This window comes from Amphibalanus amphitrite, unplaced genomic scaffold, assembly GCF_019059575.1.
Source record: "Amphibalanus amphitrite isolate SeventyFive unplaced genomic scaffold, NRLGWU_Aamphi_draft 000035F_arrow, whole genome shotgun sequence".
Taxonomy (NCBI): Eukaryota; Metazoa; Arthropoda; class Thecostraca; order Balanomorpha; family Balanidae; genus Amphibalanus; species Amphibalanus amphitrite.
Window position 1 is genome coordinate 246,178 of NW_024881531.1, and position 70,509 is coordinate 316,686.

Consider the following 70,509-nt stretch of genomic DNA (forward strand, 5'->3'; position numbering starts at 1 on the left):
ATTAGTGCACGATGTACTGCCACTGCGGTGGCAGTAAATAAGTTACTGGCGGCACGCACCTCTAATGATTAGCCCAGCCTGACCAGACATGACCTACCAAAAATGTAGTTGTTGAACAAATGCTTATTGAACAAAATATGCAAAGTTCCAAACAAGAACCTTAAATACCATATACAGAAGTAGAAGGCCTCACTTCAGAAAAAGTTTTTGCACTTTACAGGTCTTGGTTTTCTTGAGCTTCGTGCCAATGACCTGACCGGGAAATTCGTCTGATCATCGATTGCCAATAAAACTTTCCTTAGGTAGCAGCTATAAAAACGCCAATATGGACGTATAGGCCAATACGACCATCTTTATCCTGTTCCATCTCAGTACTGCCGTGACTGGCATTGACGTCAACACAGTGTGGGCATCTGGCCAGTGTTTGGACCCGGAGCATAAACCAGCAGAGAGCAGCCGCCAGAAGAGGCTCCCCCGACAGCAGTCTGCTGGCGGGCCCGGTCGGCGGCGGCAGCGGGGTCGGCTCCTGACCTCAGCGGGGCAGTGGCAGGCCACAGGAGCCATCTCAGAGGTCAGTGTGGTGGCGCTTGAGCGGTCCGAGTGAGAAGCCACTCGCCATGCTGTCAGTGGTGCTGGTGTCTGCTCTGGTGATGGTGACGCAGTCAGCTTTCGTCACCGCTGACCAATGTGAGCAGATCACTATACCACTGTGCAAGGACCCTGATGCCGGTTTGGGGTACAACCGAACAAGCCTGCCCAATCTACTGGGTCATGAGACTCAGGACGAGGCCGGCCTGGAAGTGCACCAGTTCTTTCCTCTGGTCAAAGTGGAATGTAGTTCTCACCTCCAGCCCTTGTTGTGTCTCGTGTACGCGCCGGAATGTCACGACCCTTCCGTCCCTCCCAAAAAGCCGTGCCGCGAACTGTGTGAAGAGGCGTTCGCCGGCTGCGAGCCTCTGATGAGGAAGTTCGGCTTCCGGTGGCCAGCGCGTCTGGAGTGCAGCTCGTACCCGTCGCGGCAGAGTGGTGAGGAGTGCGCGGCGCCTGGCATGGACCGGGCCGTGCCGACGGGGGACGGCGGGTCCCCGGTCACGGTGCCGCCGCCGGGCCCGGTCACACCGTCAGAGCAGAGCTGTCCGTGCAGCCAGCAGACGGCCTCAGCGGCCCAGTCGGCGGTGCAGGCGCTCACAGACAGCCTGGAGAGGGCGCTCAGCGCCGCCGAGGGGCTGCAGCAGCTGCAGCAGGAGACGCTCAACATGCAGCAGGCCAACTTGAGGCTGGAGACGGAGAAGCTGGAGTTGGAGATCCAGCTGCTGCGGCGTCGGCTGATCGGCTGAGCCAGCTGGGTGGAACTGAGTCGACATGCTGAGCGGAACTGAGCCGTCCGCTGAGCGGAACTGAGCCGTCCGCTGAGCGGAACTGAGCGGACCGCTTGGCGGAGGTGGACACTGGCAGCGTGAGCGCACCAGAGGTGTTAATTGGAATTAGTGGTGTCCACGCCAAACTGGGTCGAGTTTTGAGCATAACGAAAATCTGTGTTAAGTGTTAACTAATAAAAGGTCAAAACCTACATGGACAATGGACATCAAAGTCTGGAAGCGTGTCGAACTGTGGAATGGTAAAATGATTGATCACCCTTAACCCGCGAGTTGGTGGGGGGGGGGGGTCGTTAAACGACCCCACTTTTTCGCCGGGCCATAGCATAAGAACGGCGCGCCGCAGGCACGCCAAATTTTGGGTACCTGTAGGGAATTAATTGAAGTTTATTGTGACAAAGTTTTTAAAAAAATCGGTCGGAAAATTTTTGAGATATCGAGGTTTTAGTGACGTCATGATTTCTGAGTTTTCGACCAAAAACGGCATATGTTTAAAGAAATCATATAAAATCACAGAATAGACATACAGACATGCCGTAAACGCCATTAGACTGCCAATACCATGAAAAATCAAATGGCTATCTTCGATTATTGATTATCGTTCCACATTTTCCGAAATCTTGAACTGAATCTTGGCAATTTCTCGTGACTACTTCACGACCATGATACATGCATTTGTGAAATTGAACTTTTTGAGCAAAACACGTACACATATGATAAAATGAATGTCGCCATCGTGTTCTACGCCCCAAATTACCAATAAAATACGTGTCACAGGCTGCGAATATCAGTTTTGATTTTCGGGGATATGTGCCTACCCGGTTGACCTGACCTTGACCCTGATCTATGCTTGACTGACCCCTACATGGAGCTGATACTTTTGTAGGCCTTATATCATGGATTTTGCACCGTTTTGACAGAGTTTGTGACGAGAGGCGCCCATTGCGAAGTCCTGAAGTTAATGCTACTGAAAGCCCTATTTCAGGTGTTTGAGCTGACCTTGACCCGACCTGTGACCTCAAAATTCAACTTTTAAATACTCATCTGAAGCGTCTCGTCGCGTTCTTTCGTTTGCCGCCTCGTGTGTTTCGCTGCGCCTATTGGTTCTCGAGTTATCGGCTGGGGGCGTTTAACGCCCCCCCCCCCAGCAAACGGTGGGTGGCGAAATACCCCAGCAACTGCCGGGTTAAATAGCTGAATATGTGGCAACTGAAGACGTTTACTTTCTGACCCCACTCATAAGGAACAACCGTGAACCGAATCACCTGTTTTCAGCTTATGGACGTCTGTCAAGAGTGGTAACTGACCTTTGACGGGAGTGCCATTCCTCTTTCCGGTTATGTCTATGACATTGCTTTCCCCGTTTCTCTTTTCTCTCTCCCTCTCCTCCCTTTATCTCCTTCTCCTTTCTCTCTCTCTCTCTCTCTCTCTCTCTCTCTCTCTCTCTCTCTCTCTCTCTCTCTCTCTCTCTCTCTCTCTCTCTCTCTCTCTCTCTCTCTTTCTCTCTCTCTCTCTCTCTCTCCCCGCTGTAATAAATTCAGTCCTGAACTGAACGCTCCCCCATGGCCGCCATTTAAAGAATATCGATATTCAGTTGGTGTCAGCCGCTGTCAAAATCAGTGCCAGATTAGCATTATAAATTGCCGAGTGTAAATAGAGATGTTTTGTAGCTACTCCTTGCCCTGGCCATGTAGCTATCAGGCGAATATTGTCGGCCCATTCTTAACACCTTCAATAAGGCCGACACGGCCCCCTTCCGCGGCGGAAAATAAGCCTTTATTAGCACCCCACTGATGTGTCAGTGGCCCACAATGGACGGACATCGTTGAAACTGTTTGCTTGTGACGTGAAATACTAAACCGGCGCTGGGCGAGGGCTCGGAGTGTATGGCGGCGCCGGCGGCCTGTCGCCCCTGTCGGATGCTGTCAGCTCCGCGGGATAAGCCCAGTTAAGCCTTGCGGCCGCCACGGCGCGGCCTGGCCGTGATCGATCGGGTCCTTCGATTTGTGTACTAAATGGCATGCATTGTGTGTTCGCCGTGCCAATGACCGTGGAGCGGCCCGCCGCGCCGTCCTCTCCTCCAGCGAAACACAATCGCCGCTCGGCCACGGCGTGGCTGTGGCTCCGCTGCACGAGAGCTGCGCTGTGGTCGGTCCGGTCACATCCGGTCACGGTCAGACCAAAAGCAGCCGGTCCAGTCACATCCAGACCGTAAGGCTCGGTGGTTGTCTGACCAAAAGCTTCTGCTCCGGTCACATCCAGACCATGAAGTCTGGTCACGGTCAGACCAGAGGCTGCCGGTCCGGTCACATGCAGACCATGAGTTCCGGTCACAGTCACATCAGGAAGAGCACTGTGTTCGGTCCGGCAACAGCCAGACCATAAGATCCTGTCAATTCAGTCATGGCGAAGCCCAGACCATAAGATCCTGTCAATTCAGTCATGGCGAAGCCAGCCGCAAACCCCATGAGCGCCGATTTAGTCACGCGTAAACAATGTGAAATACTGTTGGCAGGAATTAGCATCCTCGCTGAGATTAAAGCAACATTTACATATGTCGCTGTCATACAGACCTATGCTCATGTTTGAGGAGAAAATTCTGAGTCATCTGAATGTCCATGAAGCTGCTGTGTTTATCCAGATGCACCAGTGATTTTGTGGTATTTCCCGACGGCGCTTTCATCCGTCGACCCTGCAGCACCGGCGCGGGGGCGGTTCTGTGTACACGATTGCCTCGGCTGCGCTAGACGAAGATCGCGTTTCACTTCAAATTAGCGTGGCAACTGCGGCGAAGATTGCTCTGTCAAGTCGGCACCGGTTGTAGAAACGAGGAAACCCCTGCCAAACATTGTAGTTATGGTAATCAGTCGGGCGGCGGCGCTCACTAGCCTAATTACTTTCGGGAGACTGAATTAATATCGTTTGTCGGTGGGCCGCCGAGCCGGTAGAAGTTGAACAGGATTCGTTTCTTGTGTGGGCGGACGGACAGTTTCTGAAGTACCAATTCTCGGTGTGCCGTGGGGACGTGAATGCCAGGACTACCGGCGCGGATACAAAGCTGCGGCTGAAGCTGGGTCCCGAGGAGCAGGACCCATCGCCCAAAAGGTTCTGAACAATCGCAGAAACTCGGACCCTTGAGGCTTTGTTCTGGTCGCCAGTAAAAAGTGAGCCCGTCTTCATGATTGAACTATTAATCTACGAATAAAGCGCTGCGTGTGCACCAGTCAGAAACGCATTCAATCCTTTATCACATTTAAATTATCAATAACAATCCAAGGGAGAAGTGAAAACAATATGTTTCGTCGGCCGACCATATCCAATGTCGGCGTCCTGAATGGCCGAGCAGCAGTGAATGCTGCCGGGCTATGGAGCCCCATACAACCAGGTTCCCACAAAAAATTATCCCCGGGAACATCGTCGGGGCAGAGAAGGGTTCAGTTTCAAAGAATAATCATTATCTATCCATCTCTGAAAGCTGGTTATCCCATTCAGCCCGCTGGGATTCGACAAAGGTATTTAATAATTTTATAGGACCAAAATGAAATCGGAGGACGCTGAAAGGACCGGGTGTGTGTCACTGCTCTGTCGCCGCGGGCAGAGGGAGGGAGGCGGGGGCAGAGCACGGAGGAGGGTCACAGCTGAGCGGATCATTCCGGGTGAGCAGATCTGTGAGGCTCTGCACCGGCTGGCCGCCACTCGACCGGACAACGCTGCTAGAGGGGACGACAAAAGCTTAATGGCTCGGCCGCTAATTGTTGGACACACATTTATCTGGCAGCCCTCTGATATTTTTACAAGCTTTCGGTAAAATAAGTTTTCGTGCGCTCTTTCCGTTTATTTTTTTCTTATTGAGATAGCCTAAATCAATGTGAATTATGTTGTTTGTCAGTGTCCAGTGAAAGTCAACGTTTTTTTTTTTGCAAGTTCAATTCGCTATTTGTTCAGAATTAAAAAAGGCAATAGAAACTCCTCTCTAACGTCTTTGAAGTGCTCGATAATTGCTTATACACTGTGTCCATATCAATGCCGCCAGTTGTTGCACAAATGAATAAAGAGTATCTTTTTAATTTCTAAAGATTTTCATGTAAGCAGTAGTTCGTAGTCTTCTGCGGACTACATATCTGAAAAGGTTAACCTTACAAAGTATAGGCATTCGGAGTTCGGACTTGGCCACTTGAGAGTTGCTGTCAAACGAAGCCTTCTGAATTTTATCTGGTATAGAAAATGAAGAGCCAAGCCTGAAAATATGCTTGCATCATATCTTTACGACGCCTAATAAGCACGGCAATCATGCAAATGGGGCACCTTGCCTGCCTTTGTAAATACCGTCTGCTGTAAAATCCCAGTCATGACGAGTTTTTCTACTTTTTTCTCGTTTGAAAATGAAAACATCTGCACACTGCATCATTCCCTCCGTTTTCAGTCCGTTAATTCGCATTCATCTGTTTTGTTTGCACCGTTTAGCTGAAGCCGTTTTTAATAACCGACCTGCGAAACAGAAAGAAGTACATAACCCATTAGGCATTATTTGATTAAATTTGAACAAACGCCGCATTGTGGTTAGCGACTGGCCATTAACTGGAGACGACCGGTATTTAGTCACTGAGCATTCACATGTTCTCTGTGGCTGGGTAACACACAAAGACTCACAGTCAGATAGCCGCACTAATAACCCCGCGCGCCGACCTCCCACCGGGCGGCCCCTCCCCGCGCATCCCGGCGCCCGTGCGCGGCCCTCCCCGTCAGCGGGGAGGCATTGTCGGCCCGTCAGATCGTCCGTCAGCGCCGCCCAGCCACCGGCAGAGGTACAATTGCCGTGGGACGCCACTGCGGTGACGGCGGCGGACATAGGGGCGCCGAAATGTAGACGGGCCGCGCCCCGACAGCTCGACGAGACGGTAACTCCTATCCTCTCCACTCGGGAGAGGGAGGGAGCAGCAAGAGCCAGACTCGGCTAACCGCGACCAAGAGTCGGAGCACTCTCAGGCAGGATTTTTGCCGTTAATGAGAAGTAATTATACACTGTGGTGGTGGAGTTCGGGTTGTTTTCTAACCTTTCTGAACACTTTTAAAAGTTCTTGAAAAGACGGCCGGAAACGACCAGATTTTTCTGCTGCGTGCACTGAATGAATGCGCTGCAATTATAAGCAGTTTAAAGATCACTCTAAATTATTGTAGCCTCCTCTAAAACTGCAGTCATATTCATCTGAGGCGAAAAGGAAGTAAACTGCAGTCTCAGTGGGACGAATGTGTGTTTTAATGAGGCACCGTTCGGTTCCTTAGAAAATTACAGCGTTGGAAGAAAATGTAAAAATATACATGTTTTCGTATTTTGCTTCTTCCGGCATTTATACCTACTTCTGCGGAGAAATGCACGTCCGAAAACACCTGTTTTCTTGTGCCTCGCTTACAGTCATACACGTTAAAATCTCACCCATCGTATGATTTTCATTTAACTTACACTGAAAACAATTTAACCCAAGGCCCGCGAGTAAACCGGTGTTTTGCGGGTACCCCTATCCGCAACCATTTTTAACCACCCTCCCAGGAGTACAGTAAGGTCCCATTGCAGTGTAGTCGTCCCTGCTCTCAGCGGACTTGTTCGCTGACAGCGGTTATATCCGCTCAGAGCAAGTACGACTACACCGCAATGGGACCTAGCACTACTCCTGGGAGGGTGGTTAAAAATGGTTGCGGATAGGGGTACCCGTAAAACACCGGTTTACTCGCCAGCCTTGGGTTAAATTGTTTTCAGTGTACGCACAACAAACAAGTGCAGAAACAATTCTTATAACATGCAACATCCAGCGATCGCACACACTCGAAGGCGGGCTTCACAGCCTTTAAAAAGACGCCACGCCGTGGATCGCCACCGTTCGCGTCACTGTCCGCTCGTTAATGGGGAGCGCCTGCAATCTCCAGCACCTAATGATATGAACATTAGGAGGTACATACCTATGGCATGTTCTGAGTAAGTTGGGGCTCTGAGTGGGGCATGTCGAGCCGGATTCTCCCAATTGAGCCACGCCAGCCGAGAAGGGCACCCCGATATCTGCCGGCAAATCACTCGGACTCCGAGGTGACAGAGGAGATGACAGACACAATGCACATGTATGTCGTCAGTTACGCACGACTGAGTTGAGTCCACGAATAAACGATCACGGTATTGTGATAGTGATGGTCTTCGTTCGATTAGAATGAGTTCGATCAATGTTCGGTGGATGAGCAAGACCGAAATCAATTCGACTTTCCTTTTTGAAGATTTGCAGGAATGTTTAAATGTTGATTTGCTTACCTCATAGTTTTTAAGATATTACAAAAGCCAATCCATCAAGGTAATCTAATTGTTGTAGCGAATGTGCATTTAGAAGTAGAAAGAAATTATCGATAACATGGCCCGCGCCCCGTATGGGGGGCCGAAACGGCCCCTCCCTGTCCTTTTCCGTCAATATCTCCTAAACGACTGGAGATATCGCCACCAAACTTTCAGGACCCCTTCGGGCATCAATTTTACACATTGTGTTTAAAAAATTCTCCAGAGGCTATGATAGGTTGGCCACAAATGACGTCAGAATGACGTCGTGTTCTGCCATTTTCGACCAAAAAAAGACCTTCGCGAGAAGAGCTGTCAGGCCTACAGCTTTGAAGATACAGAAAAATGATCAAGACATAAAAGGTGTAGAATTGACAGATCTACAAAACTGCTATCTCGGATTTTTGAAACTTTTGAGTTTTAACCCCCAAAAATTAAAAAAAGCAGTTTTTTGGAAATATTAGCCAAAAAATCCAAAAAGTTTTTTGAGTTTCAAAAAAAAAACGGAATATATGTGATAGCACCTACCGTCTTCCTACATATCAAATTTCAGATCGATATCTCGTTTTTGGCCAAGTTATAGCGAAAACACTGTTCAAAAATGATGACGTCAAATTTTCAAACTCAATTTTTGTCAATTCTAGACCCCGTTGGGCAAAACAAAGACCACCATTGGACTCCCTGTGACGAGCTGCATCGAATGGATACCCATTTTATGCAAAAATATCAACTTTGAAATTTGACCTAATTTGATCTGACCTTGCAACCTGACCTTCACCAAAACGTGACCTAAGCTGGCCCCAAAGGCTGCCTGACCCACATAATCGCATTTGTCATGTAAAATGAACCATAAAACATGCATCACACAACACTTTCATATTGTGACCCTCAGGTGACCCCCAATGACCTGACCTCTGTAACCTGACCTGGTATCAGTGACCTCAGATAGCGAAGTATGTGTTTGACGAACAATGTACCATCGATGGTTTTCAAAACCTTACTAATTTACTCGAGTTCACAACACATTTCTTGAAATGCTTGTGAACGGTAAAAATCCGACCTTTGACCTGACCTGTGACGTCATCGGTTTGACCTAGTTCAATGAAATTTGATCACAAGGTAGTTAGTTCCCTGGTGGAGTTTTGAAAACCGGCCGGTAAATTTCCGAGATCTTAGGGGTGGGCCGAAACGCCCCCCCCCCCCCTACGGGTGGTAGCGTCCGCCGGTAGCCCTACGGGGCGCGGGTTAACCCGCGCCCAGATGGGGTCTGCCGAGCAACGCGGTCTGATGGGGGGGCCATTTTGGCCCCCCCCCCTCAGATCTCGAGAACCACGCAACATAGCGACAAGCGGTAAACGGTGTTGGATAGCCCCAACGGGGAACTACCTTGTGACCCAATTTCATTGACCTCGGTCAAACCGATGACGTCACAGGTCAGGTCAAAGGTCGAATTTTCACCGTTTACAGGCATTTCAAGAAATGCGTTGTAAAATCGAGTAAAATGCATTTCATTGAAAATAATCGATGGGGAAATGTTCTTCAAACACATATTTTGCTATTTGAGGTCACTGATACCAGGTCAGGTCACAGAGGTCAGGTCACTGGGGGGTCACAATATGAAAGTGTCGTGTGATACATGTTTTATGGTCCATTTTACATGACAAATGCGATTATGTGGGTCAGACAGACTTTAGGGCCAGCTTAGGTCACGTTTTGGTCAAGGTCAGGTCAAGGTCAGGTCAAGGTCAGGTCAAATTAGGTCAAATTTCAAAGTTGATATTTTTGCATAAAATGGGTATCGATTCGATGCAGCTCGTCACGGGGAGTTCAATGGTGATCTCCGTTTTGCGCTACGAGGTCTAGAATTGCTAGAAATTGAGTTAAAAAATTTGACGTCATCAATTTTTAACAGTTTTTTTCGCTATAACTTGGCCAAAAAAAGAGGCATCGATCTAAAATTTGGTATGTATATCGAAGAGCGCAGGGACTATCACATATATTCCGGTTTTTTCGAAATTCGAAAATTTTTTGGAAATTTTTTGAGTTTTTCTAAAAAAAAATCAATTTTTTTGATTTTTGGGGGTCAAAATCCCAGAATTTCGAAAATCCGAGATAGCAGTTTTGTAGCGCCGTCTTTTCTCTACACAACCACATAAAGAACTTTAAAATTGCTTGTTAACTGTAGAATTTGTGAGCGTTTAAAGATGTCATGTTTTTTGCTCATTTTTACTCGAACATGACCTCAGTTTGACCTCAATAACTCCTGACCTGAGGTGACCTGTGACTTGAAATTTTGTGTGAAGGTGTCAAATTGATGCCCGGTAAGGTACCCAAAATTTGGCGGCGCTGCGCGCCGCCGTTTTCTCGCTATTTAAGAAAAACCACAGGGGGGGGCCAAAATGGCCCCCCCCATCAGGGCGCGGGTTAACATGTAAATTGGTTTCTTCTGACAAAAATTAAAAGTCGTCAAAAATTTTCCACTGCTCTTAAAATAAGCTTTCGTTTAACATCATCTCAAGATTCAATGTTGAATCTCCACCTTTGTGACATTTTGCCAAGATGTATAAGGAGTTCTAAAGATACTGTGAAGGGAAAGCTCATTCCAAGATTTGACTATTTTTCCCGACTTAAGCATTATTATTTGATGTTATAGATTGACTTCGCCTGTAAGTGGATACATGTCTGTTGGGGACTTTCAAAGTACAAATAGAAATACGAATACACCCATTTCATTGAAAACATTTATAGCATATTGTGTAAGCTTTTGTGAGCAGCTCCATATAGAGTCAAAAACTCGTAATCTCTGTGGTATACATAGGTACTCATATGCCACCCATGTTCATTCACCGTGCTCCACTTCCAGCAAATTGTCCTCGGATAAAAATAGTGCTAAACTTCTGACACTGAGGCTGGGGTAAATATCCGCCAAGCAGGATCCAATGGGTCTTTTACTTATAAAAATATAAGTGTTAGCCGTAGAAAAATAACCTTTTTTTGCTAAAAAAAGAAAATGTTCGATTTCGATGCACACACACATAGGTATTAGGAATATTCACACATACAATCTACTCTAGAATACTAAGAAAGAAAGCTATGCAAACTTTCTGAACTTTGGCTCATAATGCACGAGCAGGCCGCAGGCGTAATCTGCGCGAATCCCGTACATTACATTTCCCGAAGCACTTGTGACCAACGAGTGCCCGTATCATTGCGGCTACTCTTGGGCATGTATTACTAACTGTCCCGGTCGCTGAAGCAGGCTGGCCGTCTTACCCTACTCACATGGCCGTTTTACCTCATGGGATGGGGGGGGGGGGGTAATACGGTTTTTGCAACATTTTGCGAAAATAGCTACAATGTGTTTGTTGCATCAGAAGTCTCATCTTCTGGCAAATGAAAGTAAAATGTCTAAAGGACGTTTTCGCTCAGTTTCACGTCTCAGTTTTTTCTGAGCAGTCGAAAAATTGCTCCAAAGTTACGGTGGCGGTCACTTTCCCCTACTGTGCTTTTTAGACGGCCAGTTCCTCCGGATTGGACGAAGAGTTGGACTGGATGGCTAATGCGTTGAATGCTAATGTGACAGCACTTTGGGTGGCACCTATTAGCGGTTCGCCAACATATTATTTAATGTCAATCATTACTCTGGCTTCTGCTCACTGTGCCCATTACCTACCCAACTGCGGACCCATTAATTAAGCCGATACTCCTGAACTTCGTTGACTTACAACGATGACAGAGATATGAAAAAAATTATCGCCCCATCGGCTGCAAATATCGGCTGTTTTCCACTCGCTGTGAGTACGCTCAAAGCTGGCAGATCCCTCCATTCTCTGTATCATCGGTGTCCCCTCCCCGTCCCCATAGACAGCTCGGCTCATGACAGGGCGGCCGCCGGACGCGGTGGGCGGGGCCTCGCCCGAGCGCCGCGCTGATTGGCGGAGCGGCCGTCGGGCACTGTAGCCGGCCTGTGACCAGGGGAGGGGCCACCTCTGCCGCTGCCGACAGCCCGACACGGCGAGATGTGTCCTTAGGCACGACAGCGATCGGCCGCGGTGGTCGGCTCCCGGGTCCCTGGCCGGGAAGGATACAGACACTAGCTTGTATCAGTCTCAGCGTCACTTTCAGACGATAGGTTTCAGTAGGTCGCCTTTCGTGGCGCATCACAGCACGCGGTATCCGCATTTCCCCGAGTAGATTTCCTCGCCGCAGCGCGCATTGGCGTGCCTCCGTTACCCCTCCTCCCGCTGCCAACTCCGAGTCGCCATGGACTCGTCGAAGGTGCCCATCAGCCTGGCTGCCACGGGCGGCTCTCTGTTGAGTCAGGCGGTGCTCGGCGGTCTCTCTCCTCTGTTTCTGCGCGCCTCAGAGCGTTACCAGCGCACGCCCAAGTGTGCGCGCTGCAGGAACCATGGCATCGTGTCGGCCCTGAAGGGCCACAAGCGCTACTGTCGGTACCGGGACTGCGCCTGCTGCAAGTGCACCCTGATCGCCGAGAGACAGCGCGTCATGGCTGCCCAGGTGAGACCGGGGCAGGGACAGGGGATCGGAACAGACAGGGACCAGGGCAGGGGACGGCGCAGCGAGGTGTGAGATAATTGAGTGCTTATTGTGTTTCCAGTTTGTGCTTTTGACTGTTCGATGTTGATTTCAATACTGATACAGAGAAGTGACATTGCTAAAAAGATAACGGTCTCTTGGGGAAGTGTTATTTATTTGCTATTTTGCTTTCGTAATGTCTTGTAGTCTAACTCCTCCGATATGTTACCTAGAACTCTCGTTTATTGTCCGTCGGGGCGTGCTCTCTGCCTACGCCCCTCTGTCCAGCATCCGTCCTGCTGCACCCGTCCACAGACGGCTGTCCTCCTCGGTCTGATCTGGTACTCTTCCTCAGGGATCCCTGCATCCCTCTGTTGACCTGCTGCTCCTCTCACCTGATTTGTCCTTCCTCTCCTCAGGTAGTTCTGCGCTACCCAACCCCTCACTGACCTGCTGTCCCTCCCTCTTCTCATCTCCCCAGGTGACCCTGCGCCTCTCATCTGACCCTCTCCACCCTCACTAGCCTGCTGCACCCTACCCGACTGGCCCTGCGCCCCTCACTGACCTGCTAAACCTTTATGCTGACTTGTTGACCTCCCCTCTCCTCAGGTGGCCCTGCGCCCCTCACTGACTTGCTAAACCCCTCAGTCAACCTCTTGACCTCCCCTTCTCCTCCTCAGGTGACCCTGCGGGCTGCGCCTCTCCGCTGACCTGTTGACCTCCCCTCTCCTCAGGTAACCCTGCGCCTCTGGGCTGACCTGTTGTTCCTCCCCTCTCCTCAGGTGACCCTGCTCCTCTGGGCTGACCTGTTGACCTCCCCTCTCCTCAGGTTGCGCTGCGCCTCTGGGCTGACCTGTTGTTGACCTCCCCTCTCCTCAGGTGGCGCTGCGCCGGCAGCAGGCTCAGGAGGAGAACGAGCTCCGCGAGCTGGGCGTGGTGTTCCCGGTGCCGGCCGAGATGGGCGGGTCGGCCGGGTCGCCGCCCCCGCCCCCGCCCCCGCCCGGAACACACACCGAGACAACCTCCGAACACGGTGCTGCTGAGATGGACCGCGGTAAGGGCGCGGTGACGCGGCTTTTTGTGGGGGGGGGGATGCCATGTCTGCCTGGTTTCAACACACTACATGTTCGGGTGTTGCGTTTTCCAGTCACCGCTACTGCAGACGGGTGGGCATTAGTGGGCCACATCCCAGCCTTGGGGTTAGATTTTAGACAATGGCGCTTATAAAAGTGTATGGAAAGAAATGAACAAATTTAGTGGTTGGTTCTTTTGCCCCCGGGCTGGTTTCGTTAGCGCTTGGTTCGTGTGTGCACCGAGCATGCTGGACGACTGCTTTCGTTATTGTGCTTTTCATTGTTCAATCTGGGTCCAAAAACGTAAAAGTTGTGCTCATTGGTCAATGACATCCAATATGCTTTAAAGCACGGTGATCATTTTCCACCATCGAACGTGAAAATTCACTCATTTTCTCATGAAATTATTTTGTTCTGATGGAATCGTCTACAGGCAGTGCATTGATTCACTTCACCTTTTTGAGGTGATTAAACTGAAAATAAGTCGAATATTTCAAGATGATTTTTTCAAAATGGATTAACGGTTATGATGTGGCGAGGAATCTTAAGGGAATTTCATCAGTTGCTGGTCAATCCGGTTATCCAAGTGCATGGACAGACTCACTGATTTTCAAAAATTATTGCAAATAGTTTAAGTTGAGAGCGTCTCTACAGCGTCCTCAGAAACACGATCATTGGTTCGACATTTTGGACTCTGTGTGTGATTTTCGAATATCAACCATCAATGCCACTTGTCTTCCTCAAAGTAACTTCTTTATTTCATAAGTGGGCTCTTATGATTCGTATTGACAGCAAAGTTACAAGCCTTCTAATCGGCTGGCCACTTTTGTTTAAAGTTGGGGCTGCTGTAACAAATGCCTCTTGAATATTTCTCCTTCCATAGTTAGGCGGAGTTCTAAACGTTATCGCAATCGACAGCGTTGTTCTCAAAAGTCCAATTAGACCATTACTTCTTCATTTTAGATTGCTCTTTACCACGGGCATTTCGTTGCAATTGTTCGTCATTTGGCCATGCATAAACGCTGCTTTATGTTTTCGGATGAGATGGAAAATGAAGCATCTCAAAATGAAATATTAGAAATATGAAACTGTGAAATAATCATAATGAATGCAATAAACACTTCTGTCCCGTATTCAACGAAATATGCATTTTAATAACTGCGTGCCATGCAATGAGTACAAAAAAGAAAAATCAGGCAAATGATATGGGCTGATTACGACTGTGATGTCAGATAACTACCAGAGCCATACCTACCCATTACCCACCATTGCTGGTAATAGCCGGTACCGGCACATTTTACCAGGAGTTGGAGCCAGAGTCAGAGTCAGAGTTACCGACGCATTGTACTCGACACCAAAACCTGATTTTGTCGGAAATGGAACCTGTCATTTTAACGGCTCCTCATACCTAATCGTAATTGTTGGTTGTCAATATTTTTCTGAGGGTCGAAGGATCTTTTCCTTATCAATGACACCTAAATGTAACGCGCATTTGAGGCCATATCATCATCATCATCATCATAATTATTTGACATCCTTTGAGGACAAAACAAGGAGAACATATCTTCATAACATAACCGTGACACATGAAGATACAAACACAGCACGGCACAACAAAGTCACGTTGATATGGCGTATGGCTGATATGATATGATATGGCGTAATCCAAGAGCAAATGCAGTGAAAATTTGTGATTAAAAAGTAGTTTTTATAGAGGGCCAAATAATCCACTCCAAGATAATGTTGTAATATAGCATAACAAAGCATGAAATGACAACTTTTTAAATTCATCCTTAATAAAATCACTGACAAGGTATTTTTTTCGCTTCATTTGAGACTAGAGATGCCCTTTTTGAACCCGCAAACCCGCTTTCTGCGGGTTTTCAAAACCCGCAGGGTTTTTGGCGGGTTCGAGAAGCAAAACTTGTCGTGTGGCGGGTATTTGGCGGTCAGACTTTAGAACCTTTAATTTTTTTTTTAGATGCAAAACACAATGCCAAGTGCATTTGCTCAGGTTAACAATACAATACTCATCAAAACAACTTTTAAAACAGAACCAAATATAAAAATATATCAAGGAAGCAAATTTCAAATGCAAAACTGAAAACAACCAGCAATAGCATCTACAGTCTAGCAATGACCAAACCAGGGTACCAAGTACAAACAACAAACTACAAAGCATAAATAAATGCTGATGAAAGCATTCCATAAAACGTTAAAGAACCTGAAAGCAAACTTATAGGAAGCTGAACTGAAGTCTATGTGCAGCGTGCACTAGATATACATTATGGAAGAGCCCAGACTAAAATGAGATGTTATTGTTGATGTTGAAAATCAGAGCAAATGCCACATGTTACTTTATTTGCGTCTGGTCGGCATAAAACAGAGCTAAAAAAAAATTGATGCAAATTAATTGATTACCTATCCTACTCTATGTTCTGTCCCACCCTACATTACGAAAATAACACACCAATTACCTGCAATTGCCCTTACAAAAAATCAAAATATTGACTGGCATGCGGCCCAAACATAACGCAATACAATACTGGCGCACTTTCGACATTCTGACAAGGATTGGCATTTGACTGCGTCAATTTTGGTCTCTGAAGCGAAGGAAAGCTGTCATTGATGACGCAATAATAATTTTACAATCAATTTTTCTGTCTTGGTTTTTGAATACCTCAAAATAGCAGTTATACATGTTACAAAACCACGTAGCTGGTCGCATTTATTTCTTTTGTCTTTTTACGTCCTTATCATTTGTATGCCGATTGCCGAGAGAGGATCAGCCGGAGAGCATTACCAAGACCAACTATAAAATTATTACATTTTATTTAGTATTTACTGTCTCTTTATTTCCTAACCGGTGATTAACCTCTGAATTGTAAAAGTTTAGCTGTTGTGTAAGATAATATTATCAGAATGGCACATTAATATGCATTATACAACGGTGTTTTCGCAACAAGTTCGCACTAACTACGGCTGCAATAATTTAGTCGCTGTAACATTCCTTGCAATCAGCTGTTGGTGACGCTTCTGACGCATGTTTCCAAAAATGCGTGGTTCATTGGTTAGTTGGTTTTTGCTGGGCTTTTGCATGATTTGTTTTATGTGTAGATCGACTGGATACGCATTATTCACCGTGTCACTTTTTAACTGGAAATCGCATATCTTTTTATATCAACATTCATTTTGATAACAGTATCATTCCAGAAGCCTAACATTGAGAGGAACCAGAGTGAAATTTTGATCCTCAGCCAATGCTGAAGGGTAAGGTGAGAGAAAGATTTTACTGAATTCTTTTCAGAAAGGAATTTCAAATGTATTGATGCATTATTCGTTTTCCATTATCCAGTGTGCACTTCCTGAGGACTTAGCATAGCAATTTCAAGTCCTTACTATTTGTTTGGCTGTCTTTTTCTGCACAACAATGAAGCAAGTAAGGTTTATATAGCTCTAGCATTGACCCAGCTGTATTTTTTCTTGCAAAGGCAGGTTTTTAAAATTGTGGGTTTTTTGTGGGTTCGGCTCAGCCAAAATCAGCTTGCGGGTAGTTGTGGTTGGGCAAGGGGTAGCTGCGGGGCGGGGCGGGTAATGAAATTGCAAATTTGGTGCATCTCTATTTGAGACGTAATCGAATTAACGTTAGTTGTTTATATCATACCCTTGGTAAGTCGAAAACAGATATTATTTACAATATCGCGCTTTTATTACGAAAGCATTCGCTAGATCTTTAAGATCTTTAACACACTTTTCTATCCCACAAGCTATTGTAGGATAGGAAAGCCGTCTAGTCCGTCGTATTTGTCTGCGGAGGTCTTCGAGACATTCACACACACAAAAAAAAAACTTATAAGAGTGGTTTCATCTACCATGTATTCATTTTTGGGGAAGTAATTTAAGTGCATAAGTGTAAAAAGTAATCACCCAATTTTAACCCATTTACGCCCTTCGTTGCGTTTTCGCAACACAGGCAAGCGTCGACGTGATCAAATCTTGAGAAGTGTATAATGGCGTCTCACCGATGAGACAAGTTTCAGCGCGCTTAGCATGGTTGCGCGCATGATGCTACGCAGTTATAAGTCTGTGCGGCCGGTAACTTACCGTCCAGAGCTCCCAGAGGGAAGTCGTAGGTCCCGTCAGTGATGACGTCACGAAAACCAAAATAAGTAGATTAAGTGATTAATTATATCGTAATGAATATTGTGTGAACATATTCTGCAGAGTCCCTACAATAGCTAGAATATGCATTTTATTAACAAATTCTGCTGCAAATAGGGTTTGTGACTATTTTCAAATTTGACTACAGTCGTGTTGCGGTAACGCAACGTTGGGCACATCGGAAAGACAGGGGTGTTGCGAAAACGCAACGAGGGGCAAATTGGCAGGGCAGCGGAAGTATAGGAACATCAAATAGACTTCACTTGTGATACGTTGTGGGTTCTTTCCTTCTCTCCCCAATCTTCCTCCCTCTCTTTCACGCTCCCCCAACTCTCTCTCCTTCCCTCCCTCTCCCCCCTCTCTCTCTCTCTCTCTCTCTGTCTGTCTCTCTCTTTTTTTCTCTCTCTCCCTCTCTCTCTCTCTCTCTCTCTCTCTCTCTCTCTCTCCCTCTCGTTTCGTAGTCGTGAGGGATGTGTAGGTATGTAAAGTGCAAGGTGCATTTGCACGTGAATGTTGCGATACGTTTCACATTAACTCACTTAAACAGCTATCAAACACTCATTTCTTTTTCTCTCGCAGATTATCGGGCTGTTCACTAAGCAATGGGTTTTCGAGCATCTGAAAATCGCATGGTAGGAAAAGGACCTGCATCAAACGGTCGGCGATGCTAACGGAGCTGAGAGATAGCGAGGTACTTTGAAAATTGGATCTACTTTGTACTAAATAATGAGGACGTAGTCTGGTATCAGACGACAGATAGGCATTGTCATTCTTTGGATACAATCCGCTGGCTGGCCCTTACGTAAGAAAAGATAACTCCCAGAGTCGGCAAATGTGGGATATGCCCCCTCGCCCTCGGGGGGGGGGGGGGGGGGGGGCAACAGACCCCTTCGGCAGGGGTGATGAGGGCGTCTGGAGAATAATAGTTTATTTTTAGAATTCATGGTTTGCACGGATTGATAAGGTGGTTGATGTGAAGCATTGCTTGTTTGTTTACTGAGGGTAGGCCTTTTGTCTGATTAGACTATTTTAAAGCTGGAAGCATTATTGGAATTACGGAAAATATTGGTCTGGGTGGGCATGGTGAATCGTCGAGGCTGAGCCCATCCATCCAGGCACCCATGAACCAGCCCCCCCCTTCCCAAGCACTTTCTGTATCCGGCTACAGACCTGTGCTCCTATGTGAGCTGCTCGAATGCGATATAGTTGCCCGTCCAGCTCGAAACAGGGATTGAGGCATGAAGGAGAAGGATTCTACTATCCTGAAGATGAAAAGGACGGATTGACGGAGCACTTGGAAACTGTGAACTGCGTCGAATCACCAGTCTGCCCTGGCATTGTCTCGAGAAAGAGGTTACAAGTGTGAAGGTCGCTGAGAGTGGGACAATGAAAATTTTGGATTAGGTGTAAAAGTGATAAATGGGTCCTGGGAGACACTTTAAGCTGAGTTGTTATGACGCGCTACGCCTTACGCGGGTAATTTGTGAAAGCCGGATAGGTTCATTTTTTGCTAAGAGTGGGCACGACTACCCTGCATTTGAATTTGTCTTTACTCCTAGGAGGGTGGTTAACAATGGTATTGCGGATAGGCGCTTAGGCGAGGCACTGGTTTACTCCCAATCCTCGGTTAAATTGTTTTCAGTTTGGGGTTCTCATATAAGAGGGTAATGGGCTAATGGCTCTGTCTAACTTCCAAAAAGAAAGCACCGCCCAGGGTACGTGCCGACCACTAGGTACTTTAAATGGACAATTGTTGTTGATAATGACCGTCTGTTGCCATCTACCCGTTCGCGAACCCTTAAGTTATGCTCCCTCATTGAGGCTCTTAGACGGGTAATAAAGCATGAGGGATGTCGGTTCCGCATTCTCAAGCAATATTTTTCAACAGTTGGTGAAATATATGTTAAAACAAACTAGCATATACGGCGGTTTAGTGTACTTTATGTCCGTCTGATGTGCCCGTCGTTGCGTTTTCGCAACGCTGATGGCGCCCGGTGTGCCCTTCGTTGCGATTTCGCAACGCACGTTTTTTACGTTTTTCTCGAAAAACTTTTGCTGCCGGCAAAAATTATTTTCGATTCCATGCAAGACCCTGGTAGAAGCGTAACATATCTTGATTTCATCGATTTTCATGATGGTCAATATTCCTGGGCATAAATGGGTTAATTGCTATAATGAATGATTGCTTCTATTTCCGAAGATATTTTTCATTCTAACTGGAACAAGAAGCTAAGCAAAAGAAAAGAAACGGCAAAGAAGACGCACTATTTTCGGAAAACCAGAAAATGGTATTTTGTTTTATGTCAGCGAAACACTGTCGTTTCTGATTGACTGCCCTAACTTTCAAATAAAAACATTAAGTAGCAGAAGATCTTTGCAGTTTGAATTGTGAATACGCATTTTCATAGTTTGCAACTGAAAATTTAAACAGCAGCTAGGCATTTATTTCATATTTGCATAGGGTTTTCTGCATTATCATTTGGGCCCGATCCTATGTAATTTTCGTTATCTCCTTTTGCTGAACACATTTGCCAGTTGAATTTTACAAGCTGGCCTGGCGAAATCTCGACAAACTTTTGATCCACCCTCCTTTCTATCTGGCTCGCAATATAGGCGCTCTTAATCCCTGCAGTTATTCCTATAACGTCTGGGCGGCGCGCAGCCGGCGTCATTTTCGCAGTGTAATTGACTCCGCGCCGCGGCACCGACACCACGGCCTCTCGCGTCGTCAAATTTGACAATCGCTCCGTCTCCTCACGAAGTCGCTGTCGCGTTTTTAGTGCAGCCACTACTTCATTATAAAATTCCAGCCGCCGAAAACACTCCTTCTTTTTGGTCGTCGCCTCGCTGTGAGCCATTAATTTTTCAATAACTCTTGAGCAAGGAGCCATGTTTATCCGGCACATGGCCGTCCGGTGACGGAGTGCGCCACCATCGCCGCCGATTACCACAATAGCCGCGCAATAAAGCGCGCGCCGGCCGCGTGCCGCGCCTCCCGATAGTGCCATCACTATCTTCCCGGCCATAACCTGCTCTATTGTGTCTATTGTTATCACATTTCAAATTAATTTCCCGCGCCGGTATGAAGACCCAAAGTAACGACGGAATGGCGCGACGCGCCGAGGAATTCATATTGGATTTTTGGCGCCAACTGTCGTGAACGGCGCGCCACAGAGCGATGAACGGAAACACCGACCGACACCGCGGCATTCGGGCGGAGATCGGGCAAAAACGCGCGCCGGCTGGCACGTAGCTGCATCGTGTGGGCCGCAATACACACGGGCTCTGCGAGCATCCCGAGGAATAGATGGACAACACCGAGGATAATATCGCCAAAGGGCTTATGTGATAACCGAATGTCGCGTGACTCGATGTGACTGATAACTGACTAGTCGGTAACTGATAAGTCGTTGAAAAGAAGGTCCAGCTATTTTCAAGAATATTTTCAATAGGCAAAAGAATACCACACGAAGGACTATAAAGAACTTCGGAGTCGGAAAAAGCAATTTATCATAGGGTCAGCTCAAGCTGTAACCGAAGCTAACAGGCACCGTCTCTTTACCATTCGTTTGTTGCCATATTATTTATCGAATGCCATTGGTGTTAATCCCACAATCAGACAGCTATGCATATATCTGGCCGAGCAGGCAGTTTTCCGATGGATGTACATACTATTTACATACATACTGTGGCCCGGTCTGCACTCTCACCGCAAGTGTATTGCGGTGCAGTCTATCTACCTGCGATTGTATTGCGGTGCAGTCTAACTGCAGGTGTATTGCGGCACAGCATCTACCCACCGCCGCGCTGGGTATATCATAACTGTGGTATTTCTATTTACACGGGACCTGTAAGGAGGTGCGTTCTGGCACGGCCTCAACTTACAACCGTGTTTAATCGATAATTGGTTCATACCATGGTTTGATTTTTAAAAGTGCAGATTACGACCACCGTTTTTCTCTCTGCAATGATTCCTTTTCTTCCAGCATCGCCGACTTCTTTCATTTTTCATCGTTTGTGTGAGACCCCTGTCATCCCAATGCCATCGGTATCTGACACGTCCTCCCTTTTCTGGCACGTCGCGTCAGTATCGCCGCCACCGCGCCATTATGGCCACTCTGGCGCCGCACGGGTGCAAAACGGCGCGCCTCCAGCGCATTCAGAGCGCGCCCTTCCAATCAATTTGAAGCACATTTGCTACAGCGGCTATTAATTGACTGCCAGCTCCAGCCGCGGCGCGGTGATACCGAGTAGCGCCGCGTTGGCCGCCGATCGACGACTGTGGCGCAGTGGCGCGGATGGCTCCATTGTGGCGCAGGCAGCCGGGGGCGGGCCGCCGCGCTGCCGCGGAGTGAGAAACTGATAGCTAGATGAGAATGAGCTAATGAAGCGCGATAAGTGTTTCAGAGGGAGTTGATAAAGGAACTGCCTGTTTATAACAGATCGGACGCTGGTGGTTAGTTTCATGGCTTCTGGCTCCAGATGGTAGCGAGGTAATGGGATGGAATATAATGTGGCCTATTTTGAATAGCGGTTGGTAAACGATGCAATATAAAGTTGCCTCTTGTATTAAGAATGCGTCGTTGAAACAATTTTATCGCACTAGCCTTCAATTTTTACGTTCGTTGTCCCTTCGTAATTACCGACTGTTGTACAATTTACTGGTCTTTACTGGTCCCACCGTTTTATCCGGCAACCGGGAATGAGATTCATTAAACCTTTTCTGAGGACCTATCATCTTGCTGGCTCAACAGAATCTCGGTGACCAAACTCCGGTGTCCAGTGTCCTTCCTTTGCCATATGTGCTTTCCTAATTAAGGCATGCTGTCCTGAATTTGCCGAGAAAGGCTTTTTGCATTAGACAGTACCTAATCAATAATCATACCATTCCAACTCAGGAGACCATTCCAAGGCTGAAATTTGCCCAAACAATTTGTTGTCACAAATGATGCTTCTTCTGAGCTGCTGGATCAGACGAATGCTGAGTCAGCCCAGAGCCCTGACTGCTTCTTCAAAGCCACATCCAAAGACTCGTGCATCGCACCCTCACCGTTTACTGCGGCAGGTGCTGCGCCCTGGTGTCCCACCCTCAAGCACTGACCGCGGTATCACACCGAGGACTGACCCGTGCTGCCGCCTGGCGTGTTGCAGGTCTGCCAGCGGCAAAGAAGGCCCGCTCCGAGACCGTCGGACGAGGCAGAGACAGTGACAGAGAACATGACAGAGACCACGACAGAGACCATGATAAAGACAACGACAGAGACCAGGAGAGGGACCAGGAGCGGGACCAGGGCCGGCCGTACCAGCCGGATGGCGGCGCGGCCACCAGTTTGGACCTGAGGTCACCGGTGACCCTGTCACTGACCCAGCCGCCGCCGCGAGCCATCAGCTCAGACGACGAGGTCAGTGCGCGTTTGGGGATATCGTTTGGTAGAGCAGAGTTGTTTGGTAGGGACTGAGGTGTGGGATCAATGGTGTCTGTGAGGGTCCGGCGTTTGTCCCAATGTATAACCTATTCGCCTCGAGAACTCGAGTGTATACGACGTCCAAACATCAAGCATGTTTTAGTTAGCATTCAATTAAAATCGCTGGCTGACCAACTCCGTCGATCCAGGTCTCAGAGAGATCCACCTCTCCGCGGGCGATCCAGCCCAACTACGACTCGGACCGATCGCTGGATCTCATGTCCAGACTCTTCCCGTCAATATCTAGAGTGGAGCTGCTACAGGCACTCAAAGCACACGGAGGTGAGTTGTCGCAGACCATTAGGCGTTGAACTATTATTTTATTTGCCATAGTTATCATCAGAGACCAGCACGGAACTTTACGCGTATGGTAGCTTTTTCTGCCCCTTGCACTTACGAAATACTATTCCACTTTCGTTTGCCTTTTCGTTACCCACTCTGACTCACGCATTTTCCCTGCTACTCACTGACCCTCTCTACCCCTCCCGCTGTCAGGTAACACACTGGACGCCATAGACAGTCTGCTGCGGCCGCGGCCGGCCTCCGCCCTGCGTGACGAGCCTCCTCCGCCGCCGGCGCCGGTGCCGCCCTCTGCCTTCTCCCCTCTGCAGCTGCCCCCGGCCATGATGAGTTTCCCGAGCCTGCGCTACCCGTACTCGCGTCCGCCGTACTTCCCTGTGCCGTGGGGCGGTAGTGACCTGTTCCCGCCGTACCCCGGCTACGGCCTGGGCACACCGGCCGGTCTGCCGTCGGCCGCGGGGGTCGGCGAGGAGCGGCTCGAGCCCGGCCGCTCGCCGCCGCCGCCCCCGCACAAGTGACGGTGAGGTCGGGTCGGTGGAAGGTGATGCACGTGATTGGCAGTTTGGTGCGTATGACTGTGGTGTGATATGTGGTACTGCTAATTATGTCATACATATGTCAAGCAGATAGTAATTATGTATTATGAGGCGTGAGAGAATGTCAGATCGTAAGACCGAAGCGATATTCATGATGACAAAATGGTATTCATGAATGCAACTTTGTGCTTCTTGTTGCTTCTGTAAATACGCTTCAAGGGCTAATAAAAGCTGCACTTATTGTCTGGAGAATGCTGCGTTAGGTAAGTAATGCCTCTACTATGTTCTGTTCGACGTTCGTGTACCCTCCCCTTTCTAATGGATAAATATAGTCGTGTGTACTGTACAGTGTAGTTTTATCCGAGGTAGTGCCCACCACTAGTTTCGCCTGTACTTAGAATATCCTCTAGTCATATTTAACGAATTCATGGTTCTCATCGTGTTAATCTACTGTTGAGTATGTCACCTACGAAATACATGGATGTTCAAGACGTTAGTTTTCGACGAACTTCCAGTACAAATAATAGCCGGTTTCACGACGGGCTATCCGGCGAATGCACCTGATTTGACCAAATCTGCACCTAATTTCTTTTACAGCAAATATCTTCATTTTATGAATTTATTTCAGTGTTTTAATCGATGATGCTCTCTGATTATATGACAAAGCAGGCACATAAGCAATTAGTGCGACCCTAGCTGATAGCTGCTAAGAGACACACTGAACCTGATTTGACCAAATCTGCACCTAATCTGTACCAGATGTGCACGAAATGTGTACCAGATGGCCGTCGTGAAAACGGCTATTATAGCATACAACTCAACTTCCGTTTATTCATCAAACACATTTCCGATAGTAATGCAGCATCAAAACAGCCATGCATCCATCGTTCATCGTAACCCCAGCAGCCCACATCGTCCGATCTCTCCCGCACTTCCATTCTCCGTCTCCCGGAGGCCTTCTATCCCGTGCGTACCACAGTAGCTACAGCTAGATATCACCCTCCCCATGGTCGAGCCGCGGGTCAATTATCGGCTGAGACGCCCCGCCGCGCCGCCAGCACCGTGGGAGTTTACTGGACAGCACTGGGGCGCACTATGACAGTTTTGATCTGGCCCGTGTCTCTGAATGGTAACCGGTCCGGTCTGGGCGCCCTACGCGCTCCTCACGCTCCATTGGGCGCGCTGAATGCGGACAGCGAGACGCGGACGTCGACCGCAGCGTGGCCCGTGAGATATGGGGTGATTGTTGGACGGGGTCGCGGAGACGGATGGGGTGAATGTCGGGAGGAGGGAAACGGTCCAGTGTGTGGCCACTGGGGGTTAGTGGCGCTGGAGCTCTACTCTGGTATACGATGCATGTTGTGAAACCATCATAGTCGATGCCTGGACGTTTACAATGCTGTTTGCGTAGATAGCCACAGCTAATGAGGAGGTAGCTTACGCCGTGATTGAATTAGCCGACTGGTGTTGACATTGTGTTTCCAATCCCGATTGTAACCTGCCTCGTTTCATGCCTCGCTGCACAATGCACACATTGCCAGTTGTGGGATGTTATATCAGACGATGATCGGGACAAAGTGGGCATATTTAACCGTAAAGAGATAGATAATTTCGATAGATAAAAGCCTATGTAAGTACTAAGTGCACCAACAATGCAACGGTAACTGGACCGGTGTATCGAAACGGGAGCTCAGGCTGGTTGACTCACATATAGACGGTAGAGTAGAGCAACGTAAAAGTTTGGCACTGTGCGTTGCGCGTCTCAGATACCTACCAATCGTCTGAGTAAGCTACCAGACCGAGCCGGACCTATCCAGCACGCTCTGGAACCTCTGCCCTCGATACCGAACTCCCGTCCAACAGACCAGCTGTTTCTGTTTGGCTGAGCTGTGGCTGGTGCTGACGTACCGCGCCGCGCAGATACCCCGCTCTGACGCACCGGACAAAAACCATCACCTCGGCTCCCGGTGGGGCGTGCTCTCGGCGCCGGTACCCTCCTGGCCTCCCGCCAGCCGGCCAGCCTCGGCCAAGGCACGCGGCCTATCTCAGCTATCGAGGCAGAGGTGTGAAGCCGACGCCAGCGACTCCTCGCAGGCCGCAGTCGGCCTAGGTCCGGGCTGATCGATCAGACGCAGTGCAGTGTTTATTCATTTCAATAGGTTTGTAGGTGTGACAAAGGAACAGTGTGGTTGGTATGGAGGAGGACGGCCAGACTTCAAGAAGTCGGGAAGTGGAGCCCGGACTGTTGCGGCGTGCTAAAGCAAGATTCTGCAACGCGAGGGTGGTGCGAATCGTCGTCGTAATCAAATTCATCATCGCCTTGGTGACCTGCGTCATCGTCTTCTCCCAGGTCATCGACAACACGGAGTACCTCATCAGCCACTACTGCATGCTCAACTACTTCGAGAAGAAGTTTCTCGGCCAGGAGGACGTCATCCAGCTCTCCGCCGACTCTGACATCACGCTCTGCCACTCGTCAATCGCTCTCAACTTCACCTTGGAGGACACGCGTGTTCCGGTGAACACCAGCGCCGGTCTTCTGTCGGCGCTGTGCCTGCTGACCTGTCTGGCCGCCCCGGTGACGCTGCAGGGCCTGCAGCGGCGCCGGCCGGCCCTCGTGCTCGCCTGGTTCGTGGTCACGGTGACGCGCGCCGTGGTGGTCACGGTAGCTGCTGCCGTGTTCGTGTCGCGCGGCTGGAGTCGGTTCACGGCGCTCACCAGACACCCGGTGGCGCTGTTCATGACGCACCTCGGCTGCGCCCTGCTGGACGTGCTGACCGACCTGCCGGCGCTGATGCTGTACCGCGATATGACGGAGACGACGTCGGATCAACGGGAGAAAGGAGAGGAGGTGGAGGGGGAAAAGAAAGAAATGAACGAGATTAAGGACACCGCTATAGGAGAGTGTGAGGTCGTGAACAGTGGAAGCAGCAATTCTGGTGAGAATGTTACAGACAATGATCGTGACAGAGGTGCCGAATCTGGAAAAACTATAACATCACAGGAGACACAAACGTTCCCAGAAGAGGAAAAATGCGCAAAGACGGGTGAACGAAAGAGTGCCGCTTTAGAGAAGCAAGAACGTGCAAAAGACAACACGACGAAGGAATTTGGAGACGTGGAAAAATTGTTGATGAAAAGAGGCGCACCAGATATCGAGGACGCGACCTCACATAGCGATGAAGCTTCAGTATCCAGAACAAATAAAGACGACCATATAGAAAAGAAGCAGGGTATAACAGCGTGCAGAGGCGATGTGACTTCGAGAGACAAAACTCTCGAGCAAGCTAAAACAGCCGAGAATATGAAAAGTCAGGCAAATGAGGATTGTGAACGTCGCAAAGGGTACGGCGGTACCGTTCTGGTTTTCCATGAGGCGTAAATTAAGCTCAGCTTTTTACGGTTATTTACGTCTTAAAGGCAAACTTGTAACAGGCGGTTGCCTATCAAGCAGCATTAGCTTTCACGTCCACACTTCATACTTCATATGATTCTTAATGATAAATGCAGAAATAAACTTCTATCTACCTATGACCAATGAGCGTTCAGTGTTTCCTTAAATTTGGCGCATTCATGTATGTAAGCTTTTGTAAGGTGGTTGGTTGTTTTCCGAAGATCCTTAGTGAGCTGCTCTTCACTGGGAGCTGCGACCATCTCAGGACCATGGGGAAGAATATTTAAGGGAGACATTGGGCAAATTTGACCACTGAATCGTGCGCAACAACGATTGGGCGCGTTGGTTCGGACGGGAGTGCCCTAGTAGTGCAGCCCGCCAAACCGCTCAAACGATCCGATCCCAGAAAGACCATATTGTGGCTGGCAATGTAGCGCTCTACAATGGAACTTGGCAGCTCCCCGGTTGCCTGGGCCGGAGGTCCGGAACAGGGAGGCGTCAACGTGCTCAAGGATAAGGATGGAATTGTCCTAAGGATCGAAAGGACGGATGTGCGATGCGTCATTAAGTGGAATGCAGGTAAATACATATGTACCTTCCTGGAAAAACTGCGCTGCGATCCAGACGTCAGACAGAGGCGGTTGTGGGCTGTTCATGTTGTTTCTAGGTGGTGGGTCGGACGGAGGGCCGTCGAAATTTGATTTGCGGGGCTGGTTATGTGGGATCCGGCCGCTGACTTATGTACTAGTGAGTTATTTAATCTCCATTATCCCACGCCCTACTGGGGGTCTTGGATTTCCACGCCCTGCTGGGGGGGGGGGAGTGTTTGAACACCCCCTCTAGCTCGGCTCCTGGGCCACGTAGCGATACGCGGAAGGCGGTGTTCAAAAGAGCGCCAAAAATAATGACGAAATCATTTCAGTCACTTTTTTGGTCAGGTCAAAGGTCAGGTCACAAGAGGTCATTGAAGGCAAAATTTCGCCGATGTTCAGGTCGAATGTCGACAATTTCCAAGAAGCTAACGCATAACTCGGGAACCAATAGAGCTACAGCGCCGCGGAAAAGCGCATTCGACAGCCCTATTAACGCCCTTTCTGAATAATTCCCTCATATTTGACCTAATATCAACGGTTTTGTCTGCAGGGGGCAAAAACTGCCAAAGTAGCCGATTTAAAAAAAGCAGTTTTTTCTGCAATAAGTTTTGAACCAAGCCTTGCACGAGGTTACTTTTACCGGCATCGTGTTCCTCTCGTCAAGACTCTTCGAATGAACTATAACTTGACCTTGAAAGGTCAACTTGAAAATTTGACCTCAGTTCAGGGTCATGACCTGACAATGGTTATACTGCATATCAGTCGATCCGAATCGTCGAGCTGAACACAACTGAGGCGTTTTCATCGCTCTAGCATGCCTCTATCAAAAGTAATTTGCGAAACACTGTTAGATGCCATTCGTGACCTGAGATGACCTCAGGGGCATAAACAGGGGTCACGGACATCATTTTCATGTTCAGTGTGTCTAAGTTACTTGTAATTCAGTGTTTGGGAGTGTTTATAATGGCTTCCGTCCAAAAGCGGCGCATTTCAGTTATCTCCCATTGACTTATAATGGGGAGGTCGCAAAATTGAACGGACCTTAGGTTATCGATATCAGAATTCTGAGATGTACATTTTGTATATGCTCTCCGCCCCGCCGCTTTCAAGATGTTCGCGAAAAAACCACAGGGGGTATTCAAACACCCTCCCCCCAGCAGTGCGCGGGTTATGGTGTGCGCTCCCCCAGTCTGAAAGTAGTTCCCGCGCCCCTGCATCTAGTCTAGGCATCTAAGAGGCAAGAGCCGCGCCCTCCGCTCCGCTCCAACGGCCACTGTACCTATCTGCCCCTAGATGGCGATAGTCTCGAACGCCTGAAACTATGCTGTTCCGCATTGCTTGTGTTAGTGTACAGTCCTGCCAATAGATGTCACTAGCAGTTGAGAAAGCATTCTGCTTAGGGCTAGTGCCAATATTTGGGGATATCTCCGTAAAAATAAGTCCCAAATCAGAAATGTTGGTGACTCACGGGAGATGCAGTCGAAATATAAGGATTTATGACGTCATAAAAATAGACCAAAGTTTCTCCATTTTCAGCATTTTCTGTCTTAATTTTGGGCTAAAATCATCATTGCTAGCCCACAAAATTATAAAAGTAAAATTTATAGACAAATACTTTTCATAACTAGACAAATTGTGAAAAATTATATTCAAGTACACCAATCAACACGTAACAAAGCTGTGACACAATAAGATTTAAATCTTCCTTATACTCGAAGTTGCAAGGCCTTACGTCTGCTATTACGGCCTACGGGATGGAAATTTCGGCTCTCTCTATCGTCTGGATAAAAATAGGCCCCGCCCATCCCAATCAGCTGCTGCATGACGAGTTGATGACGACAACCACTACTTACCAGCAACCAATCTAGGGATAGCGTACGTGACAGTAATGGTGCAGCGGTTGCAAAATATTGCATTGTTATTCAAACGGTTTTTGCTTTTTGATTGTGATTGTATTGAGATATGTGATTAGATGAGGTGTTGTTGAAGGCAGGTATTTTTTAAAATATTTTTTGACAATTTTTTGCCCCCTTGTGCTGAACCCGGGACCACCTGAAGTCTAAACCTCATTTTATATAACATGTCAATGCTGATGCTGTCCAGCTCAGAGTTTTTTTTTGGGGGGGGGGGCAAACCAAAACAATTTATCGATTCTTTCCATGCATCGTCCATAGGCGTAATGTTAAAATTATGCCGTTTGGGGGGGGCAAATGCCTATTTTGCCCCCCCCTGGATCCGCCACTGACTGCTCCGATCCTGGTCATGCAACCAACGTTCATGGGTGGTGTTTCACGGCAGAGCACTGCAGTGCGCTGCGTGTGTCAGAGCATTGGGTTGCCATGGCAGTGTCAACAAAGTTCACTGTGACGCTAAGCTATATGACAGCATCCCAGAACGCTAGCACGCTGCGGTACCAGCACCAGCAGCATGCTAGCAGTATTTGAACTCAAACCTCTGTTCTTGGTACGGTTTTTCAGAACATCTCACTCTGTTCCAAACGCGATTCATCATAAACTAAGAGATCACATGCAACGTCATTTGAGTGATGCTATGGTATGCCGTAGCTACCAGTGCACACAGTGTCTGGATGGTGAAACAGGGCCATTATTAATCACATTTGCTTTGCTTTGTTTCAGCAGAAACCTGTCTGCACATGGGAGGAGCGCAACAAAAGCCCATCAAGTTCATGCATGGCAGTGGATCTCAACAGCAGAAAACCAGAAAGAACATGGATGCTTGTAGATTGCAGTTGTACACTGCTGTTATCACGTGATGTGTGTGGCTGGCATTGCTCCTGGCAAGAACCACCTGCAAGTGATGAGATGGTGCCTCAGTCGTTGAGTGTGCTGCAGTGTGAGAGGCGCCCTGATCTCTACTTTGTGATGGGTTTCCATTGGAAGTTCAACTGAGAAGTGAGAAGTGACTGTGACCATGCTCGAGCATGCCAGTGGAGCTTTACATGCTTAGGGCAGCTTTTGAACAGATGCTGACCATGGCATGTCCCATCCAGTTATCACGTGCATAGAATGGTGGGGGGAGGGCAACTCTGGTTGAGTCAGCCCTACTGCGCTGGGGGTACAGATGGCCGCTTACGTTTGGTGTGTCCTGCACTGCATTATCAAGCCCAGTCTGCTGCCACAGGCAATGGATCGGGCTGCACTATATTAAAGGCAGACTATCTTGCAAAGGAGGCTGGCATCCTCTCCCATAATGACACACCAATTGGCAATCATCGCTGCGATGATCACGAGGGTGTCCGCTTATCTAACATGGTGAGGTGGAGAGCCAGCTCAAGCTGGCCTGAGGGATGGTTTTACTTCATCTGAGGCCCCCTTTCTCCGCCTGCCAGGTCCGGTCAAACGACCGCTTCACAGTGAACGACTTGCAGTGGATGCCGTCCCACAGCGCAACGAGCGCGCCGACCAGAGGCGGCGGCCAAGAGGCGGCCGCGCTCCCCCAGTCGACGGTCCCGGTGGACGTCGGCAACGCCCACCGCGCGACCATCAGATCGGCTCGCGACCGCGCCGTCGCCGACTGACCGCATGACTGGTATCTGTTCTTGATGTGGGACCGACTGCCACCGCCGGTCGCGGAAGGGCATCGCTCATCGGCCATCGACGTTCACCAGCTTCGCGTGGGTCACTGTTCGGGCTGCCACCAATACACCGAATCGGATGGAACCCTGTCGGCGAATGCCGGCGGTGCCCCGACATCGACTGCGCGGCGGCCAGTGCATCGCGTGCCGGGAGGAGGCTGGCACCCCCGATCGGTCATTGGTCACAAACCGTGTCCCAGCTCATGACTGCATCCAGCGCAGCTCTGTGCGATGTTCTGCTGCAGTCTGCCGCGTGTGTTGAAAGAAGAATGAACACGAGAAAACCTCAAAACTTTATGCCTATTAGTATTTGACCAGTATTGGAATAAGTTTGGATTTTGAGAATTTGTGTCCCTGTGCTTGTGCCTGTGTGGAAAGGCATGCTTTACGGTGTACCATCTCAATTTGTGCGGCTGCTGACAAGCCACCTGGGTGCCAACGTATGTGCGAATCCGCGAATACGTTGTGTTTCGTCAGTCGGTATCGTTCTGAAAATATTGACTGCAATAGGCTATATAGCGTATGACGGTTCAGCCCAGCAGTAATAACTGACCATTGATTGGGCGAATTTTGTGTGGTGGTTCGCTAATACATAACCTAAAGAGTGTTTTGCCGGAGTTGTTTAGTAGCAGAACTGACCGGAATATAAGTAGAATGCAACGGTTTGAATCGTTAATTTGTTGAAACGATTGTTCTCTGAGACCACTGTGTAACTTTTGACCTGAGAATCACCAATTATAACGACAATGGTGGAAGCAGTAGGCACTGTAGAGTGTAGGCAGCACTATATAGTTGGCACACTTACGCAAGCACACGACTTACGCAGTGGACATCTGCATCATGCATGTTAAGGTTTACTGGGAAGAGTGAGAAATTAGTCAAGGCGATATTTCCAATTGAGCTGGGGCGGAGAGGGGGAGGGGACGTATGGTCAGCTATGCCAATAATTCATTCTCGTTATGCAGCTGTGTAAAAGGGCGTCGTTTTTTTCTTGGGTGAGACCTTCCCCATTGGCCATTTCCAAGCTAAATCGTGGTGGAGAGTCTGGAGACCTCAGCCTCGGTAGTCGGTACCCTGCGCGCTGCGCCACCTTGCGAAACATAAAGCAGCAGTCCTGACATCTACAGGCGTTACTTTTCATGAAAGCGTGGATGTGTTCGCGCTTATGCGAAGAAAATTCTTCCGAGTATGGTTGATAATGAGATTAATTGTTGTCATTTATTTATTAATTCATTGGCAAAAGTACCCTAATAAATCGGTAAAGTAGCTTAAACTGTATCGTATTTCCTTGAGAAAAAATGACGAACTCATCCTAAGACATCCAGATTATTGGATGCGTTCGTCAGTTGTAAGTAGTTCAAGTTTTTGGAAAAAGTTGCTTGTGGAAAATCATAATATTTCAAAGATATGCCTATTTTCGAATAGTTTATGCATTTATCTGCATTGAAAAATGATTGTAAAGCAAAAGTGCAAACGATTGTTGTCAATTTATTCTCTCAAATCACTATTTACGAACGCACAAAACTCCAGCTTTTAATTTAGTGCGTGTGCGAATTGCGGTCAGGAAAAAAGATTTAAACTGTCTATATTCCTCTTAAAACAATGAAGGATGAATGAGAAAAACGCTGTTTTGAACAATTGTATGTTTATTTTTTCTCAATTAAGCAAAAAACCAAAATTTTCAACTATTATTACATTTGCTCTCACAAAACCCATCACTTTTAAGCATGACGTCATGTCAGCCAAACTTACTAGCGCCATCTCTGGAGAGCATCTTTCGAAACCTCCAGACGATAGAGAGAGCCGAAATTTCTTCTTGATAATCTGAGATCTCATGGGGCTCTGATTTTGTTTTGGGTGTGGCTGGAGATGGCGGCGACTCGGAGGCTTCAAAAGGTAATATTCGAAAAACACTGAAATGCTCGTACTGATTGGAATTACTTGTCTCTTATTGTACGCCCTGATTTACTTATATTTCATCTATCAATGATATGTCTCATGCTCGTCATTATACGTCGATTGGAATTACTTCCCTCTTATTGTACCTCCTGGCTTACTTATATTTCATGTATCAATGATATTGATGTCTCATCCTTGTCATTGTACATCAGATTATATTAGTTGCCCACAGTCAGTTTGCAGAACCATTATTTTGCATTTTATCTCTTGTATTACCTAAGCTTAATATTGGTGTTTACGCAAGTACCTAGCAAATCAAGGTTTTAGATACCAGGTGGTATCTCAAGAAATTACATGCAAGCCAGCTGAGGTCATGATGTGAACATTAGCAGAAATTGAAAAAAAATATTTATTTATCAGTGGGTATTAAACATATTTTTTATTCACCTGATATGGAACCATGCAAAAGTAATATCAAAACAATATGTTTATTTAAGAGGTTTCCCCAGAAAATTTGCGCCATTCACATTATGATGTCACCAAACCTGAACATGCTACAGGCTTGTTAGTAACTATGGCATGTATGAAACTACACTTTCATCTTATCAAAATTCAAAATGCCATTTTTGGGACGCCGGTGAAAACAGGGCGCCGGAGGGCATATTAGTCACGTGACATTTGGAACTTTTCCCGCTCCAAGGGCCTTCTATATGCCAAACGTCATGTGTAAATTTCATGAACCTTGATCAAATCGCACCAGGCGCCCTGTTTTCACCGTCGTCCCATTTTTGTCCTGTGTGCTTTGTTGCGGACCATGTGATTGTTTTCCCACATATTGTATGTTGTTAGGATGGTGCTCACTCTAAAAATTCCATTTCATGCAATTGAAAAACCTAATTAACAATAAGAGCAGCATATTGGGATTAAAATACAAATTACTTGCATGCATGAATCAACTGTCATCACTTTGCATAGCTTCATGTGACTCATGATTAGAAATCTGATTCTTTTTTATTTCTCATTATACCTATAGTTTTTTATTTTTACACCCATATGTAAAACCTAACCACCCAACCAGGTGAGTTTACCTGGTAAATATGTGAAAAATGACCAAACAAGCTAGGTAATTCTGAATTTGCTAGTATCAGATGAACCTGTGACATTATCTGACTTGCCATATGTACCATTTCAGGAGCTGCAGGATATTCAGAAGTCTGGCATCAGATCATTCAGAGATATCCATGTGGATGAAAGCAATATTCTCATATGGCAAGGACTCATTGTGCCTGTAAGTGGGATTTCACTAGTATTCTAGGAATATTTGAGATTACCCTGCCTTTATTTTATTCCCATATTTATGCTACCTGTGATAAATTCTTTTAGAAGAATAACTTCAAGCCTTTCATTCCTTCTTGCTATATTTTTCTTGTTATTTAGTTATTATAGTTCTGCTATAGTTCAGCTAATTTTTAAACTAAGGTTGAATGCTGCTTAGCCCCCACTCTGGTGGGTGTATGTGCTGACTTCGCCATGGTGTGTGCATATTCGGCCACACCTGATAATCTTGATAACTAATAAAGCTGTAAAGTCATGTAAAAAGCTAGAGATAACTCGATATGAGATCGTTTAGAATCACGCAGATGTCTTTTATCAGGTCGTTATTGAGGTCACTGGAGGCCTCCAAAGGTTATATTATCACAGTTTTCCTGATTTTGACAAAGGTTTGTTTAAATTCTTTAAGTTGTGTTACAGTCGTTAAAGTTTCCCTATATTCCTATGGATAGGATTGTTAGCCTTTTTGTTTGATATGTCCTCTCCTGCCCTTTTCTATCGAATGCTGATGGGTTTTAAAACCAATGTATTCTGGTGACAGGAGAGTCCGCCATACAACAAGGGTGCCTTCCGGATAGAGATAAACTTTCCGGCCGAGTACCCGTTCAAGCCTCCCAAGGTGGTGTTCAAAACCAAGATATACCACCCGAACATCGATGAGCGGGGCCAGGTCTGTCTACCTATCATCTCCGCCGAAAACTGGAAACCGGCCACCAAGACTGATCAAGGTAGGTCGCCGGGGCTCAGATCGCTAACTGGCGAAACGTCTCCGTGATTTACCACCATATACAGTTACATTACATCACTGGCGTGAAGTGATGTACCTTTTTGTAGAGCTTTATTTTGGGAGAACACCCCTGACTGTGGACAAGCTCGGCCAAAAGTCGAGCATAGTAGGGGTGACCAGTCTAGACTAGTGTGCTGGGCTTCTATGGATGTCGGCGCGGTGCACCTTCACTTTCTCGACTAGACTGTTTCACAGACCATCGCCTAGGCCCCCGGTTTCCACAGTCGGCTTGGCACTGGCACCTAGACTAGCGCTAATTGCTAGGTCATACCGATAACCGCGATGCCCATTCTATCATCAGCGCGGCAGACCCTTATCGATATCGGCACATGAATTGCTTGCCGTGCCGTACAGCCGCCGGGAACGAATCAATATTAAAGGTAGTGTGCCAGCTTTCTTGGACCGTATGGAGTTAATGGCCCAGATAAGGAGAACCGGATTTTTAGAACTTATCCATACCTTCAAAACTCATGGAAACGTCTTAAATTCTTCAAATTTTGAGTACCCCAGTGCGAAATTCGCCCCGACGGGTTGTCGGTCGTACCCCAACCACATTTCACACCACTATGAACAATAAATGCACACACTGAAATCGCTATTACCGATATGCTCATCCAATCAAGTTTCGATAAACCCGTTCATCATCATCTCCTGCGGTTTCGAACACGCCTGTTAGGTGGCTTCTGATGCTCGTCGAGGTCGGAATTTCCAAATACGCGTGGTGCGTCGGGCCGCGCGCTCTGACTTCGGCCAAGAAAAATGCGTCAGCTGATCATTGTCATTTCTGCCACTTGCGTGTGGTGAAATGGGGTCATAACTTATAAGACGGCTTTTTCATATCAATTATTTTACATAAAATCATATTTCAAACCATAAATAATGTTCGACAGCCAAATAAAAGAAACAATACCAATACGGGCTTACAGTTTAAGGCTCGACATTGTGTTGTCTACGATTAGACAGCTGATAACTCATTCCCGTACGTCGTATGGTCGTAACACTATAATGACCTTTGCTTATTGTCACAAGTGCGCCGCATTCGCGATTGTTGCCCGACGCCTGTTTGCAGGTGAGTCCACTACAGTTGTTATACATATCTAAAAACCGAAAAACTTTTAGGCGAAAAAGGCACTATTCCAGGCCCATTTTTGATTTTTTTTGCGATATTAGGTAAAAACAGAAGCTTCTTATCCTAGGAAAAATAAAATGGGAAATCTTTCAAAGGTGGCACACTACCTTTAAGGGCGGCTGCAGCGGTGTTTGGGACGGATAATGTTCCCGGCTCCAGGAACCAACGGCGTTCCATGAATAAACGACATTCCGCGAACTAACGGTGTTCAGAGAACGGGCAACGTTCCCGGAATGAGTGCCGCCCGAGGCTAAAGCATCTGTGTCGAATCTGAGATTGTCTGGCTCCGAAGGGGAGGAAAACGGACAGAGAGTGGGCTGCATTTACTCATCTAATGTTTCCGCAAGTGACTTTGGTCATCAGTGTGTGATGCCAGTCTGATGTTCAACGAGCTGCCACTAGACCGAGGAGAGATTAGAGAGGGTTAAGTGTTTGGATTGGAGATTGCCTGGGAAAACAACTGATAGCGACGCTGAAAGCGATCTTCGTCGCATCGGTCCCGTGTCCCACACAGCTAGATAACAACTGTTTCCGGCGATAGGAGCATGTGTCTCTGTACGCTAGTGCGCTCGACTCTGTTCGTGCTTTCAATGTGTAACTTTTGCTTACTGATGACTACCTTATTCATATTTTACAATGACCGGCATTCACATAGTCGCATGCCCAGTGCCGTGCAGTTATCTGTCCTGGATATTAGAATGAGAATACTGCCGCCTGTTTCGAATCACCGATCGAACTCGCATGACACCAAATGCAGCCGTCACGTTCCGGCGGTATTGCAGTGGGCGCTGCCTGGCGACACGGTCCAGAGCGATCGATCGACTGCAACATTGTGCCTCCATGATAACCGAGCGTTGAAATATGGCAGAGCACACACACAGCATCGCCACATAACTCTTCAAATGTCACAGCGCACACAGTCCGGCGTGAGTTACATCTCTGCACCGTGTGCTTGCTTAGCAGTGTCGCAAAAACCAAAACAAACGTATGGGGTGGTGTGTCATGTCATGTATGGACGGAAGCTCCACGTGCGATAGATAATTCATCTGTCGCCTTGCGTCCCCCCCCCCCGCAGTCGCCAACTACCATCCGTTTGGCTGTCGGCCGAGTGTCGGGTGCCCTCAGTGCGTGCTGCGGGCGCCCCCGGGGGCGCCATGGGCGCTCGGTAGCGCCCCTGGTGCCGAACCGGCCAATGGAATGTTAATGACGGATCGATAGACCTCTAGTGTGCCCGCCTGGGTCACTGGGTGTCTGCCGGTGGTGGGAGACGGGTGTACTGATGCATAATCTAACGTAAAGGATTGATTAGTGACGTAATTGGCTGATATGTGACGTGATGGACTGATGAGCTGATGTAAATGTAATGTGACGGGTTAATGTGTGACGTGTCGGTTTGTGACTTGTTGTGACGGGGAGACATATTGCTTTATGATCTCAGTCGCTCCGTGATGGGCTTACAAGTCAAGGAAGGCTGCCTCACAACGAGTCGAGTCATAAAGCTAGATTTTGTGGTATTCATGTGGTCCTGTCTTAGGATGCCCCGTTCAGCGTTTTTCTTCGTGTTTCTATTCATTTTCATGATGCGTCATAGACTACTCTATATTGCATGATGAATTTAAAGCGCTGGATGCATCACTGACTTCAACGATATGACATTTTAGGTTATTGTTCGGTATCTAGTCAGCTCACTCCAGCATGTTTCTTTCTGTTGTTCCCCCAGTCTTTACCGTGCACTCCATGGCCGTGAGGAGGCTGTTGCGTGTATGAGCGCCGTTACGGCCGGCAGCCGGCTGTGGTGTGCAAGGCGCGGTGTTCCGGCCGCGGCGGTCGATGAACAGGTTTGCCCCCCCCCCTCCCCCTCTGACCCCGTGCTGACCGGTGCGTCCCCCGGCAGTGATCCAGGCCCTGGTGGCACTAGTCAATGATCCGGAGCCCGAGCACGCGCTACGGGCCGACCTGGCCGAGGAGTACAGCAAGGACAAGAAAAAGTTCATGAAGAGTGCCGAGGACTTCACCAAGAAGAACTCAGAGAAGCGACCTGCTGATTGAGCCACTGCCGGACCCGAGGCGACGTCACCGCGCGCCGCGCATCGTGCGGCAATGGTGCCGCAATGTCGGCCGGCCGCGCGCCATCTCTTCACCTAGTGTTGTTTGAACAATCAGCCGCTCGTGCTGCCCGCTCGCCGCCTCCGTCTCTGCCGCCGCCGCCGCCGCCGCGGTACTGTGTGATAATCGGCGATACCGCCCTCGAACTGCCGACGGCCACTGTTCTGTTTGTTGTTTTACGTTCCGGTGAGTGCGCAGGTGTGTGGACTTTGATAGCGACGCTCCCCGTGGTGGGAGGCCGGCTCTCGTTTAACGATTGGAAGGAGTGAGACGCGTGTGCTCGCATATATATCACACAATCATCGGATAATACACAGAATACGTCACTGACTGACTGACAATGGCCCACGCTTAGTGAGCGACAGGTGAGCGCGGTACATGCAAAACGAAACAGCAACGGCGGTACACGACGGCGCGGCGCGGCGCTTGTCACAAACACGACCTGCGTGTACAAAAGCTCTAGGGAACACGGCCTAACTCGCATACTGGCGCACGGCGTTCAGAGTCGCGTGCAACGTCACAGTCTGGTCTCGTCAATATCACACAGTACTACATGCTGTTTGAAGTCACCGTGACTGTTGGAGCTATGCACGACAGTCTTGTCACCTACAAACCTCAGTAGCGAGCTGTCATCTATCGACCGCGGCGGGTACGAGAACTTTTCGTCGTCGTCGGTAGATGTCTCTGACGCCGCCCAGTGCGGCACCCGCTCCGGTGATGCCCTCACACTGCCGTCGGCCGGCCGGCTGACAATGAGTCCATCCTGGACGATCCACCTCGGCGAGGCGCCGTACCCGACGTCGCTGATGATGTCGTCCTGGTCGTGTTTTGGGCTCCGCTCGGCCTGCTGGATGGTGTCTGGCAGCGCCCGCCGACCGGTCTCGGGCAGCAGCAGGCCCAGAAAGCCGCAGAGCAGCGCCAGACAGCCGAACACCAGGAACGGCATCCAGCTGTAGGAGATGTCGGCCTGCCGCGGAACGCAACGGTCACTGTAAAGGCTCTGCTGATATACGACTTGTATGTACTGTTGACTCAGAATTTAATTCCGTTCTACTCGAGATTCAAGGCGCAACCAGATAGCTGCATTTTCTATCTGCGTACTTTGGACACTGCTGGAACTGACATCGAAAGCACTTATGAATGTCTCTTATTTTGAAACGTCTCCGTTCCGTCCCTGGCACGTCACAGACCATTCCCGTGTATGGATAGGTAACTCGTCAAGAGACTTAGCAGATGGCTATATTATATTGTCAGCTCTGTCTTTTGCCACTGGCCTGCCTTCGCTGTGATTCTGTCTTGGAGTTTGCGAACTCACCAGTCTCAGCACCTGAGGCGCCACCAGACTGCCGGCGCGGGCCCAGCAGACGCAGGCACCCATGGCTAGGGAGCGAATCACGGTCGGGAACGCCTCTGATGTCACCAGGAAGACGGCGCAGAAACAGCTGACGACGGCGGCCTTACCGAGCAGCGCCAGACTGGTCACCAGCGTCGGCACGGAGATCAGCTCCGCTGGGGAAAGGGCAACGAGTTTAAGGTCAGGGTCGCTGGAGAGGAGCATATAGCTAGCCTATAGCGAAGGTCGTAGAGATGGATTTTGACGGAACAAGAACTGTTCGCAATCATAGACGACATAGCCCCAAAGAACAGGCTGAAACCTCAATGATCAGCTCATCTGGAAGGGTTTGTACTCCATGCGTTTAATAAGTTCACTGTATTATCGTGTCTCTCCTCCTACCCTTTGTCTCATTTGCTCTAAAGCACCATCCTCTGTCCCCGCTCCCATTCGCAACCCTTCACTCACTGTGCAGCAGTTTTTCTGTGGCCACTGTGCCGATGAGCAGCGCCCCGCTGAGAAACAGGTAGCTGACCAGGCAGGCCCGCCGGCCCACCGCCCGCAGGCTCACGTAGGTCAGCAGGAACGCCACCAGCTCCAGCGCGCCGCCCAGCATAAAGTTGAAGAACCGGTTGCCGCTGAGGTCGGCGATGTTGAGGGAGATGCCGTAGTAGGCTAGTGAGATGGTGAACCTGCCGACGGAAAAGACGTGAGATCACGGGGGAGAAAGTTCAGGCATGGCTGCTTACTGACGTCTTGTCTTTTGTCTCCATTCGGCGGCTCTTTCTTTATGCATAGGTGTCATGCGGCACAGCATGCAGCAGGCGTTGGTCACTAGTGCCATCTAGTGAGAAGTATGTAAATTGGGTTTCGCGGCGCCTCCGTGTTTTCGGATGTGAAATCCAAGGAATTTTTTATTACCGCAATGATGGGGTTTGGCCATTGACTGGAGGGTTTGAAATGAAACCATGGTTTGTTGCGACCACTTGTCTGGTTTGTTGCGACCACACGAAAGTCCACCCCACCACTCACCACGCAATGAAGAGCACGAACGAGTTTCGTCGGATGGCGGGCGTTCGGAACAGGTCGGTAATATCAACACCTTTGGCTGAGTGAGCTCCGACCGAGCTGCAGAGCTTCTCCAGCTGCAGTAGCAGCTCGGGGCTGAGCCGGAGGCCGTTGTAGTAGGCGATCCGCTCTGCCACGGCCCGCGCCCGCCGGGACCGGCCGCGGGAGATGAGCCAGCGCAGAGACTCGGGGATCAGCCTGAGAATGGGGAGGATGTAAAGGCTCAAAGTTCTCAGATAAATACGGTGAACGGTTGGTACGGGGATGTGAATGGGCAGCGAGTGCGCCTTCTGATTCTACGATAACCTGGTCGGTGACTGCAATGTGTTGAATGACATCAAGCTCAATCAAACAAATACGAAAATCATTGATGTTCGTTTACATAGGAGATTTTATCGAGCGTTTTTCCGCTCGGATATTCGGTGGCAGGGCCACAAACAACAACAAACAAACAAAGTCAGGCCAACCCACCAGATGTAGAGCAGGGTGACCAGCGTCGGGATGCTGATGGCCAGCTGGACGTGACGCCAGTGCTGGACAAAGTAGCAGCAGACCGCGAGCAGGATCAGCCCGATGGCCCAGAACACCTCGGCTGCCACTCCGGCCAGCGTGCGGTGGTGGGGCGGGAACAGCTCCATCACCATTGAGTATGTGGTGGTCTGCAGACCCTGCGGCGGAGAGCGGACGGTCAGGGGTCACGGCATGGGTCAGCGGTTATTGGCTACGTAACTGATTGGTGGTCAAGGTCGTGGGAGGAGTGCACGAGTCTGAAAGTCTACCTGAAACATAACAAAACATTACTGAAACGAGCAAAATGGAGGACTTTGTAATACCCATTTGGTCCCTTGAACTCATTAGTTTGTATCGTGCCCAGGAAGGTCTCAAGGTGTCACAAGCTTTAAGATGCAACATTTTAACTCGTTTGTCTCAACGTCAAATGGGCAAGTTGGGCTCCTATCGCTTATGTGAGCAATTTAGCAGCACCGAGCTCCTGCTCCGCTCTCCTTCCCGTCTTCCCAGCGCACCTCGCCGATCATTTATCTCCGATTGTCTGCTGGCAATTTCACGGCGCATCCGTCTCGCCCACCGTCCCGTCCATTTCGACACCGGTGCGCATCAAACGTCTCTGCTGCGCCGTAATCCGCTGAGAACTGGACCGCGGCGTGGGAGATCCCCCGCACCACAAGGCCGACTCCGTCCCACCCAGAGCCGCGCTCCCAGCCGTCAGCGCGGCCGGTGGAACATCCTCTGTGTCTCGGTTTGTTTGAGGGCGTGTTCAGAGAGCGAGGAGCGGTGATTAGGTCAGTTACGGTCAGTTCAGAGACAGGAGAGGTGGTGTGGAGATTCACACGGCTGGTCGGAGATGTTTTACGCTGTTCATAGCATGGTTGAGCTGGGAGAAATGGTTTGAACGCGACGGCTGGGAGAAATGGTGACACGGATTACGGGTGTTCATATGGTCTCCGAGGCATGAGCCTGTCCTACTCCTATACCGGGTCTCACCTGAACAAAGAATCCTTGCAGCACTCTAACAGCGATGAAGATGATCAGGCGACGGACGAAGAAAAGGCCGGCTCCCAGGATTAGTTGGACGTACAGACAGAGCAGCATCATGGGCTGCCGACCGAACCTGCAAGCCAGTAGGGGCGAGTGTAAGCCTTCTAATGAACACATCAGTGTTGTCCGCCGGTCAAATCGCAGTCGGTAGCGGCGGGAAACGGACACAAGCTATGCATTGGCAATAAAGCTAACGTCGTCAGTTACCCCAGGCGGCCCTCTCCTTACCCTAAAACAGCTCTGCTCGCTCGCCTCACCTGTCTGCGAGTGCTCCGAACACGAGTCCTCCGACCATGACGCCCACAAAATAGAGTGTCGTGATGATGGACACGAGGTACTTCCGGTCACACACCAGACCCCACTGCCGGAGAGAGGGGGAGGGGGAGGAGGAACAGTTAAAGACGCATGTATCTGACTCAGCAGGTGTGATCAAATAAACGGCGAATAGAGAAGGTACCAAACTTTTCTCGGTTAGGCTCTGATTCCTCCAACAAATGCTTCAAGAACTCTGTGGCCTCTGTGATCTGCATTGAAACTAGAGCGACTGAAAACAATGGCCAACGGAATAAATGACTACAGAAAACAATCAGCCAGTTACGGTGAAGGTAATATCGTCTTCACGGAGACAGGTGTTCGGCGCGTGGCTGGACCGCTACATCTGGGATCCATCTGGTGTCGAATACGAGCGCAGTAAATTCTACATTCGGTAGGTCACATTGGACACCCGGCCTTGACGGCTTAGAGACAAGGCTTCGAGTCCTATTCCTCCCGTCCATAAGTCGTCGGCTGGCTGGGTGCCGTGCTGCTGTAAGATTGAGTCGAAGCAAGTCGTTGTCCGACAACCATTCTGGCCATCACAGCTGGCAGTCGCCGCTATCGGGCTGAGATGCGACTGGTCAGTGCTGAATGACAAATGTAAAGATTTATAATGACAGCCGAATAACATATTCCTTAATGATCAAATTTAAATAATTGTTTTTTTTTTCGGCCGCCCCGATAAGGTCATTTTAGGTGAAGGTTACGTAAATTAACAGTCACGGATGGCTTCCTGAGTGGTCACGACTCAAGAGTGCTACCCGCTCAGGTAACGGCCTGACTCAAGTCACGGCCGGCTGACACACTATATATTACGTCTGTCGCCATAGTCGCCGATCGTCGGCACCGTCTCGATTATCCAGTGAAGCGAGTCAGATACGTGTTCAGCGTGCGTGGACCGGGAGTGGTTCATGTGGACTGACAGAATTGGCTATTGCTGCTAGAGACCGTGATGACTAGCTGGAAAAGAACGAGGGAAGCAGTCGGTGAGGGGGGAGAAAAGCAGCGCAATCGACAGAAGAAGAAAAGAGGGGGAGAGCGAGGAAGAGAGGGAGAGAGAGAGAGAGAGACAGAGAGAGACAGAGAGAGAGTGAGAGAGAGGAAGAGAGGGAGGGAGGGAGGGAGGGAGGGAGGGAGAGAGAGAGAGAGAGAGAGAGAGAGAGAGAGAGAGAGAGAGAGAGAGAGAGAGAGAGAGAGAGAGAGAGAGAGAGAGAGAGAGAGAGAGAGAGAGAGAGAGAGAGAGAGAGAGAGGGCAGGATCAGTGGAGTGTAAAATAGATAGATGACCACCGCGTGTCACTCTGCGCCCGTCACGAGAGGCCGGTCACGTCTCCACTACCGCTACAGTCACGCAGAACCGTGTCGTGGACAACTGGACATGAAATTCGGTCACTGGTAACACTATGCAACAAAAAATGAAAAATTTCTGTTCCTGGAAAGCGACCGAATTTTTCTTATTCATTGGGTCCTATTATAACCGAAATGGGCATTAGTTTCGATCTGAAAATGCTTTTCCGGTTTTCAGAGACGATTTTCGATTTTTGGCCCCGAAATTCGGTTTTTGGCCCACCGTGTCCGATGTAATTGAGTAATCGACTCGCGGTAACTTTCATCGCCTTTCCTATGCCACAAGCTTTCGAATGATATCTGGTTTTGCATATTTGCGTGCAAAAATAACGTCATAAATCTATGTTAAAGTAAGAAAATGTTGAAATTTTGTAAAAGTTTGACATTTTTTCGATTTCATTTCAAAATAGAGGAAAAACTAAAGGCCCCATCCAAATTCTGAGCCCAGTTCCTTGAAGAGCATTCAATTTCCGTTCGGAAGGTACCTTTTTAGTGCATTTTATCGGATTCCTGTGGCGTCCAGATTGAGTTAACCTAAACACATATCCTAAGTCATATCACATAGCATTAACCTGGTAACGTATGTTAACGCCATAGGATCAACGAGGGGTCAACTGAGGTCATTTTGTTGACCCCTTGTGACCTTGGGTCACACGCAGGAACTTACTTTTGAGCAGTCCTGTCGCTCAGAATCTTGATCTGTTGGGGGCCCGTTTTTCAAGTGACTCAATCTGGACGCCACAGTAAACCGATAAAATGCACTAAAATAGTACCTTCCGAACGGAAATTGAATGCTCTTCAAGGAACTGGGCTCAGAATTTGGATAGGGCCTTTAGTTTTTTCTCTATTTTGAAATGAAATCGAAAAAAATGTCAAATTTTTACAAAATTTCAATATTTTCTTACTTTAACATAGATTTATGACGTTATTTTTACACGCAAATATGCAAAACCGGATATCATTAGAAAGCTTGTGGCATAGGAAGGGCGATGAAAGTTACCGCGAGTCGATTATTCAATTACACCGGACACAGTGGGCCAAAAACCGAATTTCGGGGCCAAAAATCGAAAATCGTCTCTGAAAACCGGAAAAGCATTTTCAGATCAAAACAAATGCCCATTTCGGTTATAATGGGACCCAATGAGTCCAAAAAAATCGGTCGTTACTCAGGAACAAAATGACTGTTGCATAGTGTATAATTTAAATGAATATTAATCGATATTACCTCGGCTGACTTTGTTGTTCTTAAAAGAGAATGTACACATAAATGCAAATATATTTGCCTCGGCTGTGGCCCGCGTGTAATAAGGAAATTTTAAATCTATTCATGATCATTGTTTGTTCATCCAAACACTTTTGTCAAAAATATGACAGAATGGAGTCAGACTCAGGCTGACATTACCGAAAATGTATAACCGCTTCAGTTCAGCAGGTGCCTGTTCCATATCAGGTGTATCACGACATCAAACGACGGCTGACGTTTACAAGCCAATCAGCCGTTGTTTCTTTATATCACCTCTGCACTCAGCAGCAGCCAGCAGGTTCTGCCGACTGCTATCATGCGTCAGTTGGATCCCACATTTCTCACTGTGGTGTTCCGCTTATGTAATAATCCGGCGTCACCACACCCTGATGTGAGCACGTCACCGCGTCACCCCATCAGTGTGTCACTGTGACCCTCAGATCGGTGGCGGCGGAAACGGACGCAGTTGGATGCACTCTGGTATGGCAGATATGTGCCGGGAGGAATACTGACATAGCGCGCCGGCTATGCAGGTATACCTACTGTGGATAGTCGGGTTGGTATAGGGTCGCGGATGGAGGGCTGGTATTGTCGGGGCAATAGCGGACAACGATATTTATGTAATAAACGAATAGTTTTTGTCCATTTTTTCGCCTTAGTATAAAGTTATAAGTTTATGAGCGCGAGGCAATTATCAAATACTGTGAACGAAGTTGAATTTTAGTTTGGTCATTGATAATACGCTGATACGCCGTTTAAAAATTCGATTTCAATTGAAAAGTGATTCATGCGTACATGTTTATACGAGGACATGTAAATGTGCGGCGTCAAGTAAATGTATATCTCGCAATGATTCAGTTTCTGTAAATGATCAAAGAAGGATCTGGAGCCGTATACGCACCGGCGCACCCGGCTGACCAATCATAACATTTATGTATAAGGGAGCCAAGTGTCGCGCCGCCTCTATATCGCCAGATCTCTGACTGGCCATAGACCGCGCTCTTTGTAGGGTGTGTTGATCAGCGACGCAGGCTTTAGCAGTCTTGCATGTCCTTCGAGCACTTAGTCGTTATTGATAAGGGTCACGGTCGCTAGGATGTCTTTAGTATGATACGAGTATGTGCGATTAGCGCATGCGGACATTTTTATGCGTTGTAACGCTTCGAATAATCTTACAAACTTAATGGCTTTTAAGACCCTAGAGACTGATAACATTTATATACATAAAGTTTAAAAAACCATTTGGATGACATAGTTATTATTTATCCTGATAAAACCCTGCGTTAAACTTTTAGGCTTATTTATTTGTGTGTACCTACCTAACCTTCATATGAATACCGATGTTGAGTATACACCCGAACACATTATAAGGGCAATAATTCACAGTTAATGGTTTGTAGATGGGTGTGTCCATGATGCCAGCTCACGGTAGAAAATTAACCCTTTCCTGATTCCAACAAATGCCGTGCCACCCGTTGACAACTTCCGTCAGAGTAGAAGCATGAGTGGGAATTCGTCACGGCCAATAGACGATGATTTACTGGCAGCAGGTTAAAAACTAAATTCGTCTAACCACCTACCTACCACACTACGGTGAGAAGTCTGTGTCTTACCTCGGAGACCACGGTCCACTCGAGACCCTCGACGTGGAACTCGTAGCCGTAGATGCAGTCCTTGGTGCCCCAGCTGTGGTTGGCCGGGTCGACATACATGCTGCAGCTCTGGTATCGCGGGTCACCGATAGTCGGCGCCACCGTCGGCAGACTGACATTCCTGGGCCACTGGTCTGGGAGCTGAAAACGACGACAAGCGGTAACACTACGGAATCCACTACTGCAGCAATCCACAGCTCATGGAAAGTACAGAAAATGCCAACGATTTCAATGTATAATTGTAATGTGCGATTTATGATTCAAAAACAAATAACCTAGTGAAACGAGGCTAAACCTTTTATTTGGACATTTTTACAAGCTGAAAGGTTAACTATTTCCATTCAGTATTTACGGAACAATAACGTCGTTAATAATTCTAGAACCACTTCTCGCACAATACGATCCTTTCCTTATCACCTTTTGGTCACGAGCTCAACCCGGGGTCACCTGTTCCGTGACCGTCGGTCATGACCCCACTCTGGGTCATCTGATGACAGGTCACGAGGTCACGCTGTGCGGTGATCGGGAGTCGCGCGCCGCGCGGCGCTCACCGTATAGCAGTAAATCACCTACCGGCTGTCGTCTCACGCACAGACGCCGCCATTACCGTAGCCGACAATAGCCCGTTGTGCTAGGTCAATCGCCGGAGCCGACCGGACCCAGAAATCTAATAAGCATCGCCTCCTACTTGTGGCCCGCCCTTTCTGAGAGAATGGTAGGAGAGTCGCAGAGGCGGATGGCTACGTGAGGTTTTTGTGCCACCCGGTAGTTGAAAGTTCCTGACTTTAGCTCGTTATTGACGCTACTTTTATGGTTTTCATTGTGAGGGAATGGGCAGTGGCTTACCGGCGTATTCGGTCGGTAGAAACTATCAATTAGTACCAACGACTTGCTTGTTACAGCAAGTATGATGGAAAGCTGTGTGGTGAGATACTCTAGATCTAAATTCTTCTACGGCACATTCCTGGTTTTGAGGTTTGGTTTGACCTACTTCATTCATCCGATGAAGAGGTGAAGTTGTTAACTTCAATACATCAAAATAAACAAAATACACTCCTGTAAACATTATTTTTAAATCATTTTAAAGCTTTGAAATGACACAGAGAATAAGCTAGCGCCATTGAACCGGACGTATGCAAGGCCAGGTGATGGCTCTGTGATGTCATTTGCAACAAACACTGCTTAGCGGGGCACCCGGACTCACAACCGCCCACTCATCTACTCGGACAGTCTGTAAAATACTCACCGACCTCCGTATAACGCCCCGAAGACACTCACCCTGCAGTTGTGCTCGGGCGCGAAGCCGTGGAACGCCATCAACAGGTGGTTGACGGAGACTGGTACGTAGTTGAAGCACAGCAGCACCATAACCAGCACCTGGTACCGGCCGGGGTCGCCCAGCGCGCGCACCAGGCCCTCCACACTCTCCGCCGGGGGTGTCGACATGGTGCCGGGAGTGTCCGATCGCCACTGTTAGCTCAGCACAGCTGTCCGACGTCCGCCGCCGCGCAGCCGACCCGGCCCGGGCCACTGGGGGACACCGGAGCGGGTTTGATCGATGAATCGAGCGCTCTGGTGACCGACTGTCAGAGCCTGAGCTCAGCAGACGGGGTGCATCACAGGCATGTGAGCCGTCGCTTCCGAATGCTCCGCAGGGCACGGTTGTTGCACTTATCACTATGCTCTCACCACTTGGAAGGTTGAGGGTGCCTTTGACGTCGGCGCACAAATCAAAGCACGGAAATAGTTTTTAAATCACCAATCGTCGCACTGCCATGCTTTCTTGTTCGCTGGAAAACGGTCTTTGACGACGACACACGACTCCACCTCTCCGTTTCCGCTTCTATCTCGATATCACACTCTCATCTCGAGCCGTTCCGCCTGGTGTCGCTCCGTCGCTCAGTTCCTTTCACCAGTCTCCAGCGGACTGGACTGACGTCTCCCCCGAGCTGTGCCGCCCCCTGGCTGGTGCGGAGAGGTCTGAGTCCCTCCTGCCGAGAGGGGGAGGTGTCAGTGTAAATATAGACGCGTCGGCCGCGGGAGGGCCACGCCCCCCCACGCGTGCTCACGTGGCTGTCATCACTGGTGCCAAATCACAGCCGTGGGGGACATCAGTGAGCTGCATTGGGCAATGCAGAAGATCGGAAACAGTAATTAGCTTGTTTTTTTTTTATCGGGATTGATCGGTCAAAATTGGGCAGCTTTCACCTCTCCCTTACACTTAGGCACCATCTGGTCCCTGGCTAATCTCAGGGAAACATTAGGGATGCTTTTGCATGCCAATAAGTTTTGCTGTCGCGTGAAAAGTTGCTATAGGCATATTCATAATCCCTTTTGAGCATTGAGTCTCGTCTTTTAGTGCGTGTTTAACGCCATTATTCCTTCCTAAGTTCTCCAGGCTAGAAGGCACCCTTACTCGAGCGAAAGTGATCAGTGACCGCACATTACCGATGATTGATAAGACACCAGTCTCTCCTCATTCTCTCCACTACTACAGCGTCCATGATGGGGTATGACCCTCAGTAATTCACCGATCGTGACCCTGGCGGACACCCATGGAGTCGTCCGTCCATCAGCGCTACCCTGATCGGGGTGTATGACCTGACCGTACAGCCGGCCCCGGGTCTAACGAGGCCGTCATGTAGACGGGCGCAGAGTCACGAGTGTAGGATCGGCCACCGTGACCGGTGGCATATCGCTGAACCAGCGAATCGTGGAGAGCCGCTCAAATGGCGTGGAAGGTTGAACAACCCGAAGAGGTGTAAAGCTAATGTGCAAACATTCTTATGTAGTGCCATTTTTATTTATTTTTTTATTTTTTGCTCTATTCCCCATCGTCATGCAGCATGCTATTCATTTGCAAAACCTAGCAAATACTTATAGTTTTTGCTTTGTATGTAAAAATGTCCTGTCAGAAGAAATCAGTCTCGACCGGTCTGGCGCAATTTCCAATGTAGTTCACTTCTCACAGCACCATACTCCTGAGTGATCGTCACCATTGACTGCCAGAGGAAGCCGGCCGTGCCTGTCCTGAGTGTCTGGCGGGCGGTCCGCCGCGGCACCTCAGACGGCGGCACTTTCACAGTATACTCCGACTGCGACTGAGGCGCGACCGCGGCCGGCCAGCCAGAGCAGCGTTTCCCCGGAATTAATGGAGCCAGTATCGGGGCCGATCACTCTGCTTCCGGTACGCCTGATGGGCAGATAACGAGTCGGAGTCGTTTACCGACGGCAGAAAGTCGCCACCGCCGTGAATACCGGTATTGGAAGTGGAAGTGAAACGAAACCAAAATTATTTCGAGTGTCATATACCGCATGAAATCAAGGGAGCGCTCCATCACGGTTGTTCGACCAGCTCTTTATGCGGACCTGGGGCTTATATTCTAGATCATCTAGTTCGGAATTTGTGAAAACAAAGAAACACTTAGCGTCCCTCATGATTCTCATACCATGTAGTCCAACCGTGCCTTTCGAAGGACCGTCATTTCAGTTCGTTTCGGTCGTATGGCGATGAGTGTTTTCTTGTTCGGCGAGTGTCTCCCGCTGTTCAGCATGTCCGACGTGTAATTACCGCGACCCGTGTCGCCCGCTGGAGTCGCTCGCAGCTCTAATGGATGGCGCTTGTGAGGATCATTCTCTCCACATCGGCACCGGTGGCGTAACGGTTTGGTGAGGTGCCGGGTTTGTTCACCCTCCGAGCGCGCGCATCAAACGCACCGGAGCGGGGAGAGCCTGCGCGGCGAGCAGAGTGCTCTGGGGACTGACAGCGGAATAGTTGCTGACTAGGAGCGGAATGCCCTGCGGACTGTGTGGTCGGAGTGAGTTTCTGCGGACTGGAAGTGCAGTGAATCCGTCTAAAACCACCTCGAAGCCGGCGTCGAGAGCGATTGAGCTGTTGCTCGTCTTCAGCATCCCATCGAAGCAACAACCGTCCGTCCCGTCGACCGTCCCGTCGGCCAGCCGCGTCAGTGTCTGGTCAGCTCACTGAACCGTTCCCAGCCGACCGCAGGAACACGGCGGGCGCGTGTGGCCACCGTCCGACCGACTGACCGAGGCGTGCCTCCCGGCGGGCACGGAACTCGCACAGCTGCCGTGCGACCGGCCGCACGCTAATCGTACCGACACACGACTTCATTTGTCGCCGATCAGCGCTCTAAATGGGTCAAGTTGACGTTATTCGGCCGCCGGCGGGCCTACCGGCGCTGGCCCACGGCTCAGCTATAGTTCGGCCACGGTTCGGCCGTGGTTTCGGTCGCGTTCAGTCCACGGTCTGACGGACACGAAGGTGCGGACGGCGCAGCTGGGACCGGTGCCGTTTCAGAGGGCTGAGCTAACCGGGGCGCCGCGCCGGCTGGGTGACGGACAGACTCACGGACGGATGAGCTGGTGTGTGTGAGGAGAGTTGCCATGAGGAGAGTTGTCGTCCCACCCGCGTTTTGTGTGACTCCCACCATTATGAGCGACAAACGGTGACCGGACAGCAACAAACGAGCAACGGGTAGCTAGATAGCGACCAGTAAGCATAGCGTACTTACACAACGATGATCAGCAGTCAGCGAACAGCAAACATCGTCTGTCTCACGACCAACAGGTAGTGGTCAACGGAAGCAGCCATCCTGCAACAATCGGCGGAGCAATGACCACTTACTGACCAGCGACCCACGACCGACGATCAACAAAAGTCCGTCGAACCGCGATCAGCGTCCGTCGAACCGCGAGCAGTGGCCGGCGCTCGACGGATTGCGAGCTGTGGTTGTCATGCAGCCTGCACTGAGGAGCCGAGGCCTCGCCGGGGCAAGTCACTCCCACGGGTACTCGCTGGACCACCACAGCCGCAGCTGCCGAACCGCAGACTACTGCTGTGCACGTTGTGCTTGTGCACACTGTTTGTGCACAGTGTGCACACTGCACCGACCATGAAAACGCTGCGGCTGGGATGGCGCCGAGTGTTCACATATGTTGTCAGTGTCACCATTCTGCAGAAGTTTGGTGCTAGATCTCTGCAGAGGCTGCTAATGACCCTTTGACGTAATTCTTGCACCCATGAATTCGTCAGAAAACTGCCAGTGTCACTCATGAAATCGTGTCCTCAAAATCCATGTCCTCGGCACTCGGCAGTTATGCTCATGGTCGAGAATTCCAGCAAACGGCAATGGTTGGCGGTACTTTATAAACTCAGGGGAGTTGAAGCAATCCTGAAGAATAAGCAGCAGTCCAGCCTCCCCTATTATCCAGTATTTATCGACACATATGCACAGTGCATTGCACATTGCAGCGCCGGAATTAGACAGCTAGCGTCTCATCTTTTCGTCTCAGGACCATCATAGGACACAGTACAGATCCCCACGAGGAATCGTTACCCCTTCATGTCGCTCAGTACCGTCCCCGTAACGCACCATATTATAATATCCCGTAACGTTCCGTAATGTCCCGTAATGTGTCTGTTACGCTCCAGTAACGCCTCTGACTGTTCCGCGCTCGCTGTGACGGCACGGCGAGGAGGCGATCGAGGCGGCACTGTGGCGAGGCTTGCGGTGGGAGTAGCGACAGCGGCGGTGGCGGCGGTGACGGTGCAGCGGTGACGGGCAGGAGGGGGGGGGGGGGGGCGGCAGCGGGCAGCGGGCCGGCACCACCGTTGGTTCTCGCACGCAGCCATTTGACACCACGGGCTGTGAGCACGGAAGGAACCACCTCCTCGGGGTAGCGTGTGTGACGTCATGTATGAAGACGCCGCTCATCGGACCGCGGTTTAGGACTCTGTCCGTGCGAACTTCGCTATTTCAGGGTACAATGCGGGTGGGGATTAGCGTTTAGCCTGAGGGCCACGATTAAGCCTGAGGATCAGGGGCGTAACTTTTTGTTTTTCGTTGGGGGGGGGGGGGGGGCAACGCTGTCAGGGGCGCCTTTTTAAGGGGGGCGCCTCCCCGTGACTGTCTAGAAATAAGTCTTATTTCAGTTTACGGCCACATTTTTACCATAGCACGTTGTTTTTGTGCCGTCGTGTTTTGGCACGTTGTGTTGCAGCTTTTTTCTGAAATAGCGCGCCAAAAGCGCGGAATTATTCATTTTGAAACCAAGTACATTTTGAAAGCAATTTGGGGACTAGAGACCGCGGGGGCAGGTTGTGGTATTGGGGACCAGGGTAGTGACGCTTTATTACACACCGCATATGGTAGTTCTTCTAAAGAAATGAGACGAACTGATGAAATGACAAAAAAAAAAAACTAATGAAAAAGCGAGATGAAAGATGCAAATCTGTAGAACTTTACCCCACGCAGAAGCAAGGGACGTTTTTACGCCTCCCCTTTTAAGTTAAGAACACACTTCATACTGCATCTTTTCCGCACGTGTTCTGGAAGCAAGCCAGTGGCAAAAATTTGCCCTCATCGACAAAATAAAAATTCCCCCCCCCCCCCCGGGGGCCCACGCCGGGCCCGGGGGTGTTTGAACACCTCTCATACGGTTTTTCGCAGATATCTCAAAAACGGCGGCCCACGCCGCTGTTTTTGGCACACCTGTTCATGCATCCTTTTTACACATGTTGTGCAAATTTTAGACCCAGGGCTCTCAAGGTCAGGTCACCAGGTCACGTCAAAAGACCTCACCTCAGAAAAAAGTTGCAATCCTCGTCATAGCTACACCGACTAAACGATCGCCTTGAAACTTTCAGTGATTGATAAGAGTAGCAGTATGTACAAAACGTATATCTCGGAATTTTGATATCGGTGACCTAAGGTCAGGTCAATTTTGCGACCACTCCATTATAAGTCAATGGGAGAAAATTGAAATGCGCCTTTTTTGGACGAATAGTATTCAGAACCCTCTCAAACATCGGTACATAGGTAAACATGACACACTGAATCGGAAAATGCATCTGTGACCCCTCTGTATGCCCCTGAGGTCATCTCAGGTCATGAACGGTCACCACCAGTTTTTTGGCTATAACTTTTGATAAAGACGTGCTAGAGCGATGAAAACATGTCAGATGTATTCAGCTCGACGATACGGATCGACTGATAACATGACCCTTTTCGGTCAGGTTATGACCTTGACCTGAGGTCAAATTTTCAAAATGACCTTTCAAAGTCAACAAATAGTTCATTCGACGCGTCTCGACGAGAGGAACACGATGCTGCCAAGAGTAATGTCACATAAATGTCATTACGTTCTAAAGATGGGCGTCAAAAGAGTCTGAAGGGGCGTCTTCAAGAACCAATGGGAAAGCTCTCCTTCTTGAATAAGGGTCTCTGTTCTAGCAACAAGTCAACAATGACATGAGGTGTGAACCACGGGACGCCTCAACTGGCACCAGGGGCAAGTTGATTAACTGTTGAGGCTTGAGGCACTGCCCTTTCGGTCGAAGCCCCGTAATTAGCAAAATATTAGCTATGGCACGTAATTAGCTATGGCCGTAATTAGCTATGGCACGTATCGCTACCAAATTTCAGATACAACTTGGGGGATCTATTTGTCACTTGACCTGGAACTTTTAGCTTCCAGTGACCTAAGGTCATGTCACAAGGTCACAAAACCGATACGTTTTCAAAATAGCACTAAAATGCACTATTTTGTTCATAAAAAACTAGAGTCCTACATCGATTTGTTGAGACTTGATACACTGCCCTTTCGGTCGAAGGGAGCCGTAATTAGCAAAAGAGATGACGTAGGATACCAGTATAGTCAGAGGAGCGCTAACATTGGCTCGATTGGTGCTTTTTTGAACCGTTGGGACGCTACGCCAAGCAAGAGTGGCGCTTTAACCCGCGCCCCACTGGGGTCTGCGTATAACACGCCCTACTGGGGGGGGGGGGGCTATTCATAGCCCCCCTCCTAACTCCGAAACTACTGGGCCGATCGTCAAAATTCAAACGGCGTCTGATAGCCCCGGAAAAACTGTCGAGCGAAACCTAATTTCATTGACCTCGAGGTCACCGATGACGTCACAGGTCAGGTCAAAGTAAAAATTATTAGCATTTTGGCTTCTTCACGTTTTGGGCTCTGGCCGCTGTCTTACAAGTCAGATCAGGCTCATTTTTGGTTCACACACTCGTGAACAGATGCTCTAGATACTCTGAGGGTACAAAACGTGTACTTTGATTTTCAGGTCAAGATCAGGTCATCACAGGTCACGAAAATATTATATCATGCGTCGGTCACGTGACACATGTTTTATGGTCCATTTAGGCCAAACATTTCGAATTTGATGTCGTCTGTGTCATTCGAGGTCATTTTGAGTCCAATTTAGCTTAGGTCAGGTCACTTTCAGGTCAAAAAAGGTCAAATTTTGAAGTTAAAATAATTTTTCAACAAAAAAGGTGTCTATTGGATGCAGTTTGAGCTCAGGAACACGATGGTGCTAATTATATTGGCGTACGATGTCAAATTCGTGCTAAAAATTGATTTGAAAAATTAATAATTGTTAATTTTTTGCAATAATGCGTATAACTTGGCCCTTTTTGAAGATATTTAGCTAAAACTTGCTAGAGCTAGTCATAATAATGCATTCTATCACATATATTCCGGTTTTTTCGGAAAGTCAAAATTTTTTTTAAAAAAATGTAAAAATGTAAATTTTGAATTTCATTTTATTAAATTTTCGAAATTTTCAAAATTTCGAAAATCCGACATAGCAATTTGATAGCGCAGTTTATTCTGAGTCCTCTCATGCAAACAAATTGGATCTAGCTTAAAAACTGAGCTCTTGGGAGCGATTGCCGTGGTTCAATGTTTTGCGTCGAAATCGGCCGAACATGACGTCACTCTGACGTCATTTCCGGCCGACCTATGGTAGGTACGAAGATCAAATTTTGACACAAGGTGTCAAATTGATGCAGCCGAAGGTACTGAACGTTTGGCGTCGATACGTCAAGCGGTTTGGAAGTGATTGCAGAAAAACGGGAGGGGGGGCTAAAATAGCCCCCCCCCCAGTGGGGCGCGGGTTAACAGCAGGGATACCATAACACACAAGGCCCTGTGGGACGATTACATGGACTCAAGGGGCGCCCTTTAGAATCGGTGCGACACCGTGCAGAGGGCGCCATTCTTAACCACATCAATTTTAACCCGCGCCCTGGTGGGGTCTGTTTATAACGCGACCTGGTGGGGGGGGGGCTATTTTTTGCCCCCCTCCCCTCATATCTCCGAAACTACTGGACGGATCCACAAAATTGAAACGGCGTTCGAAAGGCCTGTCAAATTTGTCGAGAGAAACCAAATTTCATTGACCTCGGGGTCACCGATGACGTCACAGGTCAGGTCAAAGATGGAATGTTTCACCGTTCACGGGTCTTCTAGGGAATGCGCTATAACACCGAGGAAAACGCATTTTGTCGAGAATCAGCGATAGGGCGTCAGTTGCCTAGTGGATATGTTGCTATTAGAGGTCACTGACAATACCAGGTCAGGTCACAGGTCAGGTCACCAAGGGTCACAGGTCAGGTCACATGAGCCCAACTTTACTAGGGTTGTGTGATGCATGTTTTATGGCCAATTTTTCATTTTCAACTCAATGGTGTTGGTTATAAGACTATCAGGTACGGCTTAGGTCACTTTCTGGTGAAGTTCAGGTCAAGGTCAGGTCAAGGTCAGGCCAAAAAAGGTCAAATTTTTAAGTTGATAGTTTTGCATAAAGTGGGTATTGATTCGATGCAGCTCGTCACGGGGAGTCTAATGGTGGTCTTTTTTTGCGCTACGGGGTCTAGAATTGCTAAAAATTGAGTTTGAAAATTTGACGTCATCAATTTTGAACAGTTTTTTCGCTATAACCTCGCCAAAAAAGAGGTATCAATCTCAAATTTGGTATGTGGATGGAAGGCGGTAAGGACTATCACATATATTCCGGTTTTTGCGAAATTCAAAAAACTTTTTGGATTTTTCGATTATTATATCCAAAAAAAAATATTTTTTGATTTTTGGGGGTCAAAATCCAAAAATTTCAAAAATCCGAGATAGCAGTTTTGTAGCCCTGTTGATTCTACAGCTTTTATGTCTTTATCATTTTTCTGTATTTGCAAAGCTATAGGCCTGACAGCTCTTCCCGCGAAACCCTTTTTTGGGTCGAAAACGGCAGAATATGACGTCACTCTGACGTTATTTCCGGCCAACCTATCATAGCCTTTGGAAAATTTTTGGTCACAATGTGTAAAATTGATGTCCTGGAGGGTACTGAAAGTTTGGTGACGATCGGCGCAGCGGTTCTGGAGATATATCGAAAAGTCTGGAGGGGGGGGGGGGCAAAAAATAGCCCCCCCCCACCAGGTCGCGGGTTAATACTCACTGCAGATGGGCCTCCAAACTGTCTCGAGGGGTGCCTTCAGGAACCGATGGAACAGCCACCGAAATAGGGGCGCCGCTCTAGCTGCAGTGATGACATAAGGTATTGACCGCATTGACCAGAGGAGCGCTTCATGTGGCTAAAGGGGCGCGTTGATAAAATGGTGGGGCGCCAGCTCAGCGAGGGGCGTCGTACTTAGCAAGGAAATTATGTAAGTCAGAGGAGCGCTAATTTCGGCTTGAGGGGCGCTTGTATGAACCGTTGAGGCGCTAACCTAGCGAAGTGTGCCGTTTTAGCAGCAGGGATGCCATAACACTACTAGCGTGCTATGGCATCTAGGCCCTCTAGCCCCCCCCCCCCCCTCCCCGAGGAGCGTGATGACTCAAGGAGCGCCCTTAACCCTCGCCGGCACAGGCCATTTTGAGTCCTTCGACGGCACAAGGGGGAGGGGGGTTGGTACGACCCCCCCTCGCGTTTGGCCCCTGATCGAGCTAGAGCTTCGCGGAAAAAACGAGCGTGTTGCCCGTCACGAGAGGAAGCCGATGATACCCAATTTTAAGGTCCTAGGTCATCGGGTGACCTTCCAGGTCAGGTCAATGACCCGAAAACCGGGAAAATCGGGACCTGTTAGAAAGTCGTAAAGTGTGGCTGCTATGTGGTTTTCCGGGGTGCTGATCACGAATATCGTGTTAGTTTTGATCAGAGATGATGTCTTTAAGCATTTAGACCAGGTCGGGTCAGGTCAGGTCAGGTCAACCGGTAGGGGCTGTGACGGGTATTCGTAATACGTGTCAACCGCCTCGGACAGCTTCGTAACATGTTACGAAGGCACCAAAACCACTTCGTAAATGTTCAAATGGTTGCTAAATTCGAATTCAGCTAAAAAACTAGCCTAGAAACATTTAAAACTCGAAAAAGTGAACCGAGGTCACCCGAGGTCACCAAAGGTCAACGACCTGACCTGACCTTCAGGTGACCTTGACACCCACCCTAATGCATGGGAGCAACATCAAATCACATGTTTGAACGTTTGAAACCACGAAAAGCTTGCAAACGCGCGGCTAATGCGAGCCGACATGCGCCGAACCGCGATTTCGGCCAAACATGGTCACAGAAAAGAGGTCACAGGTCAAAGGTCATTGGGGTCAGGATCATGAAATTTTCAGGGTAGGTGTAAAATTGATCAATGCGAGGGTACTGAAAGTTTCGTCGCGATCGGCCGCTTTTTACGCGAGTTATTCGCGAAAAACCTTAGGGGGGGTTGCATCAACCCCCCGCTGTGCCGGCGAGGGTTAAGAATTGGTAGGCCACATACATTTCATTACTCAGTGCAGAGGGGCCCCAAAACTGGCACCTTCAGGAGCCAATTGCAATGGGGCAGTCTACGGACTAGGGGCGCTGTTCTAGCAACAATGATAAGGTATTGGCCAGAGGGGCGCTTCATCCACCTGAAGGGTCACATTAATAAACGGATGGGGCGCCGCTCTGCGTGCGGGGGCATTAGTTATTAGCAAAACAGATGACGTAAGACGTGCATGTTGTCAGAGGGGCACCACTTTGGCTCGAGGGGCGCTTTTTGACCAATGTGGCACGCTATTTAGCTAAGTATTTACTTCCCGCAAGCGGCGCACCAGCCCTGAGGAACGTTACACAAACGACTCTCTCGACATGGGCAATGGGCATCAGAGGCGCCCCTATAGACCTCACAGGCGTCCCTTATTCCCATTGAGGAGCCCCTTTGGGCTTCAAAGGAGCTCCTCTTTCTATGGGCCTCGGAGGCGCCCCAATTTGGCATGCAGTCTCCCCTCTTTCATATTGGGGCGCCATTATGGCCTTAATGGGCGCCCCTTTTGCATGTGGGCGCACCTAAACTATAGACCTCAGAGGCACCCCGAAGGGCCTCAGAGGCCAATAAGGTGCCCCTCTTTCGCATGCAGGCGCCCCTGTGGCCATCTCAGGCGCCCGTGTTTTGCATTGAGGCGCCCCTGAGGACTTCATGGGCGCCCCTCTTTCGCATGCAGGCGCCCCACGGTCTCAGAGGTTCCCCTCTCACGCATCCCATTTTCATAGGCGATGGCGCCCCCTTGAAAGATGGCGCCCGCGCTCCTATGACGCCGCTGGCCCGTGAGGGCGCCTTTCAGGCCAAGGGGCGCCCACCAAGGTTGGGGGGGGGGGGGGCAAACGGAATGTTGGGGTGGCAGAATTTCAAGTTGGGGGGGGGCACCTGCCTCCCCAAAAGTATACAAAGTTACGCCCCTGCTGAGGATTAGTGCCAGACGCAGTCTACGTTATCCATGAACAGTGAACTTACATTCTACTATGCCACATTGATCGTGTAGGGAGCGTGCTTTGAGTCATTCGCTGCTAAATAAAACCAAGGGAATGTTCTGAAGATTGACCTGCAGAGCGCAAACGTAGGCCTTGCAGTCATTGTGATCATTTGCATCCAGCGCTTGATTTCACCATCTCAATTGCGCCCTGGGGAAAACTGCGTTTGCGCCGGCTGCAGGAACGCACTCGGGGCCAGCGAAGGTCGCTTGGGGTCAGGTATGGGGTCACCTGGGGTCCCGTGGGTCAGCTATTCGGCAAGATGCGATCTCGAGCCAGGGAAGATGAGAGACATGCCGCCATGGCATGCAAGTCCGCTGGGGTCTGGCGTAACCATACTAAATTACCCCGAAGGCACCGGCACGGCCGTTCGAATAATGACGGAAACGCAGCTCTGAGCTGACTACGTAATACGTGCGACACATAAACGGACCAGGGAAAGCTCGTATCTGAAAGAGAGAGAGAGAGAGAGAGAGAGAGAGAGAGAGAGAGAGAGAGAGAGAGAGAGAGAGAGAGAGAGAGAGAGAGAGAGAGAGTGAGAGAGAGAGAGAGAGAGAGAGAGAAGAGAGAGAGAGAGAGAGAGAGAGAGAGAGAGAGAGAGAGAGAGAGAGAGAGAGAGAGAGAGAGAGAGAGAGAGAGAGAGAGAGAGAGAGAGAGAGAGAGAGAGAGAGAGAGAGAGAGAGAGAGAGAGGTTGTTTTTATGCCTATCCAATTCACTTCCTTGGGAAGGATTACGTGACAAAAGATCGTAAGACAAAAGATCGTATGGAAAAAGATCGTACGAAAATGATCGTAAGATAAAGATCGTATGTTGTAAACGATCGTACGGTAAAAAGTTCGTAAGCAAAAGATCGTAAAGCAATTGATCGTATGCAAAAGATCGTACGAAAATAATCGTAAGATAAAGATCGTATGTTGTAAAAGATCGTACGACAAAAAGATCGTAAGCAAAAGATCGTAAAGCAATTGATCGTATGAAAAAGATCGTAGGAAAATGATCGTAAGATAAATATCGTATGTCGCAAAAGATCGTACGACCAAGGATCGTAAGCAAAAGATCGTAAAGCAATGGATCGTACAAAAAAGATCGTAGGAAAATGATCGTAAGATAAAGATCGTATGTTGTAAAAGATCGTTCGACAAAAGATCGTAACGTTACGTTCGTAAAGTAAATAATCGTATAGAATAGTGTTGTTACGAGCGAGCGAGCGCAGCGAGCGAAGCGAAGTCTTTTGAATATAACGGGAAAATCTCAGTATGAGCGGCCCGGCCCGGCCCGGCCCGGCCCGGCCCGGCCTGTAACGCTTTTGAGAGGCTTATATCTCAGCAACCGCTGAACCGATTGGCCTGCGGTCTTTTTTGCTGGGTAGCCCCATCCCTTCTTCCCCGTAATTGACTACTTTTGATACATCTCAGTGGCCGTCGTGGCACGTGCCACGTGAGAAGTCAAGGGTGTTCAAGCAGTTTTGCAAAAATAATGATTTTGAGAGGCCCATATCTCAGCAGCGGCTTGAGCGATTGTCTTGCGGTAATTTTTATAGGGTAGCTGCATCCCTTCTACCAAAGGTCAGATACCCTTGATCTATGTGAGTGACCCCCAATGCACGTGCAAAATACAAAAAGAAGAGGTGCCAAATTCGTACCCATTTCAGTAACTCGGTAATTACTGAGGCGATTTCGAACCAATGATGGACAATTGACATCTTTAAGCGGCCTTCGATAACAATGACTCCTATAACTAGGATTGGATTGAAACTAGGATCCTATAACTAGGAGAATTGCGACTTCGATAGTGATAACGCGATAAACATCTGTTGATGACTCGTAAAGCGATGACGATTCAATATGAAAATGTAACAGTGCGAAGGAAAAAGTATTTTTAACGCCGTTTACTTCAGCCGCTTAAGCAACATTTTAACCTTCCAGGCGGTGGGGGGTGGGGGGTGGGGGGGGGAACATGGGCTTAGTTGTATTCACTTCAAATAGGTACATGAAAACGGCAGCACATACATTCATTTATTCGGCACATATACAACGCGTTGCTTTTTGGTGTCATTGAGCCATCTAAGCTCTGAAATAACATCAATGTATGGTCGAGCTTACGACGGCCACTTACTACGCGAACACAGAAATTGATAAGCTTTGTATGCGCTGGAGTTGGGCTGCACCATGTGAATACCATATTTTGACTGTACGATCTTTATCTCATACGATCATTTGGCGTACGATCATTTTCCTTGACGACCTTTAGCGAATACGATCTTTTGTCCATACGAGCATTATGTCGTACGATCTTTATCCATTACGACTTTTTGGTATACGATCATTTTCCTTGACGACCTTTAGCGAATACGATCTTTTGTCCATGCGATCATTATGTCGTACGATCTTTATCCATTACGACTTTTTGGCATACGATCATTTTCCTTGACGATCTTTAGCGAATACGATCTTTTGTCCATACGAGCATTATGTCGTACGATCTTTATCCATTACGATATTTTGCATACGATCAACTGCCTACGATTTTCTGCCATACGATCTTCTGCTTTACGATCTTTTGTCCGGTTACCCTTGGGAAGTGACCAAATCTCCAGAGAAAGCCTTTGAATACTGGACAGTAAATGCTGCTATATCTCAATTGGCTTTATATTTATGGGAAAGTGTCATGGTTTGATTGCCTCTATCATCTCAAGATATCATGTGCACATTCAAAATTCATTCAGATGCTCCATAGTAAACAGCCAAAGCTGTGTCGATCAGTCGCCATTTTTACCTCCTGCGGCCGTCCGATATGGGCTGATTTTTACTATCAATCTCCGACGGAGCGATCACTTCACCAAGTGAAAGTCGTCATTGGAAAACTGTCCGAATCTAAGTCACGCCAGGAAAACCAACGTCAGATTGTGAGCTCCTACGGCTCCAGCAGATGTTGATACTCTTCACAGTTCGCTGACCATCTTCAAACAGTAAAGCTCACAACGGATGTCAGACTAGGCACACACATTTCGGATCGACAGGAAAGACTCCGATGTTTTCTGTCCGTTCATGTGGCTCATATGCGCTATTGAAAAAATGCTCTTAAATTAAATAATGCTTGAAAGTTTAACAAAGCGAACAGCTCATCGCTTTGAAGTCTTTATGGAAAATATCTTTTTGTAGTTGAACATGACTGTTTGTGGGCGACTGGCCTTTCGCTTAGCCTAAGCCCTTGTTGATAAGGGTTATTATTCTAATGTCGTCAAGTTTTGTTATAGCCAATCAATAGTAAGCGTAGATAGGTGGGTACCTATACCTACGTATGTACCTACCAAAAGTATACACTTTGGACTTTTATCAAATACACTTCAAAGAAAAAGTACGTACGATGGAGTGCACACTGCATAATATACGTACTTTATAGTGCCTCCCAAAGCTCACATAAGTATTCTAGAATAGATGAAATCATTTCATTCCAGGCCAGCATTGATCTTACCGATACGTCACTGGTGACTTCGACGAGCCTGTTCCGTTGATACCGGCTTTCTAATCTATGCTATATTTACGTTTGTCGACTTTGTTCTTGTCTTGCTGTTGAGATCACTAAAACAAGGAGTTAAATCCACAGCTATATGTATAGACCACCTGCTCTTGCTGAGGTCCTCTCAATGTCTACGAACGTCCTATGATGTACAAAATATTGCACTGCAAATACCAGATTCGTTTACCAAAGTAATCTTGCGTTTACCTTTCTATCCTCACCGGATTCCGTGTCTTTCCCGGTGCTGTCACGGATAACACGCCCGCCCTCACGGAGACAAAACTCCCACGACCGCCGTCCACGCCTCCCCGGCCGGTCAGCCCGCGCACGGCCGTCGAAATCGACTGAAGCGACCGGCGCGGCGGCTGGGCGGCGGCGGCGCGGCGGCGGCGGCGGGGGCGGCGGCGGCGGCGGCGGCACTGGCGCGTGCACCGACCGGTCATGCTGTGGGCGGCGGCGGCGGCGGCGGCGACCGTGAAATGATGTCACGCCCAGCGGAAGCCGGTCGGGGTGGGTTCGGAAATAGACAGCCGCTTCCGATGTTCACCGAAAGAGGCAGGTGATATAGGGATCGACTATCGACCTAATTATAAGACTTTTAGCATGTTCACTGATTCAGTATAGCCAGCAAAGTCTTTGTTGTGGTTGATATTTCCCAATAACACGCGATAATCTGCGATTTTACGCACTTCTTGCCTGAGGCCGTACCTCTTATAACGTCATAGCTCTGTGACCTGACATGACCCGGTCAATTATTTTTTCTTTTAAAGTTGCGCAAAGACACACCGTAGGAAATGCAAAATCTTGTCGCGATCTGCTGATCTGTTTAGCATTCACCTCAGAAAAAAACTAATAGGGGCTACATCCCCCCCATGCGAGGGTTGATTCAGACCGGACGTAGTAGGCCTGGCGGGGAAAAGGGCGCTATTACATCGGATTCCTCGAAAACAGGTGGTGATAAGAGGCTGAAATTTGGGCAACAGACGTTCAACTTGATCCATCCAAGACTTGACGCATCGCAAAATTATGAGTGAAGTCAATTCACTGACATCTTACGTTTGACCTTGGAGAACAAGAAGACTACCCACAACTGCAAGTGACCTAATCAAGGGTAAATAGTCATGGAATGGTCACGTTTTTGCCAACAAAGTTCAAAGTTTTCATATGATTTATTCCTGGATCTCGTATGAAATCAAATCCAAGTAGATAGACGTACGACAAATGCTCTAAGACGTCGTCGACGTCGACAGCTATGTGACACGTCGAAAGCTACTCCATGATTTCGAAGTCACATTTCGTCATTGAACCACCATTCTTCAGATTTCTGCCATTGAAACTACTATTTTGTTGTGTTGACTCTTAGCAATTATTTTTGTTTTTGACTTTTTGATTTGACTTTTTATCCTTTTGACTTTTAGCATCTTTGACTTTTTCCATTTGACTTTCTGCTTTTGACTCTCTGACATTTGACTTTTATATTTTTGACTTATAGGTAGCCTTTTTGACTTTTTTTGCATTTGACTTTATTAAGACCATGCCAATCTCGGCCAGTCTGCCGCCGCGCCGGCACTGGCCGTGGTGTGACGTCATCCAGCCGGCTCGGCGCTGGGTAGTTCCACACTTTTAGGTAACTCGCGGCCCGGATGGGTATGTTTGTACAGTACAAATTGTACAAGTACAAATTGTACTCCACCCTTCGGCGAGCCTTTGATCTTGTGCCGTCTGCCGGTCGGCGGGAGCAGCTGGACGGCAGGCGTGTGACCCGGTCGCTTTCCTGACCTGGACGTTCCAGTAGGCGAAATGTTATGAGAAGGCTACGCATTATATGTATGGAACAATACGATTTTGGGGTATAAAACAAAATGTCACAGCTTTCGGCTGTTACAGTCGCACTCGTTTACCGTTTGGAAGGGAAGGATAGGCGCTGAGAGCGCCCTCTGGATGGTCGCCGCTTGTCGCTCGGTGCTAAAGCCGCTGTGGCTACCGACATCTATAGTCCGACTTTGTGCTGCATACGGAAGACGGAGCGATTACTTCTGACTCAGCAACCACTACGGACATTTTTATCCAAGCATTTTTGTTGACAGAATATATGTTCAAGTTTAGCTTCGTAAAATGCCTAGAATCTTCGAGCTAAAAATCTTCGATTTGTCTCTCGTCTCTGCTCTGATGAAGCATGGTATCTTTCATTCCCTTATGACAGATTGAGATAGGTAACGTTGACATGTCCTTGTCATGCTCACGAGAATGGACGCGTTTTAGTTCCGAAGCCTCCTGCCGCTATTACCTCTAGCTTGAGCTGTTGCTAAGGGCACGTCCCAGCGACGGTCACGGCTGGGTCACGCGCTCCTCCAATCAGAACTCAGCTCGGCTGACCACGCGCGGTCAGCTGTCTGCTTCCCGGTTAGGGAAGGCGCGCGTGTTGCTATGGGGACTGGGACGTCCCTGTAAAGTGAATGGACTGGTGGGTTGGTTGTGAATGATTCGTGAGCGGTGAATCTTAGGTCGGTTCGTTGGCAAGTGCGAAGTGGAGTGGAACGAGACCTTGGCAGTGCTATTTTGTGAAGCGTAGACCGATTGTGAAGTGGAGTGGAACGCTGTTAGTGCGTCAGCGTGCTTCCGTAACGTAAGGAACTATTTGCAGTGATACAGAAACAATGACAATTGACAGGAGTGTTCTAATTTTGTGAAACACGAGCTAAAATTTACGTGGAAAGTGGAAGCAGTTTGCGCAGCTATGCACGGTCGCTCTCTCCATCGCGGGGATGCCAAACGGACTATACCTCCGAGTCAACACCGGTGATGTACCGATATTTGATTTTTTATCTTGTAATTGCGACGATAACTTTTAATTGCTCAGACGCTTGTGTCATTTTAAATGGAAACTAGGCTCCTGATTTTATTTTAGCCCAGAGAGTGGCGACCTTGTCTTTATCTTCTTTCGTATTTGTACATTACACTGCTAACTGCAAAATGCACATTTTTTCGAACCATCCTTCCTAAACAAACTGAAACTCAAAAAGCGACACACAGATATACAAGTTTACATATTTATTATTTACAACACATGAACTCGATATGAGCGTCAACAGTGCATGTCCATGGGTATTGCGGTCTCCATTGAGCAGTTCAATGTTAGCATGCTTTGAAAGAACCATGGCATTCTGCCGAATGCTCGCTTCATATGCCTAACGTTTACGAATGCAAGACTCCATCGTTCATTTCCATACTACCTAACCTTTACCTTTAACCTATTGCTTTTACACAAGGTGTGCCGAACTCACTTGAAACAAACGAGACAATGAGCATGTTATCCGTATGTCTATGAATATTTGGTTTGTGATTCTCTATGCTAAATCATGCTAATCGTTTTTGATCTAACACTCTATGCTCGTATCGTTTTTCTCTCTTGATCAATGGCTTTAACATCGATTTGTTACATAACAAAGTACATACCTCAGAAACAAATTGTTGCAATTTTTTACTTTGTCACAAGAATAGTTATTCTTTGTATTTTACTCATTATGCTAGGTTCCTGGCATTATAAAAAAATAGTTATCTCCACCCCGTGCCACTCGTTAAACTCTTGTCACCGTGTCCGCCCTACTCTTTGCTGACTTTGAGCGATCCGCGGGCGCGGCGCCGTTCCAGCAGCTCGATGACCAGGTAGCCAATCATGCCGACGGTCAGCACCGCGATCAGCAGGTCCACCTTGTGCCTCAGACACAGTAGCTCGGCGTTGATGAAGGCGATGGCGTATCCGAGCGACTCCCAGAGGCGGTAGTTGCTGAAGGCCGCCTCGGCCGTGTCCGGGAAGATGACCCCGTACAGGGCGTTGATCTGGGTCTGCCAGACGGCGTCAGCGGCGCCCCAGGCGGCCGCCACCAGGAAGAACCCGAGCGCCTCGTCGGGCCGCGGCAGCCAGTGGTGGAAGGCCGCCAGCGCGCCGTAGTTGAGCGCCGCGGCCACCAGGAACAGCGGCACGCGGCCCACGCGCTTGATGATGAAGCCGAAGCTGAATGAGCAGATGGAGTCGACGATGCCGTACACGATGAACACTAGACCCACACGGTGGATGCCCCACGCGCACGACACGAACGCCTGGGGACAACAGAGTGTGTCAGTCAAAAAGGAAGTGCCCAGCTATTTGTGGTGCATAAATACGCCGAAGAAGTTGATCACACAACGCCTGCTGGGCACTCGCGCTATTACTTTTCATACACTGTACCCCCTAAATGTATTCAAGTCACATCAATATCTTTCGTCCTACATTATGCATCAGCAATGACATACCTACCATACCACACCAATGAACCGCAGGCAGAAGGAAAGTGGTAGTCACATTCAAGAGAGCAGCATTACTTTAACCCGCGCACCGACGGGGGTCTGCGCCAACTTAGAACCGACGGGGGGGGGGGGTGAATGACCGCCCCCTCTGAGATCTCGAGAACGAAGCAAGATAGCGACAAGCGGTAAACGGCATGGGGTACGCACGGACAAGGTCTACAATTTTACTAAGGTCATTTTCAGGTCAGGTCAAAGATGACGTCACAGGGGTCAAAAAGTCAAAATGGCGGCGCTAGACATGGAATTTTTCTCGAATAACGTTCGAATTAGTCAAGCTATGAACAAACTAAGAGCATCGTCGTGATCCTCTCGTCAATTCGCATCGAATGATATATATGTTGACCTCGAAAGGTCGAGGTCAACGGTTGACCTCAGGTTACGTGACCTCGAGGTCATCATGTAATCATTCGATGCGCCTTGACGAGCTGAACACAATGAGACCATCTGCGTGGCTGTATCTCGTTTCTGTAAGGAGTTATTGGCAAAAAACCGTTGGTGACCTTTGATGACGTCACATGACCTTAGAGCTGGCCAACAGCAAAACAGGCCTCAACGTAGTGAAGGTTGATCGTATATGAAGTCATGTATGGTATATGGGGCCATTCCGACGCGTTTTAGTGGAAAAACAGGGAGTTGATTTTTCTCCCATTGACTTATAATGGGGAGGTCGAGAAATTGACCTGACCTAGGTCATCGATATCGAAACTCCGAGATAAACAAATTGTAGCTATCAATGAACTAATAACATCCTGCGACCTTCAAAGGCCTCCGTCATCTACTGTAGCTCTGACACTGTGACAAAGTTGCAAAAAAGTGACTTGAGGTTGGGTCATTTAAGGTGACCTGGTGACCTGACCTTAAAAGTTAGGAGGTTAAAACTTGCACACCCTGTGTAAAATTGATGAGAGAATAGCCGTACCAAATTTCGCCGTAGCGCCGCGGTTTTCCCGCTATCTACGAAAAACCTCAGGGGGGGGGGGCGGATATCCGCCCCCCTGTCGGTGCACGGGTTAACCCTCGCCGGTCGAGGGGGGCCGCCCCCCATAGGATTTTTTTCGCGATAGCTCCGAACACGTTGGGATAGAGAGCCGAAACTTGGCATACCTGACCTTTGATCCAAGCCGGATCTTTTGATACCAACCGCATTTTCGGGTCAGGTCAGGTCACTGACCTATGACGTCACAAGTGAACATCTGCACGATCTTCAGATGTCGCAACTTCGCAGCGCCTTCACTGCCAGAGGAGCTTTCACAGGGAAACGAAACTTGCAGGATCTAGTATCAATTACCCGTCTCACAACTTGTATATCTCGGATATTTTTCCTAAATGTCATATGAGGTTAGGTCATTTTCGTGACCTCACTATTATAAGTCAATGGGGAAAAATGAAAAGTGCTATTCTGGCGCCGGGAACGCTCTCCAACTATCTTTAAGCACACAGAATCGTGATTTCATGCACTCCTTGCAAGGTTCAATGCGTCACTTTTGCAATGTTGACCTTCGTCATTTATGACGTCATTAGGGTCATATTAGTTTTTCGTCAATAACTCCCGATCTGAGCTAGCGAGTCGGGAAAGCCACCAATGAACTCAGGAAGACCTGTCGAATCGAATGATATGCAATATGACCTCCTTCGATCACCTTCGTGACCTGGGGGCGCTGACCTGACAGTGACCAGAGGTCAACACCCTAAGTTGACTGTTGACCTCACCCAAACAAAAAGTATATCATTCGACGCGCCTGAGCGAGGCGAACACGATGCTGCCAAAATCGTGGCTCTGCGACCGTTTTTGCGAAGTTATTAACCAAAAACGGAACCGTGCCTTGGGGCACTTGACCTGATATCAGAGGTCACCGGCTGACCCAGGACCTTAAAATCGGGTATCAATCTCTGTGTCTCGTAACGACGCACACGCTCGTTTTTTCCGCGACGCGCTAGCTCCACCAGGGGTGAAACGGCGAGGGGGGTCGTACCCGCTCCCCCCCCCCCCCCTCGGTCGGCGCGAAGGTATGTAGAAAACCAATAGGTCCGGCGAGGGTTAACGATCCCTTTCTAATAGATTCGTCATCCATCCACCATTACCAAACCGAATGGATTTGGCGACTTACCTTGCTGAAGTCTGCCATGATGAAGGCCTGCTCGAAGCCGGACCACATGGTGAGCGGGATGACGAGCAGCTGGTACGGCTTCTTCATGTGGGTGAAGGTGGCCAGCAGGAGCTGCAGCGGCGGCGTGTCAGCCGAGGCGCGCTCCTTCTCACCGTACCTGCCGGTCGTGAGTGGTGCTGATGACGAGACGAGGGATAATTGGGACTGAGAGAGCGAAGGAAGGGTGGCACATTGGATAGCGTGATAAACGCTATCCAATGGTGATGAGGGCATCGGTGGTGATAAAGCGCGGAACGCCAGGGATGTCAACAGGCCCCGAGCAATCAGCGGTTATAGACTTGTATAGATGGATTTTGTTTTAGCGGTTTGTTATGCGTAGATCAAACACGACCGATTTCCCTGAGGAGGAATGATGGTGATCTCAAACTAATCAGCTGTTGTGGCCTGTGGGGTTGTTACTTGTTGATTAAACAATACATATCGAATCACCCATTCCAGGAATGAGTTGTTCTGACAGAGCTTACATAAGGACAGAGTTCGTGATGTTTTCTCAGTCTCAACCCGGTTACCGAAACAAAATCACCATTCGATAAAAATAACTGTAAGACCAGGGCCGGTAGCCCGTTCTCCCGGTCAGCAGCTTCAGTATCCCGTTGACCTCACCTGTCCAGCTTGTCGAGGGTGAGGGCGATGAAGCCACTGCAGGCGACGGCCAGCGCCAGGAAGATGCCGGCCATCGTGTAGATCTGGCTCTCCGGGGGGCGCTCCAGGTTCGTGTTGTTGGACGCCGACTGCGAGAGGAGAGTATCGATCAGTGGGTACTG

At 48.7% G+C, this 70,509-nt stretch overlaps 5 protein-coding genes across 5 annotated transcripts in view; 3 read left to right on the forward strand and 2 right to left on the reverse strand.

The window, feature by feature from the left end:
* The first annotated feature begins 617 nt into the window (after window positions 1-617).
* On the forward strand, window positions 618-1,337 carry LOC122370515 (frizzled-7-like). Its single transcript, XM_043346179.1, has one exon. It carries the CDS (start codon window positions 618-620, stop codon window positions 1,335-1,337), a length of 720 nt encoding a protein of 239 aa, XP_043202114.1.
* Window positions 1,338-10,396: 9,059 nt separating this feature from the next.
* LOC122370770 (doublesex- and mab-3-related transcription factor A2-like) lies at window positions 10,397-24,106 on the forward strand. Its single transcript, XM_043346670.1, has 5 exons — window positions 10,397-12,207; window positions 13,105-13,279; window positions 22,611-22,861; window positions 23,074-23,206; window positions 23,420-24,106. The coding sequence occupies exons 1-5, from the start codon at window positions 11,953-11,955 to the stop codon at window positions 23,740-23,742; spliced, it is 1,137 nt and encodes a 378-aa protein (XP_043202605.1). The 5' UTR covers window positions 10,397-11,952; the 3' UTR covers window positions 23,743-24,106.
* An 8,991-nt stretch (window positions 24,107-33,097) lies between these two features.
* Window positions 33,098-38,925, forward strand: LOC122370788 (ubiquitin-conjugating enzyme E2 L3-like). Its single transcript, XM_043346693.1, has 4 exons — window positions 33,098-33,238; window positions 34,434-34,529; window positions 35,115-35,301; window positions 38,384-38,925. The coding sequence occupies exons 1-4, from the start codon at window positions 33,212-33,214 to the stop codon at window positions 38,536-38,538; spliced, it is 465 nt and encodes a 154-aa protein (XP_043202628.1). The 5' UTR covers window positions 33,098-33,211; the 3' UTR covers window positions 38,539-38,925.
* Window positions 38,867-49,095, reverse strand: LOC122370781 (organic cation transporter-like protein). Its single transcript, XM_043346680.1, has 9 exons — window positions 48,388-49,095; window positions 47,071-47,250; window positions 42,811-42,914; window positions 42,500-42,626; window positions 41,468-41,664; window positions 40,961-41,194; window positions 40,397-40,620; window positions 39,911-40,104; window positions 38,867-39,562 (listed from the first exon to the last, which is right to left on the reverse strand). Exons 1-9 carry the CDS (start codon window positions 48,553-48,555, stop codon window positions 39,113-39,115), a joined length of 1,878 nt encoding a protein of 625 aa, XP_043202615.1. The 5' UTR covers window positions 48,556-49,095; the 3' UTR covers window positions 38,867-39,112.
* A 17,171-nt stretch (window positions 49,096-66,266) lies between these two features.
* Window positions 66,267-70,509, reverse strand: part of LOC122370798 (UNC93-like protein) — a 14,512-nt gene continuing 10,269 nt past the window's right edge. Inside the window, exons 6-8 of the mRNA XM_043346703.1 lie at window positions 70,349-70,476; window positions 69,686-69,842; window positions 66,267-67,331 (exon numbers count right to left, since the gene is read on the reverse strand). Of these exons, the coding sequence (XP_043202638.1) occupies window positions 66,834-67,331; window positions 69,686-69,842; window positions 70,349-70,476 (783 nt within the window). The 3' untranslated portion in view covers window positions 66,267-66,833. The remainder of the gene's footprint in view (window positions 67,332-69,685; window positions 69,843-70,348; window positions 70,477-70,509) is intronic.

Coding starts and splice junctions, on each gene's coding strand:
- LOC122370515 (XM_043346179.1), top strand. CDS start 618: ATGCTGTCAGTGGTGCTGGTGTCTGCTCTGGTGATGGTGACGCAGTCA.
- LOC122370770 (XM_043346670.1), top strand. CDS start 11,953: ATGGACTCGTCGAAGGTGCCCATCAGCCTGGCTGCCACGGGCGGCTCT. Junction 12,208..13,104: donor AGCGCGTCATGGCTGCCCAG/GTGAGACCGGGG, acceptor CCCTCTCCTCAG/GTGGCGCTGCGCCGGCAGCA. Junction 22,862..23,073: donor CCATCAGCTCAGACGACGAG/GTCAGTGCGCGT, acceptor CCGTCGATCCAG/GTCTCAGAGAGATCCACCTC.
- LOC122370788 (XM_043346693.1), top strand. CDS start 33,212: ATGGCGGCGACTCGGAGGCTTCAAAAG. Junction 33,239..34,433: donor CGACTCGGAGGCTTCAAAAG/GTAATATTCGAA, acceptor GTACCATTTCAG/GAGCTGCAGGATATTCAGAA. Junction 34,530..35,114: donor GGCAAGGACTCATTGTGCCT/GTAAGTGGGATT, acceptor TTCTGGTGACAG/GAGAGTCCGCCATACAACAA.
- LOC122370781 (XM_043346680.1), bottom strand. CDS start 48,555: ATGTCGACACCCCCGGCGGAGAGTGTGGAGGGCCTGGTGCGCGCGCTG. Junction 42,915..47,070: donor AGTGGACCGTGGTCTCCGAG/GTAAGACACAGA, acceptor TCTCTCCGGCAG/TGGGGTCTGGTGTGTGACCG. Junction 40,105..40,396: donor CACAGAAAAACTGCTGCACA/GTGAGTGAAGGG, acceptor CCCTTTCCCCAG/CGGAGCTGATCTCCGTGCCG.